Source organism: Lissotriton helveticus, chromosome 5_1 (genome assembly GCF_964261635.1).
Source record: "Lissotriton helveticus chromosome 5_1, aLisHel1.1, whole genome shotgun sequence".
Lineage (NCBI taxonomy): Eukaryota > Metazoa > Chordata > Amphibia > Caudata > Salamandridae > Lissotriton > Lissotriton helveticus.
This window is the reverse complement of record NC_136065.1, coordinates 188807652-188879740: the sequence shown is the minus strand read 5'-3', so window position 1 is coordinate 188879740 and position 72089 is coordinate 188807652. Positions and strand designations below refer to the sequence as shown.

Sequence of the window (72089 nt, the reverse complement as noted above, 5' to 3'; positions counted from 1 at the left end):
CTCTCATGACATGCCAACTGTGGTGTCTGATTCACAGGGTGTACCTGTAGTAGTGCCTCATTCTACCTCATGTGGCTCTACCGAACTTGAACCTGTGTGTGTGTGACTGCGCTGGTCTGGTGCAACCTGACTCATTGTGCACTAGACATTGCGCCTCATTTCCAGGGAGGTACTGAACTGCATTTCTTCACTGTTTATGACCGGAATTCCCTTCTGCAACCCATCTCAACGTGCACCGGTCTTTGTGCCTCATTTCCAGGCAGGTGTGGGATTTGCAAATCGTGCTTGAAAACTGAAGTGCTTGATGCGATTCATACCAACGCACATCAGGTGAGACTCTTGTGCCTGGATCGCCTGGGCACAACTTGGATCATTGTGTACTGATCGGGTTACCTCATCCTACCAAGAGGCTCCTCTGTGTTACTCCCCATTCATTGGTTGTTCCCTTGTTGACCCTCAATGCAGTGATTCAAAATCAAATGAGAATGGATCACTTGACCTGAGTAACCAGGGTTTGCAACATTCGCGTAGTGTACCCATAATAAAACCCTCATTCACGTACACAAGTCGGAAAGGCGGTATATCTTGGTTCCCCGCCCTGCTTTAAAAACGTGATAGTAGGGCGTGAATGAGGGTTACTCAGATCAAGTGATCCATTCTCATTTGATTTTGAATACTTATGTAAGGAAGCTGAGTGGATCGCAATCCCTTCTTTCTCCCTCCTTCTAATTTAATATAACCTCAATGCAGTGAACAAACTGCTTTCTCCACACCTGGCACCAGGTAGTAGAGAGAGAGATTGACTGGCGTGAAGGAACGTTTACCAGGCAGTTTGAAAGGGGGTCAAGAGACTGCATGACTCCTTTGCACTTTGAGACTATGGGTGAACTTCCCGAGTGGCTCCTAAATCCAGCTTGTTGACATCTACCTCCATATTAAAACTGCTACATATTCCCACCTGCTTCCCGAGGACCCCGACCAAGAAGGTCATTAGGATCGCGGATTTCCCGCATCCTCCGGGCCGGCGGAAGCCACCGCCGGCCCGGAGGATGCGGGAAAACCGCCGCGGATGCTTGAAAGACCCACCGCCAAATTAGGATGGCTGGTGGGTCTTTGAATCTGTCCGCCGCTTTTCCACCGCGGTCGCCTTCCGACCGCGGCGGAAAAGCATTAACATGGCTGGCGGTGTCTATCAGACACCGCCTGCCATATTATGATGGAGTAGAAAGTATGCTTTTCCACGGCGGCTTTTCCGCCGTGGAAAAGCATACGGACCTTCACTGAGGGGCCCGTTGCGGGCCCCCTGGGTGAAGGGGGGTGGAGGGGTGCACATGAGGGGTACCTATGATACCCCCCTGCATTTGCGTGAACAAACACCGCGCGCTGCCTGCCTCTTTGAGCACGCAAATGCCGTGCATGCATTTTTAACATTGCGGCGGATGCAGCTTGAAGCTGCACCCGCGCAATGTTGAAAATGGAGGATGTGACCGCCACCCTGGCGGTCACATCCTAATCTGCATGGAGGGACCGCCGCTGCCCCTGCGGACGGTCCCTCCTACTCTATGATGGCGGACGGACTCAGGTACGTCCGCCATCATAATCGGCCCCAAAGTGTGACTTTGGCCGCATGCGGCCCAGTCTCTGAGTTGGTTATCTTCCAGCCGGGGTATGGGACAATCAGGGTGAACTTGTCAGGCCTTTCGTCGTGGCTCCTCAGGATTGGTTTGATGCTGTAAAGGGGCCCACCTCTAGATCATCCCAAGTCTGGCTCTTTGTGACGCAGACTATTAAGGAGATCAAGCGGGGGAAAAAATGAAGATAGTCCGGAGGGGAACAGCTGGGCAACTGGAACTGGAAACCTGTAACATACAAAGCAGGGAATCAATGGGCGAGTCACTCTAGGTCTAACTGCTCTCTACCCACTGCTTTATGTCTGACACCCACCTGAATAAAACTACAGGCGAGGTGGAACCAAGAGCGACAGATCAGGCGTCTTCTCAATTCCCAGGCTTTCCTGCTTAAAGATATAAAGAAGACCATAAATATGCCCCCTCTTTCCCACCACTTGGTATAGGGTTTCACAAGCACTGAAGGTAAGGAAGATCATTCACCACCTACCCCCTGAGAACTGGAAGGGAACCGGAATGCCAACGAGGATACCATTCACCTGTCACTGTGTATAGAAAAGAAACATTCCCCTCCGAGAGGATGGATAATGATTGTACCGGCAGGTACACAAATACCCTAAAAGTTTCTCAACCACAATAAACGGGAGTCAATTAGGGTATTTCAACCAGGAATAATGACAGGAACATAAACGTTGCCCAGTAAAACAAAAGGTTGCTGAGAAAGAATGCACTCCCCTGCAGATACGTCTCTGCAGGAAATAACTGGAAATAACAGGACCACTTTTCCTTTTCCAGTACACAAATACTTGATGTCAGTATTTTAACCAGACCTCCGAACTCAGCCGAGTTGGAAGCGCCTGGAAAACAGTAGCAAAGATTACAGTACAGAATAACGCCACCCCCTTTAGCTCAGGGATAACCTGTAGCGAGACCTCGCAAGACGCGAAGCGGGCGCTTCCTAAGCCCCTCCAGTTAATCCACAAGGCGGTGCTTAGCCGGGTTCCAACACCGAAAGATCAGCAACCGGGACGGGCGCTTCCTAAGCCCCACCTGGTAATCCAGCGGTTCACGAACACCATTCAGCGTGAGCTTAATATCAGCCCACCTGAACTAGGACAAAACAAAGAGCCGGTCACACGAGCCTCAAGTCCGCTCGTCCGGAAGGAATAATCGGCAAAGTGTCTTCCGCAAACGCCAGGATATCCCGTTTCCTGGTCGCGCAGCATCATTCTGACGCGCCGCTTTAGGAAACATGGGAGATGTAGTTTTTCCATGTTCAAGACGGGTTCACAATGCAGGCAGTGATTTACCAGCGGCCGGGGCTTCCTGACAGAACACCCCCCCTTCACAAGATTCACTGACTGCCTCCAGGTTTACCAGGATGAGACAGATGGAACTTCTTAACCAGCCTAGGGGCATGAACTGCACCAGCAGGTTCCCAAGAGTCCTCCTCAGGTCCATAGCCTTTCCATGCCACCAGATACTGGAGCCGACCCCTCACCTTACGGGCGTCCAGGATACCCTTCACCTCATACTCAACATCCGGTTGCACCCGCACAGGCTCAGGGGTCTTGGTTCTAGGCCCCTTTGCGGGTTTGAGCAGGGACACATGAAAAACAGGATGAATCCTGAAATGACCTGGAAGGCACAGTTTCACTGCCACTGGATTGATGTGACGAAGCACCTGGTAAGGGCCAATAAACCTAGGGTTGAAGACACTATATTTGCGGAAGCGAATATTTCTGGTGGACAACCATACCCAATCGCCCTTGTTGTAAAGAGGACAAGACCTACGGTGCTTATCAGCCTGTGCTTTGTACGTCAGTTTAGCCTTTTCAAGATTCTTCCTTGCCTGTAGTACAGTTTTTCGTAACTGAACTAACCTTGCCTGTAACTGTGGGATTGGAACTTCGGAAGATGGGACACTCAAAGGGGCAAACCTAGGGTGAAACCCATATGTACAGAAAAACGGGGTGTAGGACGTAGAGGAATGTGCAGCATCATTATAGGAAACCTCAGCAGTCCATAACCAGTCAACCCATGCCTCAGTAGTAGTATCAACAAAACATCTCAAGTATTGCTTGAGTGTTTGATTTAACCTTTCGGTTTGCCCGTCTGTCTGGGGATGAAAGCTTGTGGACAAGGAAGATGCTATGCCTAACCTGTTACACCATACTTTCCAAAACTTAGCGGTGAACTGGGCTCCCCTGTCTGAAACAATTACTTTTGGTAATCCATGTAACCGGACTACATGAAGAAGCAATAGATGAGCAAGTTGGCTGGCAGTGGGGATCCCTTTGCACGCGATGAAATGACCCAGTTTTGTTAAGTAGTCCACGACTACCAATATGGCCGTCATCCCTCGATCTTTAGGGAGACCTACCACAAAGTCCACAGAAAAGCTCTCCCAAGGACTCACAGGAGTAGGCATGCTCTGCAGAAGTCCTTGTGTTGGACGATGGTCGCTCTTAGCCTGGAAGCAAGTGTCACATCGCTGCACCCATAAGAAGACATCAGGACGGATGGTAGGCCACCAATACGTGCGTAGCATTTTCTCCAAGGTCTTCTTTCCACCCGTGTGTCCGGCACATGGCAACTCGTGACACCATCGAAAAGCCTGTTGTCTTAATGCTAGCGTAGGCAGGAGCAGCTGCGAGCCCTTTCTTGGCAAACCGTGACGGATTTTCCACTCCGGATGTAGGCGGATCCAGGTCTTCCAGATAAAGGTTTGCATGCCTTTTTTGACTTTGTGAAGAAACTCATTAGTGTGTATCACTCCTACCACCTTCTTGGGGTCAATGATGCTTTTCTCTTGTAAAACCTCCTTGGCTGGGCTGTCTTCTTGACGCGAGAGTGCATCAGCCTTCCGGTTATCACAACCCGGATGAAACGTAACCACGAAGTGGAATTCGGCAAAAAACAGCATCCAGCGTAGCTGTCTGGGAGTAAGGTGACGAGCAGCTCGCATAAACTGTAAGTTACGGTGGTCGGTGTACACCGTAATTTGCTGAGAGGCTCCCATTAACCAATGTCTCCATTCCGCGAATGCTTCTTTGATAGCAAGCAGTTCTTTTTCTGCTATGGTGTAATTACGCTCCGCGTTGTTCAATTTTCGGGACATGAAGGCAATGGGATGGAGATGACCAGTACACTCATTCCTTTGGGAGAGCACTGCACCGACAGCTAATTCGGAAGCATCTGCTTCCACCACAAACGGGAGTTTTGGATCGGCATGAGTTAGCACAGGAGCAGTTGTGAAAGCAGTTTTCAATTGTTCAAAAGCTGTCTGTTCTGCCAAACCCCACACAAAAGGAGTGTTCTTTCTGGTGAGTTTAGTAAGCGGAGTCACCATGTCCGAGAAGTGTGCAATGAATCTCCTATAAAAGTTTGCGAAACCAAGGAGTTTCTGAATGTCTTTAACGTTGTGAGGTTTCGGCCACTCCATGATTGCCCTCACTTTTCGTTCAGCCATGATTTGCCCTGAAGGAGTGAGCATAACACCTAGGAATTCTACAGTGGTGACATGGAATTCACACTTTGTCAATTTACAAAACAGATGGTTCCGGTGTAAGGCGTGAAGGACTTGACATACATGTTCTTGGTGTTCCTTCTCCCCATTGGAGTAAATCAGGATGTCGTCAATATAGACAACTGCGAAGATGTCTAAAAAGTCTCTCAACACCTCATTCAAAAAAAACTGAAAAGAGGCTGGGGCATTACAAAGCCCAAAGGGCATCACCATGTACTCAAAAAGCCCGTACCGAGTTTTAAACGCGGTCTTCCACTCGTCGCCGCTTCTTACTCTCACTAAATGATAGGCTCCCCGTAGGTCCAACTTAGTGTAGATATTGGCAGATCTGACTTGCTCTAACAACACCGGTATCAAGGGGAGCGGGTACTGATTTTTTATTGTGATGGCATTTAAAGCCCTGTAATCGATGCAGCAACGAAGCTCCCCGTTTGCTTTCGGAATAAAAAAAAAGCGGGGAAGCTGCTGGTGATCTAGAGGGTCGAATGAAACCCAACTTAAGAAGGTCATCCAAATATTCTCGGAGGTGTGTGGTTTCGGGTTGTGATAACGCGTAGATTCTACCACAGGGAACCACAGATCCAGGCGCCAAATCAATCCGGCAATCGTATTCGCGATGTGGAGGGAGGATCTCCGCCTTTGCCTTACTGAATACTTCTTCATACTTCTGATAACAACTTGGTAGTGTTACTTCTTTCTCAGCGGCCGTGGAAATGATCTGAGTAGCGGCTAAGGACATGGAAGGCCGCGAAATCTCTCTGAGGCAATGGTCTCGACAATAAGCAGATTGAAATTGCAATGACTGATCCGTCCAACAGATGGTGGGCTCATGTTTTTTCAGCCAAGGAAGTCCCAAAATAACCCCATATGTAGGTGCATGAATGAGATTGAACGATATGTTTTCAGTATGACAGTTCTTATACCACATCTCATATTCTGGCGTATGTTGATTGATTGGGCCAGATTCCAGTTCATGTCCGTCTACCGCAAAAACTGCCTCAGGAACAGTTTTGGTGATAGGTACTACCCCCAACCGCCGGGCTTCTGCTAGATCCATAAAACAGCCAGTGGCTCCGGAGTCTATCATAGCGTTGATGTTCTTGGGGTTGTTGTCTATCCACAACTCCAGGGACAGAAAAAACAGGCGGTTTCCTAAATAGTCTTCTTCGGTTACTGAAGGGATGAAGTGAGTGCTCGAGTTTCTCCCTTCTGATAAACTCAAGCATTGGAGTTTTCCGACCCCTTTTCCACTGTGGACACTGTAGCCTGTCCTGAACGATAACGACCGCCTTTCGGTTTCACAGGGCACTCCCTTAAGAAGTGACCTTTCTTTCCACAATATAGGCAGAGCCCAAACTTACGGCGATGTTCTCTTTCACTCGGGGTTAAAGACGCCCGTACCACTCCAATCTCCATTGGTTCTGTTTTTCCTTCAGATCTTTCCCCAGTAACTGTCTTTTCCCCCAAGAATACTGGGCGGTCTTTTCTGCATTGTTCTCCTTTACGTTCCCGTAGTCGGTGGTCTAAGCGTAGAGCTAAATCAATAAAGGCAGCACATGTCGTAGGTTGGGGGTCAACTTGAGCGATGACATCTTTAAGGTTTTCTGTGAGTCCTTGGTAGAACAGAACCATTTGCTTTGCTTCAGGCCAGTCGGTTTCCGCTATTAACCTTCTAAAGTGGTTCAGGTAGGTGACTAAATCTGAAGAGCCCTGTTTAAGAACGAGTAATTCTTTGTCTGCTGAAAAGGTTTCAGCTCTTCTGTCAAAGGTTTTTTCAAACTCAGTTTTAAATAGCTCCCAATCATAAAGAATAGCGTCATTATTCTTCACTATGGGCACCGCCCACTGAGCCGCCTCTCCACCCAGGTAAGAAATCAGAAAAGAAACCCTGGCTTGGTTAGTTAGGAAACACTTAGGTTTACAAGTGAAGTGTAACATTACCTGGGTCATGAATACTTGTACCTTTTTTCTATCACCCATAAACCACTCAGGGGGGGCTAAGGGAACAGGGGAAGGCATTTCCACTACTACTGAGGCAGGTTGAGGAGCAGGAGCCCCTGCATCAAAAGGGTTACGCTGTGAGGCGTCAAACCGGGCCTGCAGCGCGGCTATCTCTTGGTGAGAGGAGGCTAGTTCTGTTTGCACTACGGCTAGTGCTGCCAGGACATCATCTAAGGTGGCCATCCCTTGATTCAACCCAACCAGGAGGAGAAGAACACGTGGGCCGATTATTCTGTCAGGCCTTTCGTCGTGGCTCCTCAGGATTGGTTTGATGCTGTAAAGGGGCCCACCTCTAGATCATCCCAAGTCTGGCTCTTTGTGACGCAGACTATTAAGGAGATCAAGCGGGGGAAAAAATGAAGATAGTCCGGAGGGGAACAGCTGGGCAACTGGAACTGGAAACCTGTAACATACAAAGCAGGGAATCAATGGGCGAGTCACTCTAGGTCTAACTGCTCTCTACCCACTGCTTTATGTCTGACACCCACCTGAATAAAACTACAGGCGAGGTGGAACCAAGAGCGACAGATCAGGCGTCTTCTCAATTCCCAGGCTTTCCTGCTTAAAGATATAAAGAAGACCATAAATATGCCCCCTCTTTCCCACCACTTGGTATAGGGTTTCACAAGCACTGAAGGTAAGGAAGATCATTCACCACCTACCCCCTGAGAACTGGAAGGGAACCGGAATGCCAACGAGGATACCATTCACCTGTCACTGTGTATAGAAAAGAAACATTCCCCTCCGAGAGGATGGATAATGATTGTACCGGCAGGTACACAAATACCCTAAAAGTTTCTCAACCACAATAAACGGGAGTCAATTAGGGTATTTCAACCAGGAATAATGACAGGAACATAAACGTTGCCCAGTAAAACAAAAGGTTGCTGAGAAAGAATGCACTCCCCTGCAGATACGTCTCTGCAGGAAATAACAGGAAATAACAGGACCACTTTTCCTTTTCCAGTACACAAATACTTGATGTCAGTATTTTAACCAGACCTCCGAACTCAGCCGAGTTGGAAGCGCCTGGAAAACAGTAGCAAAGAGTACAGTACAGAATAACGCCACCCCCTTTAGCTCAGGGATAACCTGTAGCGAGACCTCGCAAGACGCGAAGCGGGCGCTTCCTAAGCCCCTCCAGTTAATCCACAAGGCGGTGCTTAGCCGGGTTCCAACACCGAAAGATCAGCAACCGGGACGGGCGCTTCCTAAGCCCCACCTGGTAATCCAGCGGTTCACGAACACCATTCAGCGTGAGCTTAATATCAGCCCACCTGAACTAGGACAAAACAAAGAGCCGGTCACACGAGCCTCAAGTCCGCTCGTCCGGAAGGAATAATCGGCAAAGTGTCTTCCGCAAACGCCAGGATATCCCGTTTCCTGGTCGCGCAGCATCATTCTGACGCGCCGCTTTAGGAAACATGGGAGATGTAGTTTTTCCATGTTCAAGACGGGTTCACAATGCAGGCAGTGATTTACCAGCGGCCGGGGCTTCCTGACAGAACTAGAGGGTGGAGGGAGACTTGAGCCATGTAGTCTGCAGGGTGTGAGCCATTCACCTGCTGAGCACCACTGGCACGTCATTAGGGTGCTGAGTGCATATGTGTGTAATAACGTTTCATACAGACTGGCTGATACCTGTTGCACTGCATAGCTGTGCGGAGTGAGTGTGTGTGAATGGGGGTGATCATGTGCGGACCGCCTGTGATTCACAACACTGCCCGTGGTGCCGCTTCATGCATTGATGTTGTGCCAAAAGCACAATACATTGGAGACTGGGTTATACTGCGTGACTCCAGACCACAGTGCTACTAAAAAGTGTTCTATTTCACACATGTACATAATTTTGATATTGTGCACAGCATAAGGATGCTCTCTCTCAGTTGGGTGGGGGTTAGATTAGGAATTGTCCACTGTGTGCATACTATTGATATCATAACAATATGTGTGGGCCTAGAACTGCTAGTAGTATTTCTGAATGTGTTTTATTGTCCAAAAGTATATGATGTTAATGTTATAACGATTGAATGTATGTGTTGAATATAAACTTTTTTTACATACATCCTGTGTGAAAGGCTCTTTGTGACGCTCAGTGTATTTATGGCATGTGGCTGCTGTGCCTTTGCTTTACATATTACCTCTGATATAAGCCTGACTGCTCAATACTAAGTTACCCAAGGGTGAGCAAGGGTTGTACAGTGAGTGTAATCACCTGCCCTTGACGGGAGCGGTAGGTTTTGCCTGGCTGGGTGCATCCCTTCAGCCAACCAGACACTGCTGGTTCCAACAGCCGGACTCCTGTGAGACTCTTGTGAACCCAATCATCCAGATTTACATACATTTTGAACCTCTATTTCTTAGAAATTACTGAGCAGATGTATACAAAAAACATACTTTTTGGGTAAAGACCTAGATTTCTGCTCATTGTGTTTCATTCGGTAAACTGTTTTGGCTGTAGTGCGTTCAATAATCCCTATGGAAATTGCTTAGGGTAACTGCTTGACAGATAACCCGAAAACTTTCAAGGAAGGCAGTGAGGTGGATGAATTTTTCTTTTTGTAAATTTTCATGAAGATTTTTCAAACAGCACCAAAGTTATCAACAAACCAAAAATACTCTTTCTAGGGGTACTGGATCCTAACTATAACTACACAGTGGGAACTGTTAGGTCAGACTTGCTTTGGCAAGAGCGTACAGAGTTTTTTGTTTTGCTAATAACATTGGCACCACTATACGAATCTCCACAAAGCTTCATAATACAAAGTTCTCCCACCTCAGCTCCTTACTGAAAAGTTTTGGGGTGATCCATCAAGCGCCGGGGAGAAAATGGAGGGTCTCATAGCGCTTTTTCCCCCATAGAGAATTATAGACAATGATACAAAAATGGTTGAACAGAATTATACCAAATTTGGCAGAAAGCTAGATCTTTATTCAGAACATGTGCATTTTGTGATTTGGTTTGAATCTATTTGGCCATTTCTGAGAAATTAAAGTTACAAAATACAGATATCTGAATGGTTGGTGACATAGTACACAAAAGTGCTATTTTCAAATCAGGTTGAAAGGGTGGGACATTCCTATAAATGGAGCAGGTTATTGATTTCAACCAATCAGACTTTCATGTGTGTTTCATAGGTCCCATGGTACTCCCTTGATACTCCCACAGTATTCCTGCAGGATCAGGAAACTTAAAAAAGAGGTTTTTTATTTAACAAAAACTGACTAAAGAGATATTAATTATTTGCCCCATTTATAAAATGTCTAGGCTCAAACGTAATTATAAAGCACTCTTTCATTCTAAACACAACATTTTTTGTACTTTCTGGGGTTCTATGGTACTGAGCAGGACCCGAAACAGGAAGTAAAAACCACATAACTCTTGTGGTCCCATTGTATCCTGTGGGAGTACCAACAGACCTCAGGAAAGTACAAACAATTAACACCAGGCATTAAGTTGAAAAATAAAAGCACCCTACTGAAAATTAAAAACAATTAAAATACTGAAGACAACAGTGATGTTACACCTAACTATCCTAATAGCATCTTACTTTACGTTAAAAAAACAGATGTTCACTGAAAAAACAAAAGGTTAAAGTAACATTTTAATAAGCCACAGTTGTACCATCAGACTTATAATGTCATCCACGGTTAAAGGGGCGTTGTAATTATGGAAAAATTTCAGTCACAATGTGTTTGTTTTTTTCACCCAAGCACACACTGAAATAAAAATGTTATCGCTCAGCTATAACTTGTGCCGCCGCCAAGTCCTGCTAAATACCTCACATATTACATCACACATGGCATGTTCAATTAAATCATTGACGCCATCTCAAATGATTTAATTGATGACATCATAGGGGTACATGCCAGTGTTGCAACATAACAATCAGGTTATGTAATTCAATGAAGTTTAACTAAATAACATATTTAATGAGAAAATATTAATCTTAAAAGTAAGTTCTGTGCTTGTTGACATGGCTCAGACCGTAAAAAATGTGGACGTGGATTAGCTACCATTGCAAAGTAGAAACTGTGGGGCATATTTACAAGGTGCTTACACTGCTGGTGCGGCACTTTTTTCGACGCACCGAGGGGGCTTTCTTTGCTCCATAGTAACAAGTTGACTCATCTAGGCAAATACGCCCCTTTTTGTCGGAACGCGTTGTGTTTTTTCCTTCAACGGAATCAGCTGTGTCGCGTTAGAATGAATATAGGCAAGGTAGGTGTTGGAACTGGCCCTTCTTGCAGGGTCATCCTCAAGCTTTTTGCTTCCTCCTCCCTTATTTTTCCTTTCCACAATGCTGGCTCCACCTCCTGCTGGGCGGCTGAAGACCCTGCCCCTCACTCTGAAAGGAAAGGAGAAACCAGGTAAAAGTGCTCAAGAAACACCAAGAACTGGTTCAGACTGGGCTCAGGGCCCACTTGCACCAAGAGAACATAGACTTTTAGGGGTATAAGTACAGGACCCCTGACAAAAGAAAATTAGATCATCCTGGAATCAAGAAGGAACCTCTGCCAAGGAGAAAGCTGGAACTGAACAAGGAAGATTGTCCAGCTGTTGCTCTGCTGGATTGTCCTGCTGTTGCTTTGCTGCCAAGGAGAGGGGAAGGACTTTGCGTTGTGCTGTGTCCCCTTGCTTGAAGGAATCTCCAAGGGCCTGAGAATAGCTGGCTCCCTATTCTGAAGTCCCAGGAACAAAAGGACTTCACCCCAGTGTGGTAAATAAATAATTAATTACCGGTACTATTTTTCAGGATACTCATACAAATAGATAGCTCAATAAATAAGAGTCAAGATACGAGGTAACTAGAGTTGACAGGCTTTAATTAAGCATAAAGGACTGGAACAGGACAGCCTGTACGGGGATGGGATGGCAGCTGCCTGGGGCAGGGACAAAGGAATGGTAACTTTTAATAACAGTGCACAAGTATATATAGTTAAAACATTTACATTACAGTCAATACAGTAGGCGTAGCAGTAGGCGGAGTTTGTAGCAGTCGCGAAAGATAAGAGCAGAAATGATGTAACAAGAAGGCGTGTACAGGGCGTATACATAGACATGTGATGTAAACGTAACAGAATATGTCATAAAAGGGGCGGAAACATGGAGGGGGCTACCTGAGCAGCTGGGACCTCTAACCTAGTGGTGCGCGCAAACTGGCAATGACGTGTTACCAGGAGGACTGGGGCTATGACTTCTGCGCTAGAAGAGGAGACGAAAAGTCTGGAGTGTCAGGGCGACATGTACCTAAAGCCTATCTAGTATCTAGTGTTTAGAGAACATGTTGATAGAATCCAAAAGTTATCAGGGCAAAGGCTAACAGACATTAAGACTGGTGCATACATAATCCTACATGTAGTGTGTGTGCGGGGAATATTCTATGAATATTAATACAGTATTTCTCTTACATGGAGACATAAAGGCTAGACCATGACGGAAACTGTTGATGCGATGCAGTAGCTTAGGAATGCAGAGAAGGAGGGCTGGACTGATAACTAGAATCATAACATACTCTTGGCAGACTGAGAGGCAGAGCCAGGCCGAGCCGGGCACTGCGAGGCATGAAGTAAGTGAAGGGTCAGGGATACAGGTGGGGGCTGTATCGCTCCTCGGAGAGGGTTCAGGAAACAGGAGCTGAATCTGAGTCCGGGCCCTTTTGAGGCCTAGAACCGGGGATGATTCAATGAATTAACGTGCACACTGTAAAACGTGGCAACGTAGCTTTACATAGGCCTGATATTCGTTGTATTCACGAAGACTGGAAACTGGCATACTAGAGATGGACACAACTATAATTGCGTCTTTAATCGATCAGAAAGGGAATACATGTATATCAATCATGCACATATGGCATAACATGGGGAACACGTAGGCACATATAACATGGCAAAATTTACTTTTCCACATTCCCTCCTTGTGCACTACGTTTCCATCAGGAAACATCAATATTCATGATACCATCTATCATTTCATATAGCATCATTTGCTCGTCTCGAATTGTCTTGGAACGGGACTTAGGACTAGGAATACAAGAGGTAGCACAAATGCCGCAAATCGCAGGGCCACATTGTATACAGAGGCAGCAACTGAATATGATCGCTACTGCAATACCTAGAAATGACAATACTTTCCATCCCCAGGCAGATATGATACTCCATAGCCAACCGGACCATGTCCAGGTGCCTGGATTCTGGTGTAACTGATGGGCAATTTTATGAAGTCTGGTTATAGCTGAATAAACAGACGGCGCGTTATTAGGAATGAAAATGCAGCAACTAGATCCGATGACTCTACATGCTCCTCCTCTATCGGCCAGTATGACGTCAAGAACGAGACGATTTTGGAGCACGACAAATCTCATAGCAGTTTGCTCTTCGGTTAAGTTACCTAGAGCAGAAGTAGTCTCATTCACTACTGCTTCAAGGGTTCTGGTTAATCTACGTATTAGCTTACTATTCTGGACAGGTCCTATAAAGAAGAAGAAACCTTTATTAAAATCTTGATATTGTTCTAGAGTAGTTTCAGTTTGATCGACAATTGGGGACTCAATCTCCCTTCTATGTCTGACGTGTACTAGATGTGTGTTTCTGTGATAATCAGATGGGGCTAGGAAAACTGGTGGCAGTAGGAAGGCAATGTAACATGTTCCATCCCAATCGAGGGGCAGACGAACATATGCGGTCTGACCACAAACAAAATAAGAATGACGTGAAGCTTTGAAAATAGATTTCCCACTGTCACTATACTCGACAGTAGTAGTACAATCACTATGTCCTACATGTGCGGAACCATTATTTCTGACACATAATTCGCCTTTGACTGGTAGTACTGAAATAGCAGGTAAGTCTGGAGTAGTATCAGACTGAACATTCAGGACCATAAAATTCGAAGAATAATTACCTAAATTATAAACTTCATTTTCTAGATCTAACCCTGTTCTATGGGGGAGACCTTGCTTGTCTGGAAAACATGTTCTATTCAGAAGGGACATATCATTTGAGGATGACGTTAACATGGACCATGCTCCACACGAACCATTATGTGAAAACGGATAAGGAAAAAGTGGCAGAACTCCCTTCGGTGTCTGGAAAGGGGGAAGTCGACCACACACCCAACAATTAGTGGCATTGCTGGTCTGGTGTGAATAGTGTAACATTCTGATGAATGTGTTATTACGCATAGCAAGACGATAGGATAACTCGTGAGGAGGCAGATCACTAAATGTGTGCTCTACTGTAGTATTAGAAAACTTATTTACATGCGGAATTGGAAAACATAAATGAAATGCATAACTTGTGCAGGTAACCATCAAACTTAGAAACAATAGAAAACTTAGAAAAACGATACATCGGATAGAGTTTTGACTAACTCTCTCACTATGGGGGTCTATCTCATACATGTCAGATACCTGTCTAACCGTTTCACCCGAGGGGGACTTAGACAATTAAACTGGCTGACTTATTTTACTAGACCGTAGTTTGGATTTATACTCCTGTTGCGAAGTTTTCTCTAACAGGGAGGGCTTGATTTCAAAGTCAGTAGCGGGACAGTCCTTGAGAATAGGGCAGTCTTTCGAAATGGAACAATCCTTTGAAAAAGTTTTAGTTCGTAGTCCATGGAACTTCTTGATGTGGGACAGGTGGACCCACCCCTTACGGCCTTCCAACTTCACGGCCGTACGGGTGGTCAAGAGGACTAGTTGAGGTTGCTTCCAGCGGGGCTCCAGCGGACTTGAACGATCAAAGTTCCGTATTAAAACCAAATCCCCAGGAAGGACCTCATGCGGTTTTACTTCAGTATTGTCTGGAAATGCAGCGGCAACCTGTGAACGACAAGAGTGTAGGGCAGACATCAAGGAAGCTAGGTAATCTGTCAACATATTACTGGAAACATCTGTAATACTGCGGGGTCTAGGTGTACCCCACATAATTGGGGGGGCGGCCGAATACGACCTCATAAGGGGACAGACCTGATCTGGAATGTGCGACCATGCGCATGAAGAATAAAGCAACTGGCAGGGCTACTAGCCAGTCTACACCTTTCTCTTTACATGTCTTAGCAATACGGATTTTCAGGGTCTGATTATGTCTCTCTACGAGACCGGCTGCTTCAGGATGGCGCACACAATGGAACTTCCACTGGTACCCTAACAAAAGGGAAACATGCTTCATTAGCTCAGATGAGAATGGCTGGCCGTTATCAGAATACACGACCCTAGGGAGTCCATAACGGGGGAAGAATTCGCGAACCAACTGCTTGGCAGTGGTCGCTGCCGTGTAATCTGGAACTGGATATGCTTCTGTCCACCTGGACAAAGCGCATACAACTACGAGGACATACTTGAAACCTCGACATCGCTCCATCTGAATATAATCCATCTGGAGGACTTCAAAAGGGTGGTCAGGGGGCTGGAATCCACATTGTTCCACCGGGACACTTTTACCTGGATTGAATTGACAACATATCATACAAGTACGGACTTTCTGCTTGGCTGCAGCTCGTAAGTGCTTGTTAAACCAAAGGTTCTGGATACTGTCTAACATAGCTTTTTCTCCTAGATGTGCTGGACTATGTGCGGTATTGATAATGACTTGAACCATAGAGTCGGGGAGAAACCATGTGGCTTTTCCCTTCGTCACCCATCCCTGATCTGTCTGGACCCCTCCTTGTTCGGACCATTTCTTAATTTCTTCAGGAGTAGCATGTAACTGTATGTCTATGACATCTTGTGTAGGGTCCTTAACTGTCATACAAGTAGTCTGTTCTGGAGTGGATGTCTGTGTCTTGTTAACTGGAATGTCTGGTGTCTGAGCTGTAAGCTTGGCTGTTCGATCTGCTAGATCGTTACCTTGAGAAATAATGTCTGTAACTTTCGTATGTGCCTTGCACTTCATGATAGCGATAGCTGTCGGTAAATGTATTGCATCTAACAGAGCTTGAATGAGGAGACCATGCTGAATCTTGGTTCCATGAGAAGTCATGAAACCTCTCTCCTGCCAGAGCACTCCGAAGTCGTGTACAACTCCGAATGCGTAACGTGAGTCTGTATATATGTTTACTTTCAGGTTCTTGGCACGTATGCAGGCTTGGGTCAGAGCAACTAGCTCTGCTGCTTGAGCAGACAGGGTGTCAATACGGTGTGTTTCAATAACTTCAGTGTCAGTAGTCACTGCATACGCGGCTACTAGTTCTCCTGTACTAGTTCTCATACATGAACCATCCACATAAAGTGTCAGGTCGGGATTAGGTAAAGCAATGTCTGTCAGGTCTTGTCTTGGCTTAGTCATGGTGTTAACAACTTCCACACAGTCATGTGTGGCGGGATTTGAAGTAACTGACGGTAACAGAGTAGCAGGATTTAAAACGTTGCAGCGTCTGATTTCTATGTGTGGCTGGAACAGTGTCAGTTCATAACCTGTTAAACGTGCAATGGTCAAGTGTTGAGTCTGTGTTCGGTTTAAAAGAACTTCCACGGAGTGTGGAACTTGTACTGTCAGGGAATGTCCTAATACTATGGAATCACTTTGTCTGATAGCTAGTGCTGTGGCTGCAACTGACTTGAGGCACGCAGGCAGAGCCTGGGCTACTGGATCTAACGTGCTTGAAAAATAAGCACAGGGCTTGTACTGTCCTGCTTGATCTTGTGTGAGAACAGATAATGCAGTACCATCACGTTCTGTGACAAAAAGTGTAAAAGGCTTACTGTAGTTCGGTGTAGCTAGAACAGGTGCTTGGCATAAGGCTTTCTTTAACGCATTAAAACTAAGTGTATGTTCAGATGTCCAAGGGAGAACAGTCGATACGGCTGCCTCCTGTGTCGTTAACTGTATCAGTGGCTTAGCTAGAAATGCATACTGAGGAATCCATTGTCTGCAATAGGAAGTGAGGCCGATAAAAGCACGTACCTCCTTCTGTGTCTTGGGCTGTGGAAGACTCGCTATTAACTGGATACGGTCTGGTGTCAACTGCCTACCCCACTTGGACAGTAAGTGGCCTAAGTAGATCACTTGCTGGACACAGAACTGGAGCTTCGAAGGGGACACCTTGTGCCCCATCTCGGCTAGGAAATACAGAACTGTAAGTGACGCTCGCTCGCAAGCTCGCTCAGAACGGGCTGTGATCAGTAGATCATCTACATACTGGAGCAGGGCAGTGTCAGTTGGCATGTGAATATTGTCAAGTTGTCGTTTAAGTGCTTGACTGTAAATACTAGGACTCTCTGTGAAACCTTGAGGAGCTCGTGTGAATTTATAGCTCCTTCCATTTAAACAAAAACCGAAAAGGTACTGGCTGTCTGGATGAATTGGAACACTGAAAAATGCATTCTTGAGGTCTATTACTGTAAAAAATATAGCTTCAGAATCAATAGCTGTCAATAGAGATGAAATATCTGGGACTACTGGATACTGGGGTATGATACATTTATTGAGTTCTCGAAGGTCAATCACTAATCGATATACTGGAGGTGCATTTGGATCAGTGCGTTTCATGACTGGAATGATAGGAGAATTACATACATTGGAGTCAGTTTCTACAACCACTCCTTGAGCAATAAGCTCATCAATAATTTTGGATAAGGCTGCTACAGCCTCAGGTGGCAATCTGTACTGTCTGATTCGTGGCAAGACTATACCTTGCTTGAGAGTCACACGATGGGGTGTGATTCGCATAAAACCTACATCAGTTGGACCTTGCGCCCATAAATGCTGCGGTACATTGGACAATCTTGGATCAAAATCTCGTAATACATAGTGACCTTTATAATCCCTTAAAAACATGCGTATTCCCTCTGGGGAACAGCAAATAACTGCACCTAATTCTTTCAATGTTTTAATGCCTAACAAATTTTCTGGACATGATTTCGTAAGTAATAAATCAGTAGTTCGGGACAATGGACCAACTTCTAGAGTAACTGGCTTTGAAATCTCGTTAACTATAGGCTTTCCTGAAAATCCAAGGGAAACATTTCTAGAGCCTGAGAGCGGAGCCCCTGGAACCTCGTCATGACTGATAGTAGTCCTACTTGCCCCTGTATCAATCAAAAACTTTCTGTCTTTCCCTAATACTTGACTGTGTACATAGGGACCCTCTTGATCTACAGGTATCTCGATGAGAGGCAAGCCTACCTCCCTCTCTAGGCTGTTTCATGAATACTGTTGATACTCTGGATACTCTGTCTGGGCATACTGGTACATCTGCTGTGTAACATGCTGTGTTGCAGCGATAGGCTGCGGTGCTGGAACTGTCTGTTGTGCATTCTGTGGTGACTGAGAAGTCTGTGAAACTTGTTCTTGTCTAGGCGGACGTGGTCTTTCTTTAGTTTTACCAGTGGCTATGTTGTGTTTCAGAACTGCACACTCGTTTATAAAATGACCTGGCTGTTTACAATAATTGCAAGTCCCTTTAACGGGAGCTGCAGGATGACTGGCTTGATTCGGACCCCTCTTCTGACTGTCTTGTGGAACAGATTGTGCAACTAGTACTTTCCTTTTCGTGTCTTTCATACGTCTCCTTTCGTGTTCTTGCTCTTCCCTGATTCTGTTCTGGTGATACTGGAGCATCTGTAACATCTGGGACGGGGTACTAGCTTGCCAAGTACTTTCGACTTTCAAAACTCGATTTTTAACTTGTGGACTTGAATTCTCGACTAGTTTAGTAACAAAAAGATGAGGGTATGACTCGCTACTCGTCCTGAGACCACTGTTGATACTAAAACATTTCTCGAATCTAGAATAAAAATCACTAGTATCTTCATCCTGTTTCTGTTTGCATGCTGAGATTGCATCCCAATCTTCCTTTTTCGTGGCTAATAATCTTGGCAAAACCTGAATCAATAACTCTGGCAATTCTTTACATTTCTCCCCAAGACCGGTACCTGGTACTCGTATTTTATCTTCAGCTTCTAGAGCTGTCCAATCTATCTTTTTCTCTCCCACCTCCCATTCTTTTTCCTTGAGTTTCTCGTATACCCCTGCGGGCAACAGGACCTTTAGCATTTTAATAATATCTGGATAAGTGTATTCTCCCATTCGGAGCATGTCTTTTAATTCTCGATGGAACCCTGCTGGATCTTTGTCGTGACAGGGAATTAATTTCTTCATCTCTAAGAGTTCCATCTTTGTGATAGGGGTGTAAACAAATACTCGTTGCATTTCACCATCCGGTGTCCTAACTGGGTGTACTTCTCGTAACGGATGCTGTCTATCTATGTAAAATGGTTTACTTTCTGGGGGTGAGACGTGAACAAAATGCGGGTTCAGAAACGTTCTATATTTGTGGCGCTGTTCTAAAATGACACTAATTAACTCGGTACCTAAACCTTTCCATCTATACTGGAGTAACTCGTTCAGGACATCATGTAACGGACCTGGATCAGAATGTTGTCCCTCATACAGTGTAATGAGGTGCTGGATCATATACATACCCACCAGTCGCTGCTCGGCTGGGGGCAGTTTCAGAAACATTTGTGCCACTATTTCGTCTGGAAAAGTGGTAGAATCAGTAATCCATCGGACTGCTGATCGGGCTAGTTCTTGTTCATGCATGGTACTAAGTTCACTATAACCGATTCGTGATTTCAAAATGTGATCGGTAGCTTGAAATACTTGTTCTAGAGAACCTTGTTCTGGTGCTGGAAGATGAAAAACTTTCTTGTGTTCTAGGCGTAAATGTCGGTCTGGAAACCTAGATTTACCTACATACGCTATTCTAGCGGTATTCTCGTCTTCTGCTTCTTCAGTAGAAGAGTCGTTTTCTTTCTCGCTTACTTGTGCTGTTTTACGTTGCATGTGTAACCTTATTATTTCCTTGCGAATTTTCTTGTACATACTCTCTATACTACTGAGGGTCTTGTGTCTACCCTCGGCTATATTATCACTCCACCTTGTCAGAACTTTCATTTCGGTCGGATCTTTAGTCGGACAATCTTGTTCCCTTATTAAACAATTAATTAGAAACTTTAATAGCATGAGCTGGGTCTCAGCTTTCCTTAGAGACATGATTTCGCCAATACTTTCTGGATCATCCCCTGTACGGATGAAACGATACATTCTGTCTAGATCTTCTTTCATATTCGGTAGGGTGTCCAAATACTCGGTCACCCGTCTTACACGCAATGAATATATAACCATATTATCATCGCCTGGGACTGGATCATAACGGCATTCGGTAAGAGCTCGTCTGATATCTGCAACGGACTGATATTTGGGCGTACGCTGTAACGCACGTTCATGTAACTCGACTAACGTTACACGTTTGTGTGGCGGCGGGGTACCCGGAGGACCTCCCCCCGCGGCCCCTAAACTGGAATCGTCGACTGATACTCTTCGTGCTGGCAAAGTGACCGATGTAGCGGGAACTTGTACTATGGGCTGGACCGGGGGTACCGTAACAGGTGCTGTAACAGGTGCCCCGGTGGCTGGAAGGACAGGAATTACATTATTTACTGGAGCTGGCGGAGCAGGATTCGCATATTCTGGGACTGTGTCGTCCAAATAGGACGAGAGAAAAATATCAGCTGCGGTCGGTTTGTGACGTAGCTTAAGCGGAACTAATGGCGGCGGAAAATTACATGGTGCTTCCGGGGTTGCTTTTGGCAAGCCCTCGGCAAGAAGAGGATACATACCCTTAATGAGGGCATTTCTCTGTCTGTCTGACTGTTCGGCTTTAACTCGTTCACCTACTTCGATCAATTCCCTTTCTTGGGTTCTTTCAGAGGATTCTCTACTTAATTCTGACTTTCTGATTTCTTTCTCTGTTCTTCTATGAGATTCTTTGCGCCATAACTCGATGGCATCTTTCTGGGACTGTCTGGCTTTCTTTTTCCATAATGCTTCTTCTACTCGCATGATGCACTCGGCATCCCACGTACCTGATACGGGCCATCTATACTTTTCCTCTAATTCCTTGGTGTACTCCACCCATAAGTCTAGATATAATATGGCACTTATGCCATGCTTATGATACATAAAATGACCTGGACTGTCCCTAGGCGGGACAGGAACTGCTTCTTCGAGCACACCTTTTCTAGTTCTTAGCTGACGTAATTTTGAGAACAGAGGCATGACTAGACTGGAGTCTGGACACAATACAATACACAATGAACACAATAATAACTGCAATACGAATCATTCATACCACGACGTTGAAAACACACGAAATAACATTTAGAATAACAGTTCGGACAAGATACCACCTGAAATACTGAGAACAGAACACATGAATTTCTCGAGAACAGAACTTACTAGAACAGACTAGATGCACTGCTGAAACAGTACGAAACTTACCGGTCCCATAAAGAGACACGTCAGGACCCGCATCCACCTACGTGGACACTTCGTGTTGGATCTGTGTACCCAAACCCACGGACCAGAGACAAATTAATTGACCCTGTCTAGATACTACCCCAGCAACGGTACTCACCGGGCAGCAAGAACGGAAGGCCTCGGACTGGACTGGACTGCTACGACGACGGACGGACGAACTTCGGACTTCAGTTACAGGTGGGCCTCCGGATACCTCGGACCTTGGACTCTCGGCTTGGGCTCTGGTCGGGACTCGCCGCGTTCCTCCACCGCCTCGTCTGGATGCTGGACCGCAACCTCCGTCTCCTCCGTGGACCTGAGGGATACTTAAAGCAGAAATATCTGCCGGTGCGCAGGATGGTTCCGTCACGGCTGCAGAGGGTCAGGGGGCTTGCGTGGCTTCTCCGGCGCGTGGGGAAAGGGCAAGTCCCTATTCGGGCGCCATTATGTGGTAAATAAATAATTAATTACCGGTACTATTTTTCAGGATACTCATACAAATAGATAGCTCAATAAATAAGAGTCAAGATACGAGGTAGCTAGAGTTCACAGGCTTTAATTAAGCATAAAGGACTGGAACAGGACAGCCTGTACGGGGATGGGATGGCAGCTACCTGGGGCAGGGACAAAGGAATGGTAACTTTTAATAACAGTGCACAAGTATATATAGTTAAAACATTTACATTACAGTCAATACAGTAGGCGTAGCAGTAGGCGGAGTTTGTAGCAGTCGCGAAAGATAAGAGCAGAAATGATGTAACAAGAAGGCGTGTACAGGGCGTATACATAGACATGTGATGTAAACGTAACAGAATATGTCATAAAAGGGGCGGAAACATGGAGGGGGCTACCTGAGCAGCTGGGACCTCTAACCTAGTGGTGCGCGCAAACTGGCAATGACGTGTTACCAGGAGGACTGGGGCTATGACTTCTGCGCTAGAAGAGGAGACGAAAAGTCTGGAGTGTCAGGGCGACATGTACCTAAAGCCTATCTAGTATCTAGTGTTTAGAGAACATGTTGATAGAATCCAAAAGTTATCAGGGCAAAGGCTAACAGACATTAAGACTGGTGCATACATAATCCTACATGTAGTGTGTGTGCGGGGAATATTCTATGAATATTAATACAGTATTTCTCTTACATGGAGACATAAAGGCTAGACCATGACGGAAACTGTTGATGCGATGCAGTAGCTTAGGAATGCAGAGAAGGAGGGCTGGACTGATAACTAGAATCATAACATACTCTTGGCAGACTGAGAGGCAGAGCCAGGCCGAGCCGGGCACTGCGAGGCATGAAGTAAGTGAAGGGTCAGGGATACAGGTGGGGGCTGTATCGCTCCTCGGAGAGGGTTCAGGAAACAGGAGCTGAATCTGAGTCCGGGCCCTTTTGAGGCCTAGAACCGGGGATGATTCAATGAATTAACGTGCACACTGTAAAACGTGGCAACGTAGCTTTACATAGGCCTGATATTCGTTGTATTCACGAAGACTGGAAACTGGCATACTAGAGATGGACACAACTATAATTGCGTCTTTAATCGATCAGAAAGGGAATACATGTATATAAATCATGCACATATGGCATAACATGGGGAACACGTAGGCACATATAACATGGCAAAATTTACTTTTCCACACCAGCTTCCACTGAGCTCTACTGAGAGAGTTCTGCCCTTCCTGGAGTGCTTGGCCCATATGTGGTGCCTCTGGAAGTTGTACCTGTGTCGGGAAGCTGGAAACTAAGCTTGGGAGACTTTGCTAAAGAAATGTTATCGCATCGCTGGCTGCGGAGCGCATCCCCGACAGTGCGAGAAGATTCCCGCTGCTACGAAGGTCGAGATTGTCGCAGCGCCTGTTGCCGCTGTCAGAGCCGTCGCATCCTTTGTTTGCGGGACGCACCCGATCGGTGCGGGAAGTCCAACATCGCTGCGAGTGTCGTCGCAGAGCCTGTCGTCGCTGGGGGAGATCGCCGCACCGCCTGCTTGCGGACCGCCTCACGTCGCTGCGAGAGTCATCGCCGAAGCCAGCGCTTCGAGGAGCTGCAAGAGAGAAGATCACCGCTGGTCCGCGCATCGTCGCCCCGGAGATCGTCGCACCTCCAAAGATCGTCGCATCGTGCCTTTGCGAGAACAAACTTCCTATGGAACCTACGCACCGGAATCCATACAAGTGGCCTTCCTCCCCATACAGACCGGATTCGTCGCAACACGTCCGCTGCTACAGCAGGGCTGTCGCAAACGCCTCCCCAGGGTCTCAGGAGCAACGCATCGCTTGTTTTCCACCGCACCAGCTTCTGCTTTTGGAACTTTATCACAACTAAAGGTACTGTGAGATAAACGTGACGCAACTGTGAACTTTTCACGTAACTGTGGATTATTTTATCGCAACCTGAAGAATTTTTATCACAACCTTAAGAACTCTTTTGAAACCATATTCTTGAACTGTGTATGTTGGATTTTTGTCGTTTTGGTCTTGTGTAGTTTAGATTAAATACCTTTTCTAAACTGATGTGGGGTCAGTTTGTGGTGTTTTCACTGTGTTACTGTGAGTGTTGGTACAAATACTTTACACATTGCCTCTGGTTAGCCTAGACTGCTCGTGCCAAGCTACCTAGAGGGTGAGCAGGGGTTATCTCAGAGGGTTTCCTCCTTACCCTGACTAGAAGCAAGGGTCCCTATTTGGACAGTGGTACCTACCCCTGCCAACTAGAGACTCTATGTCCACTTGTATGCGTGACAACCCGGACCAATGTAATAGAGTACAAGGTGAGCTTTTCACCTTTTGACACTCTATTACATTGGCCCCCATACAGTAGGGCACTTGCGTCAGGCAAAACTGACTCGTTGCCTTTTTGTTTTGACGCATTAACTACAGCAATGCGCCGCTTTTGGGCAGGATGCAACTTCTTGCGGCATCCTTCTCACGGATACATCAGAATTTCTGATGCATCATTGGGACATTGCACCATGAAGCTCCGTATTGTAAATATGGCGCATTCATGGCGTTGGAAGGATTTTTCAAGCAGGCGCACGACATTTTGATGAATTGCTGCCCTGGTGCAGCGATGCGTTATTTTAAAAGATTAATCTTCTTAAAGAAAAAACTGGTGATTTAACATGTGCTGCACTAGTCAATCTGGGACAATACAGCAAGAATGTATAAAGATATGCTTTTGTAATTTCACAACAAAGCTTTACCCAATGCTCATACCCAACTATAATTAAAAATGACTTTTTGGTCCTCTGGTTAAGTCTAATTGTATCCTTATTCATAATCTGTTTCAGCCCGTCGGACATAAAAAATATTAATCTGCAGGCATAAGACAATTGATATTTTTAGACTTCATTTTATGGCGGCTTTAACACTGTTAATAATGTACGGCCTTCATAACATCTGGCATTAAATATTTTTTTACCTCTGCTACAACTTTTAGAACAATTTCACCCTCCTATTGTGTCAGATAACTTGTATTTCTTCAAAAAATGAATGTATACATGTTTAATTGTCAGCCCCAGCCCAGTTTGTCAAGTCGCATTCTGCCTCACCTGGGTAGGTTAACAGTCTGCTTTTTTCACAGTGACGGTGTTATAATAAATATGTAATGAGGGCATGCACTTAAATACAAAAGTGTGTTTTAACGTGTGATATTACGCTGTACTTCATGTCATCAAGGACTGGTTAGACGGGAAGTGACTGCGTGTGGAAATGCCGGCTGACCCAAATCGGTGATTTTAATGGCTTTTCGTCATTGGTTACCTAAAGAAGTTTGAACTAGCAACATACCTCTTTGATGTTCATAAATGGGCATCATAAAGGTTTTTTTTTTTATGTCCCAGGGACATACATTGACCAGATAAAATGCAAAACATTTTTAAAGGAATATTTAGAGGGTTGAAGGAGTTGTAGGTTAAACATATATATCTGGAGATATACGCCAGACTAAACAGGTTAGAGTTATGTTTCCATCTGTTTTTTGACTGTCCAACGGAGAAAGAAATATAAATGTGTTATGGGGACGAGACATACATATTCCACTGAATATTAATTGGGAAATGGCGTGAGGTAAACGTAGCAGGATGAATGCTCACACGTTTCAGAGGCTCTTAAGTTGCTTAAGCCAAAAACATAAATCTACTGCAAAGAAATCAATCTATTAAATATGGTGGATGTGAGACACTGTAAACAAGAAATCATGAAATATCTGAGCCATAATGATATCCTAAGTGACACCGAAAATACACATTCTCGAAGAGGCATGGGGTCACAATTACTATGCTCTATGAAACAAATTTGTATGTAAAACTAATATGTAGGGTTAAGAAAAATGGGAGGGGCAGGTTTTTGTAGTGTGCTACTCCAGTCTTGCAAGCATGGTGCTGACATTGGGAGATTTAGGGATTCCATTATAGATGACACATATCAGGACCGATTCAGTAACCCTGGGCGTAGTTCGCGTAGCCGCACTCCGCGAAGCTACGCGAAGACGCACTTGCACTCCGCGAGCTACGTGTAGCTCCGCGGACATGCGTAGTAGCTTGCTAGACCCGTTCGCGCGCCGTTTTTCGTCTTCGGGAGCGCGGTGCGCGTGTTCGGGGCGCTGCCTGCATGCTCGCAATAGCTAGCGCGCTAAGTTACTCAATGAGGTTTGTCCCGCCCGCTTGCGTTCCCTTATTTCCGGTTCCGGGTCACAAGTAACGTGTTCGCGTTGTGTTAGACATGTTCGGGAACTCATCTTCTCGTTCGCACTGCCAAAGTGCGTGATCGCGTCAAATATCGCGCGAACTTACCGCGGCGGTCGCGACGGGCAGAGCCATCTTCGATTTCACACTCTGGCTATGGTTTTGGGCCTACTTCAGCATCTCACTCCTATCTCTTCCATCCTGGTCTTTTCCCTCAGTTTTTCTAACTTTCTTTACTTCTTACCTATTTCTGTCTGTGCCTAGGTTTATATTTCTCATTTTATTTTTACTTTTACCACTTTTTTTGCAACTTTTCTCTTGTTTTATATTACTTCCTTCTTTTATCTTTCTTCTTTCTTCCCCTAACCTTTTTGTCTTCAACTTTCCTTCTCCCCTCCACCCAGAACCATGGTGAAGGGTGCCAGCAGAATCGGCGGCTCAAAGGGCAAGGCGGCTGTGCCTAAAAAAACCAGGCTGCCTTGCGGCAGAATGCGCCCGGCAGGAGTGACGCCCCGCCAACTTTTTGGGGAGGAGGAGGTGGCCGCCCTGGTCTTTTTTATCCAACGTCACCTCCCCTTGACTTTGGCAGCAGGCGGCAGGCCCGGCTCCGGATACCAGCGCATTGAAGAGCGTCTCCGGCGGTGGGCGAAGGTGCGCCGTGCAGTCTTCCGCTGCTCCGGTATCCGGCGTACCCACCATCAGCTGTCCCACCGCTGGGCCGACATTTTGGACCGGGAGCAGGACCTGTTGGACCTGCTTGGTGTGGAGGTTGTGGGTCTTGGTGAGTGGCTACCCCAAAAATAAAGTGTGTATATATATATATATATATATATATATATATATATATATATATATATATATATATATATATATATATATATATATATATATATATATTTATATACATATAGATATATAGATATATATATATATATACATATATATATATATAGTTGTATAAATATTGTTATTGTATCTTTGTAAATATTGGCTGAATAAGTAACGCGATGACTGTTGCCCCTAGTTACATTTGCGATGTATTCCGGTATATCTACTGTCATTGTATGACAGTGTTCTTCTTCTTCACTGGCTCTTGCGTGTTGTTTCAACTTGGCGCTAGCTGTTGCTGTTTATTGATGTGAGATTTTCTTTATTGCTGAGAACTGAAGTTAGTTAATGCTATTAATAGAGTCTTGTCCTTCCTTTGTCCGTCAGTGAAATAGCGGTGGATGGATAATTGTACGTTGTTTGCATATTGTAGCATTTTTTTCACGGCCTTCTCTTCTGCATGAATGGAATCCTTTTCTTGCAAAGAATGCTAACGTTACTTTGTTCTTCTTACCTCAGCCAGGGCCGGCTCTAGGGGGCATGTGCAAGCTGTGCAACTGCACAGGGGCACCAAACTTCAGGGGCCACCGCACCAATAGATATCCTTAATTTAATAATACTCTAAGGATGGATACATATTTGCGTTGCGGCCCCTGGCATGGATTTGTTGCCTCCGGCTCTGTTCCACTGTAGCAGTGTGATTTGCAATGATGTCTATGTTTCACATCACTCAATGTTTTTATCTTTGTTTATTATTTTAATTTTTACATGAACCACAGAACCCAGGGGCAAGCAGAATACAGGGACCGAGTCGGCGGGTGAACCACCAGTTACACAGAGCTCCTCTACTGAGGATCCTGCTGCTGTCCCCAGTAAGTCCAACAGTGCTTGTTTTTTCCTCTGTAATGTGTCTGCAGTGCTTTGTCAATTGACAGCAACCAAGTAGGCATCCAGAATGATGTTTGTCTAGTATTTTTGTAAACGTTAGTATACCACTACTAGTCTTGTGGGTATTCTTCTATCTCCTATGGAGTTATATACATATTACACAACTATGTAACTATGCACACGAAAATTGGATGTTGTTGGTACTGATAGGCAGGTTGGACCTTACTTACACCTCAGTCACAGAACTCTGAGGAACGCACAATTCACTGAACGTCAGCCTATATGGCCTGAGTCATTGGTCTATTGTTCAAATCACACTCCTGAACCCCAATACCAAGATGCCGAATGCTTTTAGGACACAAACCGTTACCTAAGAAACCCCCTTTTGCTCACTCACTCGTGTGAGTCTCTAAGACAACAGACACTGAAAATAAACTTCAGAGTCAAAGTGGTCATTCAAAAGCTTTATTTTGTTAGAAGTAAGTAAGTAACATCAATGTTTTTAAGTTGTTCCGTCCAATACGTTGAAGGGCCCACCAGAAAAAATCCAGAGTTAAAACAGGCATAATAAAGTAATGAACATTTGTACAGCTACTAGTGCACAATAGGGAAATGTGGCAACTATCGGAGACCTCTCACCAACGTATACTGGTCAGATATTCCTCTTTTTTTGTAAGCTATGGAAATGTCCGCTTCGTAGAAGGCAATCTTCTCACCTGCCGAAAAATAATGACAAAAGTGGTGCACGTTAGACAGTATTAAATACATTTATGCCAGTTTTATGCAGCCATGCTAAAAAGAAGTTGTAACCTGTAAGCAAACTCTATCCCACAATCCACATAGAAAACTTAAATACGGGCCCTTTTACTTTCCCACCTCTTCAGGTGTATGCATTGAACAATGATGTGTTGCCCCAGAGCGTCTTCTCGTACTGCGCAACAAGCTGCGAGTTAACACATGCGCAAAACTGGATACATTGATGTACAAAGGTTACATAGTTCACTTCCAATTTCCAAGGACTAGAGTAGCAGGACAGATGAGATGAGCTTGGGTACCATACCATAACAATGAATGCTAATAATATGTGTAGTGACTCTGCTGTACTATGCAATGTGGACTCATACTGATTACGTACGTTGGACTTAACTGTTTTGAAGAACTCCATTCTTGGTGAACAAGTACAAAGGGGGCTGTGCATCCATCTAAAAAGGTGTACTTATTTTTATAGGTGCAGAACCCTTACCATCGACCAGTGCCGACGGGGACAGCGGCGCAGCTTCAGCGCTCCCGGCGGGGACAGGAGGAACTGAGGCACCTACACCAGCAGCAGTGGGGGGGGAGCCAACAGCGGCGGGCGATGGTAAGTTACATTCAATAGTGATCTGCATTACTTGGTGGGAGGGGAAAACTTTCTCACTGTACTCTACTGGAAAATATATGATGTTACCTTTACTTGTCATTAGCATGCTAAGCATTACCACTACAGTAATGCAAGTGCCTGATAGCAGTCGGATGCATGGGTTGTTGTTAAAGCATGTAAAGGGGAAAACACAGCTGCCAGCGTGGTTGGGAGACACACCCAATACCGGTGGTTAGTGGATAGTCTCAGCAGCAGCGGTGTTTTGGGCAAACCCAAAGGCAAGGGAAGGAGGGGACGACTGGGTGCATGGGTCGTTGCTGGTGAAACACAAACCAAATAAGGTTTGTTGCGCGGTATAAAGTATTATAGTCTTTACTAGACATGTGCTACTAGCTGCCCCCTGTTAATTAATGTTACTTTGAGAGTGTTCCCGCCTTCCCGGAACAAAAGGAGATATGTAAAAGACAGGTGTTCGTTCTAATGTGTGTGACCGTTGAAGTACACCCATGCTAATAGGGCAGGCATAATGCCGTGACAAAAAGTCCGAAAAATTAATAGAGGCTGTAGAATGTTCAAGATAGACGCAACACAATTTCTGGTACTCAGCTTGCTTGCTAGTGCTACTGTGCCGCCCACTATGTGTTGAATCAATGTTGTGTTCTTGATTTGCGGGGAGTTTGGATTAACAATTCTGTTTCTTTCTTTATAGTTACTCCTTCCCAAAAACCAACCAGGAAGGAGTTGGCAGTCCGGGCCCGGCAGCGGAAACTGCAGGCAATTGTAGAGGCCTACCGCCGGCTGGTGGATCAGGCCGAGGAGGAGGAGGAGGAGGCGGCGGCAGCAGCTGCTGCCTCTTCCAATGCCCCGGGCCCCAAGCCTGCAGGACTACGTCGCCGTGGTCAGGCAGCCGCCCGCCGCCGCATTGTTACATCTTCGGCGGCCCCCCCACAACAACAACAACAACAACATGCATGCAAGTGTAGGTGCCGTGATTTCAAAGCAAAGATTCTCCGCCGGGTAGCGAAGTTGGAGGAGGAGCGGAAGAAGCAGGAGGACGGTCTAGAGGAGCGTGTGAAGATACTGGTGGACAAACACCTGAAAGCCCGCCGGCTTTGAAATGGACCCTGTTTTTTGCCCCTTTTTTAATCCTTTTGTTGGTGGGTGGGATGTGGGAGTTGGGGTGTACATTTGGGTTGAAATTTGGTTGGGGTTAGGGGAGGGTAGGGACAGCTCTGGGTCAGGGGGTTACATTTGTTATATATTTTATTTTTCTATTATCATTATGAAAATATAAAAATAAAACAAAGATATTTTCACAAGAAAACATTTGAAGTTCATTTGTGTTTGTTGGGGGGGTGGAGGGGGGACTGTTTCACCAAATAATGTACGTTGTGCAACATGAACATGAACTACGAACGATAAATTAAGTACTGACTGCACCTGTAGTAGTAGGGTCACAAGTGCATAAATAATTTATATTATTAAATAACATGGGAAAATTGCCCATCACGTGAGTCTGAAGTTACTACTAGTATACTTTAATTCCATGCACATTTGCTCAGAGTCGGCTAAACAATCCTATGCAATGCATTGCATCATTCCTTTAATATACCTGTCCTAGTTGTCAGGGAAGAGGAGCTCGTCCTCAAACTCTGTGCGTTCAGACAGAAGTAGGTCATGTAACCCAGTAGTGAGGACGTCTTCTTCACACTCGCTTTCTTCATCCGGCGGTGATTCACGTACTTGATAGTCTGGTGGTATGAAGCGTTGATTCATTTTTATCATTGTCAGCCGCTCCACGCTTTTGGGGGAGAGACTAGTCCTTTTCGATGTGACAATGGCACCAGCAGCACTGAAAACCCGCTCAGAGGAGACACTGGCTACAGGACAAGCCAGATACTTTATCGCCAGCCTGCTCAGCACTGGCCACTGTCTCCTTCTTTCATACCAATAGACCAATGGGCTTTGCTCCATGAACACCTCTGTTGTGTCATCCAGATAGGCCTGAACCATCCGCTCAATGTTCATTGGTGCTCGGCTTTGCTGGTCCTCTTTTCCCTTTGCAACAGCAACGGACTTACCCATCCCTTTCTGTAGAAAAAAAGCAGTTATGCTTTTGGTTGGGTCTGCTGAATCAGATCGTGTAGGTGCTGCTTTTGGTACTGTTGGTGCCTGCTGGAAAGCAGACGCACTGCTCTCACGCTGTGAAGAACTTGCGTCAGGAGTACTTGGACTGGCCTGGGCTGGCAGTGGCAGGCCTTTAAGTAACAGCCGTTCAGTTTCTAACTCATTAGCTTCCGCAGCTATGGAAGTTTTGTACTTGTCAACATCCTCATCTGAAAATGGAATTACTTCGTTACTGCTGACAAATAATTTGTACCGTGGATCCAAGATTGTTGCAGTTATGTAATGTTCACCTGACACAATATTGTTGAGCCTTACATTTTCACACAAGCGGTTGACTAAGCCCTTGGCTAAGGTATATGCATCAACTTTTTGTTCGTCACCTTCGTATGTTTCACAGACCTCCTTCACCTGTTGCTCAAGCATGTACAACAATGGGATGGCTTGGCCCATAGTACAGTCCTCCCTGCTAACTGCACGTGTGAAGACCTCAAAGGGTTGTAGCATCTCTGTGATGCATTTAATGAGGTCCCACTGCCACATCTCAATGGTCAGGGCTTTAAGATTAACAGTAGGATCCCCTAATCTTCTTGACATGACATAAGCATTCAGTGGGATGTACTGCTCAAAGAGACGCTCAAGCATGAAATAAGTTGAGTTCCAACGTGTTGGGACCTCCTGTATCAGTGCTTTGACTGGCAACCTATGCTCTTGCTGAATGACCCGAAGCAGCTTCCGTCCTTTGAAAGAATGGTTAAAGTGCGTGCATATTCTTCTGCAGATGGCCATTATGTTGCTGACTTTGGCTTCATTTTTCAGAAAGTCTTGCACGACTAAGTTTATGCAGTGTGCCAAACAGGGTACCCTGAAATAATGTCCTTCTCTCATTGCCTTCACTACATTACTGCCATTGTCGGTGGAAACAAAACCAATCTTAAGGCCTCTTGGTTTCAGCCATTCAAAGACCTTGTCATTAAAGTCAGACAAAATGTTTTCAGCAGTATGACTTTTGTCCATACCAAACATGGCTATAGTTGCATGTCTGCGCGTATCATTAAAAATTCCAGCAACGTCACGGAGGCCTGAAGTTAACTTGTCTTTAACACCTGCAAAAGAGATCCAGTGTGCGGTGATGCACATGAAATCTGTAGCATCGCAACTGCTCCACATGTCTGTTGTCAGGTGGATACAATGGACAACACTCTGTTGTAAGGCTTTCCCAATCAATTCCAGCACATCGTGGTGTAGTGCTGGAACAGCCACTCGGGCAAAATAGTAGCGACTGGGAACGTTCCATTTTGGGCAGAGGGTTGCCACTAATTCCAGAAATCCAACAGCCTCAACAAATGAAAATGGGAGAAGGTCCAGTGCTAACATTTTCGCAAGTTTGGCATTGTATAAACGTGCTACTGGGTGGTTCCGCTCGTACTTTCCCTCCTGCCTTAACATGCTAGGAATGGTAAGCTGCTTTGCATGTCTTTGAGTTGTGCTAGACGGACCACCTTGCATCGCAGACTTTGCACTCCTTGGTGTTTCCAGCTGACTCTGGTGCCACTGAGAAGTTGCAGATGCGGAGGATGTGGTCTTTACCACTCCAGTGCTGGCGACAGGGGTCGATTGTGTACCACTCCTAGATAGAAGGTCATCGTCTCCCTCTTCTTCTACCTCCTGATCAACCATGAGTGGACCTTGTACCACTGTATCCCCACCAACACGAGTGCTAACATTTTTTAAGCTTGCAAGGTGGTTCTCCCACCTGATCACGTGTGTTTTTTTCAAATGGGTCGTTTGGCCTCCAGTCCCATAGTTTGTACCAAGCTTACCACGACTAACATTGGCATGACAAATGGTGCATACAGCAATGTTCTCCTGAACTGGGTGAACCGTAAAGAAGTCCCACACTGGGGAGGTAAACTTTTGTCTCCTGCCATAGGAAGAGGAGGACCCACTGCCAATGCCGGATGGACTGGAGGATTGTGGAATTTCACTATGGGACAGCTCAGTCCTAGTACTGCCACTACCTCCTTCTGTTGAAGTGGCGCTTCTGCTGTATGTCGGATGCTGCCGGGCCTTCGCTGTTGAAAAAATTGGAGCTGGTGTTACTGTGGGTGTTGAGTGTGTAGGAGTTATGCGTGGTACCTGCTCATCAGTCATTGCAGCATTTCTGGATAGGGTGAAAATGTTTGTCTCTACATCCTCTGCACCAGGAATAACGCTTGTGATGATGACAGTGTCAGACCCGTCTTTATCACCAGCAGTATCCTGCTCACCTACATCGACCTCCATAAGTTCAAGCCTGCCTGGAAACTTCCTTTTTCCTAGCATGGTCTTCTTGGGATGTCTCTCCTTTGAATGCGCAGATAGTTGTGGCTGCCAATCCATATCAAGGTCATCGGAAGGGATGCTTTGCGAAGAACTCGATGCACTAACCCTCCTTTCCCTTGGTGAATTCAAAGGAAATAGATCACCTACAGAAGTGGCTTCCTCTTCTTCTTGCTCGGAAGGAGGCTCTACTTCCTGAACTGCCCCGACTTCGGGAGGAACAACTACTACTATTTGGTGCGGAGATGGTGGTTGTTGTTCTTGAGGAAGTACTATTGCGGGCTGGGGTTTTTCAACAACAACTGTTGCGGGCGGTGGTTGTGGTTGTTCAACAACTGTTGCGGGAAGTGGTTGTGGTTGTGGGTGAACAACTCCTATTGCGGGCGGTGGTTGTGGTTGTTGAACATCTACTGCTGGCGGTGGTTGTTGAGCACTTCCATCTTGCGTGGATTGTGTACTACTTTGAGACAGCGATAAGTTTAGTTCTGGCTCAGTATCACTGCTCGCAAGCAGAAGGCTGGCTACCTCTTCGACCCTCATCATGTGCTTGGCCCTGGGATGCTGGCTTGCCCCCACTAATGCAGATGTGCTGGTCCCAGCTTGCACCCCAGACCCCGCTGCTGCAGGCGTACCTTTTGGGGTGCCAAAAAAGGTTTTGGGGTCCATACCAGACTTAAGTGACACTTCCTTCTGCTGTTCCTTCTTCGCAGCAACTTTCTTTGTGGTGGAGGACCTGGTAGCTTTCTTAGGGCCCATCTTCTTCTGATGTCAGTCAGCTCACAGCAGCACAAATTGCAGAGATGTCTGGTCAGATGAGTCACACACCACACGTGGCGTACAACTGAAGGACGTCCGTCTGGCGGTAGAACGAGCGATGGATGAAAAAACAACCAGCACCTCCTCAGTCTTTTTTGTGCACCTACAAGTAAAGAAGGCAGAACAACATCAGTCAAACAAGCAGTAAGGCAACATGAACAATTGAAAGACACACAGGTCAATGTATAAAAGACAAAACAGAAGACTAATAATACCAGTCCAGCAGCACCACAGCTCAAAGGCCACATGAAGTCCAGAAAGAACCAATAAAGTCAAGCAGGCCTATAGATACCAATATGGACAGAAAAACGAGGATGCCTGCTGCACATGACAGGTTAATGTGCAAGGAATAAATAGCCCATGGCTAAGACAGAGGTTGTAAACATAACACCGCAAAAACACATACAAAGAAACCCCTGCCCAGGCTCCCAAAACAACAACCAAATGACAAATTCTGTTTTTTTGGGTGCACAAGAAAGACCTGCAACATTTTTGAGAAACTTTTATGCAACTCGGGACATATTGTCCGCGAGAATGCTAAATCGGCATGTTCGGCAGCGCGAACGGAATAAAAAGTCGTGTTCGCGTTCCCGAGCAAGTACATTGAGTGCGCGAACACGACAAAAAATGTAAGTTCACGTGCTCACATGGTGCGAAGTTACCAAAACTACCCAAGCTGTATTCCTAGGGTTACCTAATGGCAGAAATTGACAGAGTATTTAAAGTTTAAACACACCCAAAACCAGAAATACCCCACACATAAAAATAAGATTTTCTATATCAATCCAAGACATCCATGATTTTCACATTAAGGGTACACCACAAAAACAGTTGATTAACTTTCATGACCCTACTATGAGTAGTACCTATGGCCTACTGCCAGAGTAGGCCACAAGGTTGGAGGCCTATGCCTATGGCAAAAGCACAAAGGAAGGACACACAAAATGGCCGCCGACATAGGGCCTGGCCACCAACAACAACATGGCAAAATCACAAAGGATGTATACACAAAATGGCCTCCACCACATGGCCTGGCCACCAACAACAACATGGCAAAATAAATCACAAAGGAAGCATACACAAAAAGATCACCACCATAGGGCCTGGCCACCAACAACAACATGGACAACTTTACAAAATGGCCTCCACCACATGGCCTGGCCACCAACAACAACATGGCAAAATATATCACAAAGGAAGCATACACAAAATGGCCGCCACCACATGGCCTGGCCACCAACAACAACATGGCAAAAGCACAAAGGAAGGACACACAAAATGGCCTCCACCACATGGCCTGGCCACCAACAACAACATGGCAAAATAAATCACAAAGGAAGCATACACAAAAAGATCACCACCATAGGGCCTGGCCACCAACAACAACATGGACAACTTTACAAAATGGCCTCCACCACATGGCCTGGCCACCAACAACAACATGGCAAAATAAATCACAAAGGAAGCATACACAAAATGGCCGCCACCACATGGCCTGGCCACCAACAACAACATGACAAGAAAGAGAAGACAGACAATAATGCCTATGGCAAAGGGACAATGCTTTGCTTCAGAAAATGGACACACCACACCACCGCCCAAATTGGTCACCCCACCCCAAAAAAAAAAAAAAAATAACAGAGGAGAGAAAATGGAAGTGGTCCATGCTCCAAAAAGAGAAAACTACTACCAAAATGAGAACATAACATAAATGAGGAATTTTTAGGTGCACAAGAAAGACCTCCAACATTTTTGAGAAACTTTTATGCAACTCGGGACATATTGTCCGCGAGAATGCTAAATCGGCATGTTCGGCAGCGCGAACGGAATAAAAAGTCGTGTTCGCGTTCCCGAGCAAGTACATTGAGTGCGCGAACAAGACAAAAAATGTAAGTTCACGTGCTCACATGGTGCGAAGTTACCAAAACTACCCAAGCTGTATTCCTAGGGTTACCTAATGGCAGAAATTGACAGAGTATTTAAAGTTTAAACACACCCAAAACCAGAAATACCCCACACATAAAAATAAGATTTTCTATATCAATCCAAGACATCCATGATTTTCACATTAAGGGTACACCACAAAAACAGTTGATTAACTTTCATGACCCTACTATGAGTAGTACCTATGGCCTACTGCCAGAGTAGGCCACAAGGTTGGAGGCCTATGGCAAGAGCAAAGTGGCTGGAAACATTAAATGGCCGCCAACACATGGCCAGGCCAACCACAGAAAGTTAATACAATGAACTCATGCATGCCTACACACTAACTACATGGGGTACTAGGGTCAGATATTGGCTTAAAAATTAGAAACATTTTAAATTCCACAAAATGCAATGTTAGAAAAAAATTACAATTTGGGACCTCATGAAAGTACAGGCCTCCATCAATAATTTCATTCCAGGATTGAATACTGTTGTTAAAAAAAAAATCAAATCAAACAAGCACAAGTCTACATCACTCATACATTACACAAACTTACTTGAAAAAGAGAATTCCAATTCAAAAAGTCCTCATTAAATCCAAGGTAAATCAGTAATGCAGCCAACACAGACAGAAAGTGATCCTTCCAGCTCAAAATCCAAAGGAAAGTGAGCACCACATGGACAAAGCACTGGGAGGAGCCTGGTGGACAGGAACAGGAAGTTGTAAACTCAAAAGCCCTTCCTCCTTACTCTGCAAAACAAGAGTAGAAACAAAAAGAGGGGTCCTTCCCCCTAAAAATAAAGCCAAAGGTACAACTTTAAGGTTTTTTGCTTTTTTTTCCTAACCAAAATGGTAATTTATTATGGTTTTAACATGCTCGCGAGTTATTCTGTGCAAGAATGCAGTTTCTGCGTGTTCGGCAACTCGATCTTACCAAAAAGCATCCTCGCGCATCCTTATGACGCTATCTCGCATCAAAATGACGTTATCGCGTTCGCACAGTCGCACGGGACTGTGCGAGAGTGTTTCCAAACATGGTGGCACAAGCGACCAGGAAAAAACGAACGCAGAACGAAGGTAAGCCATTGCCGCGCACGCGATAATGTTATTCAGCGCGCGAGAACTACGCTACGCACCGGATCGCGGAGTTATCGACAGCTACGCGTTCTCCGCGGAACGCGGAGCTGCCGAAACTCCGCAAGCTCCGCGAACGGAGAGTAGTTCTTCGCCCAGGGTTAGAAATTATGTAAAATTGGCTGCTTGGGCAGTATGCCAAAATATAACGAACACTTCATTACTTAATGAAATGTTCCATTTAAGTAAATCGTATATTACTTACAACTGCACAGATATGGGCGAGAGACTTCAATTGCCTCATGGACAGTCAGGTGGTTACAATACTCATGAAAACCCCCAGAAATTATCGATATGCTTGGAACAGTACCATGACTATAAGACATGTTAGAGATCTAAAAACATAAGCATCGCACTTTTAAAATATATTCCAATCAGTCTGTGAAACACGTTATGTTATGCCCTGCCCCTAAAAAAGAGCATCACTCACTGTTTGAACAACATTTTCTTCGAGTTAATTGCTACCATGCCATTCACACTCCATATTACATACATATAGGCACTGAAACATGGGCCAAGATTCCTATGCGGATCTATATTAACTGCTATATCGCATTGACAGCGTTTGCGAGTGACAGTGGTAATGCCCTCGGGCGTTGCTTTACACATAACTGGGGCAGGACCATAAGTAAAGTCAATGCATGAGGGCAATTCAGAGGGCCTCTGGCACTTTTACACCACCGGAACGTCTCTTTTTTTACATTCAGGTGGCGCAATGTGCCACGACATATTAACAAGGCCACCTAAAGCCACTTTACGTGGTTTTTCATGGCCTTATAAATATGTGCCCGTTTCACACAGAAAACTGTGTGAAAAGGACCTTCCACGAGTGTTGCTGTGGGCGTTCCCATGCAACACCCAAGGAACCTGAAGCATTCTCAGATTTACGAGGCATCGGAAACCTGGGAATGCTTCAGAACCTAACGCCACCCGAGAGGTGGCGTTAGGGGTGCACAACGAAGAGAAATGTTTTTATTTCACCTCGTGCTTTCCTTTTTTGAGGAAATCGCCTCTTGTGATTGATTTTGTGCAGGAAGGTGTCCCTTATATCGCACAGCAGCAGTGCTGAGCAGCTGCAAAGTGCGGTGTCCTTTGGAGATGCGTCATGCAACCACAGTTTCAATGGGCTGCATTTAGCGGGGAGATGTCCATGAGTGGAGCTGCGTCATCTCCAATGATGCTAAGTCCTTGAGTCCTGGCAGTCCATGCAGCCGAAGCAATGTCTCGGTTCTGAGGGCAATGCACCAGTTCTGCAGGAGATATATCATGCCGCAGAGGAAAGGTGCCGGTTCTGCTGAATCCACAGATGGACTGGAAGAGCCCAATTTTAAAGCCCATTTCCAAGGGTCCAGAACTGTGATGGCACCACTTGGAAGGGTAGTACTCACAGATTACAAAGTCCAGGTGCTGGGTTCATGGTTGTTGGAAGCCTTTTATGTCCCTGAGACTTTAAATCACGAGACCAGCCAACTAGCCCTTGGAGTCACTCAGGGGTCCTGGGTTTAGAGATGCAGGTCTAGTCTTTTTCACTGAGGCAAGAAGGCAGCAGTGCAGAAGGGCAACAGGTCAGCACAGCAGGTCAGCAGTCCTTCAGAGCAGCAGTCCAGCAGTGTAGCAATACTTTCAGCAGCACTGCAGTCCTTTCTGGCAGAGTCCACAGTCCCAGAAGTGTACTGAAGAGTTTGGGTCTGAGGTCCAACATTTTATATCTGAAGCCAACTTTGAAGTGGAGGAAGGTTCTAGAGGTTTCCAACACCTGAGATGTCAGACTTCTCCTTTCTTTCTGTCATGGTCATAGCTTGTTTGGGGTACACAAAACCAGTGACATACCCTTTGTGAGAGTGCTCAGGCAGAGTCTTTGTGATTGGCAGGTTTGGTAAGTGATAGCTCCTCACCATCATTAATTCAGAGAGGCTTATCCTGCCAACACCTATCTCCCCTTTGTCCAACTGTTTGCAGCACACACAAAGACCATTTGCCAGCCACACCAAGCCATGTAACCCAGGAACAGGCTGCAGGCACAAAATGGTTAAGACAAGAAAATGTCAGCTTTCCAAAAGTACCATTTTCAGAATTGTGACTACAAATCTAACTTTACCATTAAAGAGGGTTTTTAATTACAATACTTTAGACCCCAACCTCATCCTGTCTAACCGCTGCCAATTTGAAGTTATAGATTATTAAATGTAATAAGGTAACTCCATTGTTATCCTATGAGGGGTAGGCCTAGAAGTAATAAAAACAAATTTAGAAGATTTTCACTACCAATATATGTAAAACTGCTGTCATGAGCTCCAATGTACCCCAATAAAGGCCTATCAGCTACATGACCTTTTACCTACATTTGTTCTACCTTGCTCTACATAACGGTTCAGACGCTGACCTTTTGCCTATTTATGGGCCGAATAAATGTCGTGTGGCTTTCTTAAAAAACTATCCTCATTTATTATGCATGAGGATTCCTAGTATCACACAGCAGGATTACCATCTTCTGTATAGTAACTCTGTACAAAAGTCACAGCTATCGTCATCCTTGAATGATAGGCCCACAGTATCATTACACATCTAGGTAGAACCCCTGAGGGTACTTTTTGGGAATATAAGCACCACATTTCACTGGGCAACCCAGAGGAGACTCTTCCATGCTGATGTGAGACACTGAAGTCCTTACATGCAGAAACTCCAATGTGCAGTGGTCTGACATGCCTTGCGTGGTGTCCAACTCGAGACCAAGACGGGGCCCTTCGTTCTTTCCCATTAGGTAATGGGGTGTGCTCCTTCCTAGGGAAATTTGACGGTTTGTTTCCAATTTAACCCTCGCATTCGCCGAAATCAACAACGGACTACACAAGTGATGGAACACTCTAGGATATTCTTGAGTGTTCTATCACTTGTGTAGTCCGTTGTTGGTTTTGGCGTACGCGAAGGTTAAATTGGAAACAAACCGTCGGGAGATCAAACATCTTTGCGTTCGAGAGTGAGAGTACTTTACACGTTTTTTGCAGTAGTGGAGAAGGTGAGTGAGCACATTTTCCGGAGGTTTACGCTGTGAAGCTTTACATGAGTAGAGAGAGAGTGACAGGGTAAACATTGTATTGTTTGTTGCTTATTGCAGATTCAACGCTCGTGACCGGATTGTTTTAACATAGGCAGTCCACTTCCTGTATGAAGCAGGTTAGTGAATTAATGTGGAAGTGATATGTCCTTCAACAATTGGTGGTTGATACAAGAGCTGGTCCTGATTAATTTCTGATTATTATTTACAGCACGACGTGGGAGTGTTCTGTCAGTAAGTTTATAGGGCTTGGTTTTTTGGAGCGGCATGATTCCATTTACTCTAAATATTGGGGCACGGAGTTACTTGTAATCAACTGCGTAGAAACGAGCATGACTGAGAGGGATGATTTGGGACCTCACTTTTAGTATCATCCCACAATTCCTTACTTATATTCTGCACTTTCCTTTTTTCTATTTCTTCACGTATTTTATTCATTTTTTGACTATTTCAACAGGTACCTCAAATCGAATTTTTTACACACATGGGTGTGATTTAAATTACTAGTTTCTTTTCCCTGCGCATTGTATACACCTGACTAGAAATTGTGCTTTTGTTGATCATTTTTAGATTGAAGCCCCTGAAGAAGAGCCGTACGTCCCGAAATGCATTGGGCAGGAATGGTGAATTAGAGCACCTTTGCATTATCTGGAGTTAACAAAGTCTTCAGTGTCTTCAACAGATTAAAATGTTATCATTGTAACACATCTAATTGTTTTTTATGAATGGTATTAATGTCTTTGTTTAGGTTATTTTCTAATGAAGACGTTTGTATAACTTTGTCAAGATAATAAGTAAAGGTAGTAATGATTTAAAAAACTTTTTTGTCACAACCATGACAAGCAGCAGCACATTGCTACAGTGGACAGTGGTCAGGTTTACTTATTTGAAATAAGTTGGTACTTATGGTGACAAGCCAAGACAGCACTGTGTTGTATTCTACTATGGTGCTCTGCTGGTGCTGTGATGTCACAGTGTCAGGTGCATGTTAAGAATGTTATGGTTTGAAGAAGGAACTCTGTAATTGCACTGGCTACTTCTTGTCTATAATGGCAGGTATCAATTGCTGTTTAGTCCTCTCTTCAATAAACTCACTCTTCAACCATATTGCCTTGGAGTGAATTACTACAGATTTTCTGGCGATGTTCTGGACTACACAGCGGAACCCACAGCGTGAGTTTGTCAACTTTTTTGGCCATCCTCAACTTTGCCTCCACTCACAAAACACCGTGCCTGCCTATGGACATAAGGTTGTACACCATGCTCAAACTTACCTGTTGTTCTCTGCAAGAGTGAAAGGCAGCAATCCTCTACTGCACCGATATCAAGAGCGAAAGGCTACGTCCTTCACTGCCTTGTCAACGATAGTGAGGAGCAAAGGTCTTTGACTTTTCTGATGGCATGAACGGAAACCTATGGTTCCCGACTTCCTCGACATCTTGAGCGAGGAGCACCCAGACGTGAAAAGTGATCCCTGGAGATATGCTTCATCGGTGAGCCTTTTTTTCATGTTATTCGACCGCCGTCTTTATTGAAGTCCCGCCGTGTTCTGCTCCTTCCTACTGTGGACGTCTCTTTCCATCTCCCACCTACACTGATTGCTGGTGAGTCAGTTTTGGTTATTTTGCCCCTTTTCCAGATTTTTACAGTTGCGAGGTGCGAGCGCTCGGCACGAGCATACTCACGCACTAGTGCATGTGCAGTAGAACTCAGACACATGCACGAGACAATGCTCGCACATGTGTCTATTGATGTCACATGCCTCAATCTCTTGTGTGTTGCCTAGACAACCATTCTTTATTCAGATGCTTCCTGCCCCACACAGTCCATTTGACAACATGCTGTTTTCTTCTATAGGATTCTGTTAATTACAGCATTTTAACAATATTGACTTTCGTTTATGCTTTCGTCTGAATACCTGCTGCGAGGAATTTTATGAACAGTTGGCAAATCCAAAGTCTTCCTCTATGCTAACTCTCAAGTATCATTTAACATGCGGAGTATGTCAAGCCTCAGTACCATAAACTTTTCTGTGTAGTTTTTCTCTCTTTGCACTTTAACGTTGCGAATTGTGGTGATTCTCACACCATATCCAGTTTATTGTTCTACCTTCTCCCTTCTACTTGCAGTTGTGGATTTCAGTGATTCACACACTTCTCAGAGAACTTCAATGTTTGTTTTTTCAATTAATTTGATTAAGTGTGGACACATTTTTTTAAAACATGACTTCAATTACTCTTGTTTGAACTTGTTTTCTGTCATGTGTACCATGCAAGCTGTTTCACCAACTCCAGCTTTCCTAGACACCCCAGGAGAACATCATGTAAAATGGGATGTCTGTTTCGATGCATTCAAAACATACTTTGGTGCAATTGGAGCTTTAAGGATTGATGCTGAAAGGAAGAAACGTCTACTTCTTCACTCTCTAGGTTTTGAAGGCAGGTCCATTTTCAAATATTTACCAGAACTCATTTTAGATGACAATGTAGTCATTGATGAATATCAAGAAGCTGTGCGCAAACTCAGTTACGTTTTGATAAACAACCAAGTTTAATGGTTCTCAGGCACGAGTTCTTTAAGAGGAAACAAACCGATGGTGAAGATGTTGATGTCTATATTTCTGTTCCTAGGAGATTAGCCTCTGTTTGCATTTTCAAAAACTTTACTGATCAACTTATTCGAGATCAGTTTGTTTGCCAATGCAAAGATTAGCATATTAGGCAGAAACTGGTAGCTATGGGGAACCCGTCACTCGATTACACAATTAAGGTTGCAAAAAGCATTGAAATTTCACAAGTTTCACTGAAAGAGAATGAAGAAAAACCTCTTGAAAGTGTTAATGCTGTAGGAGTAGCCAATAATGTCAAACTTAAACCTGTCAAGAGCAGTAGCACCAATGCCACCAAACCTAAATCTGATTTTACCATGCCTAACAATGTGTAGTCCTCTCTTCAATAAACTCACTCTTCAACCAGATTGCCTTTGAGTGAATTACTACACATTGTAGCAAGCTAGATTAGTGAGATTAGCTGTATTTCACCAAAAAGAAAATAATGGGGACTGCTCCACTTTCCCAATTACAGTTCACAACTTCACACACAGACTGAGGCTACTTAAGTGGGTGGTATAATCAGTGCTACATGCACAGTAGTAGCATTTAATTTACGGGCCCTGGGCACAGTTAGTACCACTTTACTAGGGACTTACAAGTACATTAAAATGGCCAATTGGGTATAAGCTAATTCTACAATGTTTTAAGGAGAAACCATTAGCACTTTAGAAGTGATGAAGAATGCAGAGTTCTAAACCCAGCAAAACAACAAAAGGTCTGCGAAACAGGAGAGCTGTAGGAAAAAAACTTAGGGAAGAACCATGTCAAGGATGTCAAGTTTAACAGCTTTAAAGTGGGGTTTTGTACAACAGAGCAATTATCATACCTCTCTAAGTCTGTAAAGTATGTTATGTTCACCTTTTTGTAAAAGGAGCATGTCTCTCTGCCTAAATCTCTTCTTCTTTCTCTTGTTCTTCTGGAACGTTGATGTAGTTACAGACTGAGTCAAAGGATAATAGCCTCTATTGTTGATGGCCAATGTGTGAAGTGCTAGCTTATGCTCCATGGTGATGTTAGCTCTGATTTTGGCACGTGCTTTGAGCTTCTGTTCATTATTTCGTACATCAATTGCATTCATTTATGCATAGGTTTTGTGATGGTTCCACTCAGAAATAGCCACCTTCCAAACATTAGAAAATGTTGATGCATCACAGCACAAGGCAATCTTTGTGACACACATAGGGAACAAAACAATGCAAAAGCGCACTACCCCACATAGTAAATTGAAATATGATCACTCCACACATTTTATCAATTAATGCAAGCACGTTGAAGCCAGCTTATAAAGCTGACCCTGTGTCTAAACCCAGGCAGATAACTAACATGTGTTCCCTCTACAGTATTGAGGATATCAAAATGGCTACTTGCAGTGAGCGGTAGGTCCCAAATTGAATCATGGCAAGGAAAACTTCGCCTTCTGTCCCACTGAAATCAGTAAATTAAATACAATACATTCTTACACAGTATTTACAATGCTTAGAAATTAGGGAACAGGTTATGAAGTACTGGATAAAACACGTTATGAATACTACCACAGTGCCCACTAGCCCAATGCAGTGACATATAATTGTATCACTCTGGAGTAATGTAAAAAATAACTTACGTCAGACAGTCTTTATTCCATGTCTTACACATTTTAGTGGGTACCTAGCAGTATTAAAGTTGTGACTGTAATCACCTGGATGCTGGTGAGAGAGAAAGTATTGCTTTCAATTTGCCACTGACTCCGATATGATTGATTGATTGATGAAGAAGCAAGCGATTGTGTCCCCAGCTAACGCCTCAAGGCAAGAAATCCTAGCATCACGCAGAAATTTAAGTAATACGGGAGGAGGTCTGTGCTTGATTTACTGTTAAAAAAAACACCGATTCAAACTAGCTCACAGACTGAGGTTGAGCTTGTGTCTACCCCACCAATGAATGACGAGCAGAATAACTTAACCACTTTACAACCAAATAACACACAAGATTTAGATGAAGGATTATCTGACCCCTCAAACGCTCCTGCCACCTCTTTGTCTGTAGCCAGTACGGAAGACCTAAGCGCTATTGATATTAATGTTAATAATTCTGCGGCTACCGAGATTCTTAATTTCGGACAAACTGATGCATCAATAGTGGGAGCAGGAAATGGCGAGAAGCAAATTGGAGAGGGCCGCGCAATGTCATTCTCGGGCCCCGGTGGCAATATTCTAGGTGTACAAAATGATCAGGCTAATCTGACTGCAGAAGCAACACTAATCACTAATCAGAATGTGTCTATAACACCAGCACTAACTCCACGCTTAATAGCCCCGGAAGAGATATCATGTGCATCCCCACAACCAACCTCTGAGCAGATTATAACAAGTGAAGGTATTAATGGTTTATCACCGAGTACAGTTCTGCTACAAACTGGGCAAACAGGACAACAAACGGAGGGGGAAAAAGACCTCAGTGAGTTCTACTCCTTTTCCGACGAAACCGTGGAGGCTGAAGTAGATGCACTAGGGGAGTGGTCAGAGAGCTTTGAATCTACGGAGGGCAAGGATGATGATGAGGAATCAGAACCGCATCTATATTCCTCAGAAGACAGCTACGGAGAGGGAAGACAGAATCTCAATACTGTAAAGACTAAGCCTAAAACTAATGCTAGAACCACACAGAATAAATCAGTTAAAGGTCATCTTGAGTCTAATCAAGACGCCAGCTTAGACACTCCAGAGATAACTCCCACGGCAGTGGAGACCATTCTACAAGCAATAGCAGCACATAGGGAAGAGACTGCTCTAGATAGTAGAAGATCTCGCGCAGCATTGCGTAAAATGCAGGGGGTTGTCAAGAAACTCTCCAAAACATGTAATCATATTGGCGAAAGAGTAACAGAAATGGAATTAAGGGTAATGTCAGCGGAGAAAGATTCTTCAGAAAATCATGAGAAAATCAAGCTTCAGGAGGCAGAGTTGATGGATATTAAATGGAAGCTTGAAGATTTCGAAAATAGACAACGTCGCAATAATCTCCGCATTCTGGGGGTACCTGAGAAAATAGAAGGGGAGAATGTGCGAGCTTTCATTATCAAACTTTTTAGCGAGTCTATGCCTGAAATACAGAACTGGAACTGAGAACTGGAGATCCAACGGGCTCATCGAGTCCCGTTTAATCCACCACCGAAGCCAGGGATATACCCACGTACTATTTTAGTATATTTTGGCAATTTTCTACTTCGGCAGGCAGTGGCGGAGAAAGCAAGACCGGATCACAAACTAACTTTTAGTGATTTTTCCTTTTTTTCAAGACCTGATTTTTGTCACGCAACCGTCGAAAGACGTTGGCGGTTGCAACTGCTGATTAAACCATTTCAGGAAAAGGGTGCTCTGGCTTTCTTGAACAACCCTGCTAGACTTAAGATTATTTATGGTGGCCAGACAAGGTTTTTTCAGTCTGAGATAAAAGCAAAAGCCTATCTAGACGAAATATCTTAGACAGTCTTGGTTATAATTCACCGATAACTGCAGCAATAATCTACATCTACATATTATATAAATCTACATATGCGTAGGGAGGGAAAGAATGAGATTTCAGTATTTCTCTGTGCTTCTTTTTGATAGCTCTTTTGATACTTAAAAAAAAAAATTGTTTGGTTTAAATTAGGTAGAAGCCTGATTAGGTGTAGATTAGATGTGGATGACAGGATGGTCACAGTAATGATATATGATATATGATATATGATATATATGACATATAATGCCATTTTTTTCTTGTTTATGCTAAGCTTTAATCTTATTCACTTAAAAAGTTTTCTTTGTTATTGATGGCAAGGAGCGGTAGCGCAGTAGAAGTGCAGCAACTTCATCACACAGACTCTGGTAGAGTCTGAATGCCTGTGTAAGGGGGGGACAAGGGAAAAGGTGAGGGGTTGTGGGTGGGTTTGGGGGAGGGACAGTGGGAAAGGAGGGGGGGTGGAGAAAGGGGGGGAGGCGAAAAATTAGAAAAACAAACCAGGTTTAATAGCAGGAATAAAATTAACTTTTGAGAAGATACAGCAGGACACGGATATGGAGTATTATTTGAGCAATGTTATTAGTCAACTTTACCACATCAATAATGGGTAAGCTTAGTGTACAATCCTGGAATGTAGGAGGGTTACTGTCTAGAGATAAACGCCTTAGGTTAGAGGAATTAGTAAAATTACATCCTGTAGACATTTTGTGTATACAGGAGACGCATATTCCTTGGAGTAAAAGAGCGTTATTAAGACTTAAGGGATATAATCTAGTGGTAGCTTCATCTCAATCGACCAATATTAGGGGTGCGGCAATTTTTGTTAAAAACTGTTATGGACAAGGAACACGCTTTTTATCTGATGCACATGGAAGGTGGGCGATCGCTAAATTAGCAAATGGAATCATTATATGCACAGTTTATGGATCAAACCAGGACGATCCTACAATTTTTGAAACTTTGGAGACAGAACTAGCTATGTGGCAAGGTCCGCTAATTCTTTGTGGTGATTTTAACATCTCCCTGATACCACCCTTATCGGCGTATTTATCTAAACCGAAATATACGGGCCGGAAACCGAAGGTTTATCGCGCTGTTAGTAGTTTAATATACAGCCTTGGACTAACTGACATATGGCTGCAAAATAATCCAATTGACCCTGGCTATACTTACTACTCTCATCCTCACCAAAAACATGTACGAATAGATTATATTTTCACTTCCAGAGACTTAGCAACTTCTTCACATATAAATAAACTCCCAAAAATAATTTCGGATCATAATCCCTTAATATTACTAATTGTTTATGATACTAATCTTACTCAAAAAACATCATGGTCTTTTGATAGGAAACTGTTATCTAATAAAGAATATATTGATCATATCAAAATCTGGACTGAGGAATTCTTTAATATGAATCGCTTTAGTGCATCAAGAAACACTGTATGGGATACTTATAAAGCTGCATTGAGGGGGGAGACTATCAGTTACCAAAACAAAATCAGAAAAAAGGAAAAAAAGGAATATGAAATAAGAATAGCAGCTCGAGCTAAAGCTGAGGAAGAACATACTGTCAAAATTATACAAAAACAAGATATTAGTCACGTGATGATGGAGGTAGCAGTACTGAAATCAGAATTACATTTTAAACTTAGCCAGAAAGCTGCCCAAACATACCAATCACACAGGAAACAAGTATACGAAAGTGGAGAGAAAGTGGGCAGACAACTGGCACTTAGTACACGACAAAAAACCACAAGAAAAGATATTATTGCTATAATAGAAAATGGACAGACCTTTACTCATGCAGCTGAAATAAACTCTCAGTTTCAGAGGTACTATCAGAAATTGTATACAGAGGAAGCTTTAATCTCCGAGGAGGATATAAAAGATTATTTAGATAATTTTCTTGTTAATCTTGAGGCCACGAAACTACTAGATGATGCTACAAAGGATGATCTTGAAAGAGAAATTACACTCACAGAGGTGGGTGCCACATTATCACTATTGGCATCCGGCAAAGCAGCAGGCCCCGATAAAATACCGATTGAGCTATTTAAGCTTCTCAGTCATCAATTAGTTCCTATTTTGCATGATCTATTTCTTGGGATACAGTGTAATGGTGTACCTCCAATCTCCTGGGAGGAGGCTAATATAATCGTTTTTCCAAAAAAGGGAAAATCCCCTGAACAGCTCACCTCATATCGCCCCATATCTCTAATCAATTCGGACTCTAAATTATATGCAAAGGTACTAGCGCTCAGACTCAGCAGGGTAGTTGAACATCTCGTGTCCCCTTGGCAACATGGCTTTATTCCTGGGAAAGGAATCACAGAACATATCCGCAGGGCAATTGCCTTATTCGATGCAATGGCTGCCAAGGGGGGACGAATGTCGATGATCCTGCTTGATGCTGAGAAAGCTTTTGATCATGTCACTTGGCACTTTCTCTGGGAAGTTATGATACGTAATAATTTTGGCCCTAAATTTATTAACTCTATTAAATCAATGTATCATCGCCCTAAAGCAAAAGTTTTGGCAGCAGGGTTATTTTCTGGATATATTAACATAACTAGAGGCGCTAGACAAGGGTGCCCATGCTCACCCCTGTTATTTGCATTATATATTAATCCTCTTATTTTGAAATTGTTAGAAAGTACTAATATTAAACCTGTTATTAGTCATCATTTTGAAACAAAAGCACTGGCCTATGTCGATGACATCGCGATTATTACATCTGAACCGATAGAGGCTATTCGTGAAATAGAGGAAGTCACTTCTGAATTTGGGCGCTGTTCAGGATACTCTCTTAATAAAGGAAAAACGATTATTATGAGTACAGATAATACAACTTGTATGGACCAACGGAGACCTGAAAAAGTTACATATCTGGGAATTGAACTTTGCGCAAACACTAAGTTAATCACAAAAATCAATTTTGATCCATTACTGATTAAGATTAAGAACGACTTTGAAAGGGTTAACAGTCTTCATCTTTCCATTATAGGAAGAGCTAACTATGTCAAAATGAATACGCTACCTAGATGCCTCTATTTGTTTCGGGCAATTCCATTAGCCATTAAACATGAAACATTAATACTGATTAACTCACTTATATCTAAGTTTGTGTGGCAAAATGGGAAGATTAGGAGATCTCTTGTATCATTATCACTTCCTCTTGATAAAGGTGGCCTTACTATACCCAATATGATACTATATTACTGGGCAGCACAGATAAAACAACTTACACCTATGATTAGAGGCTATAATTTAGAGAACTCAGAAGGCTCTGAAGAAATACCTTCAATATATGAACTTCTTGTCGGTCAGGAGGCTAAGGGCTTACTATTACGAAAGACCGGGGCAAGAAATTATAAAGATTTTAAAGGAGAAATTATGGTTAATGCATGGAAAACTTGGAATAAAATTGCTAAATATATGCAAATTGAGAAAATTAATCGATATACACCGCTTTGGCACTCTAATGTCATTCAAGGACAGGACCTCACTGGCGTCTTAAAGCAATGGGATAAGCGGGGAATTAGAACAATTGGTGAGTTTTTAATAAATGATTTTGACACCACCTTTCCTGATCTAAAAGTTAAATATAATTTACCAATGGAGATTTTTTTTTAATTTGCACATATATTTGCTAAATTAAAAGCCAAAGAGTCCCTAATTTGTCTATCCAAAATTGAAATCATGGATGTAATACCTAGATCAAATACTAGAATTGGAACCTTATATAACATTCTTTTAAGTATGTAGAATGATGATCTTGATAAAACGGAAAGAAAGTGGGCCTTAAAATTAAATAATCCTAATGTAGACATCAATAAAGTATTAAATATGAGTCAAAAATGACTGATGGCGAGTAATCTTAAAGCACAACTCTATAAAACTGTTTTTGACCTCTACTTCACCCCCGCTAAACTGTTTAGGTGGGGTAAACGTGAGAATGATCTATGTCCTAGATGTACTCAAGGGCTGGCGACTCTCACTCACATGTTCTATACTTGTCCCGATTTGATCCTAATTAAAAATATGATAATTTTCATTTGGGAAGAAATATTTAAGCACAAAATACCAGAATCAGAAACTTTATTTTTACTCGGCCATGACCATTCTTTAAATCTAACGAAATCTGAAGAAAGACTAATTTTTATTGGTATGGCAGTATTTAGGATAATTTTATCTGCAAGATGGAAAGAGGTAGATCCTCCAAGCTTCCAGATGTGGCTAGCGCGCTTTTTGGCAGTTTATAGATATGAAATTGCTATATTCGAAACAAGAGGAATACACTCTAAGCTACGCGGGGAAACACTTTGGCGTCCAATAACTGAATGGAAAAATTGTATTATCCCCAGCGGTATTGGCTGACTTTGAAAAATATTTGCAAGTGATCTCAGGTTTTATTTGTCTGGTGTTGTATTTAATTTTGATCTCTTATCCCATCTTCTTTGTTTGTTTCATCATGATTTTTGAATCACTCCTTGAATTTTAATACCTGCTGTTAGTTTGTATTACCTGTCTTATGTATTTGTATTTTATGTTACATTATTGTAAAATGATTCCTGCTTTTTGCCTGGTATAAATAAAAAGAAAAAAAAAAAGAAAAGCCACATCGCTGCCTGAATCCAACCTTGGGGTGATCGGGTCATGTAGAACATGTGAATAATGAGGTACAATCTGTAAGAGGCAATATTTTGTACAAAAGTCAGATGAATTTTCAGCTCTTTATAGAGAGGCCTATCACATTTTTATGTGTTGTTTCATGTTTATATTTAATGCGTTGTTTGAATATTAGTGAAATGCTAGGATTACAATAATGGTTAAAAGTATATATATTTGCTTATCTTTTTAGATGCCCCTGACGAAGGGAATTCATTCACGAAATGCATTGGGTTTGTCAAAACATAATAAATCATGACATGGAACCCACCTAATGCTTCTGAGCCTTCTTGAACATTAACGTTTAACATGGATTGAATAAAATGAATTGAAAGCAAGAAAGAAGGATGAAAATGAATGGTGAAAAAATGGAAAAAGTAGATTTAAACATATGAATTTGAATCATTGGATTCAGGCAGCGATGTGGCTGTGCAGCTTGGTGGAACCTATGATGGTTCCTTCGTTGTTTAGTAATGTTGCAGCGCAATGGGACGAAGCGCGAAGCAAGTTTTGCACGCTGATAATGTTTGAAAGGAGTAATGGTTTACAATTGATTAACTTTTGGATTACTAGGAGTGCATCTCATCCCCACTCAGCAGAGTGAAACTCCACAAGCTCTACCCAGGCTCAGATTTAAGGTGCTCTCGTTCAGCAGGCTTAACTGGGTCCCTGTAGCCGGCCCGTGCACTTTCGCAGCATCACAATATATCCACAATTTGTGCTTTATGCTTCTTGGTGCTATTTTCAATTAAATCCTCCAAATTGCATATCTGCGGTTCTACTGATTGAGTTTTTGTCATTTTGGTCTTCTTGTATTTATTATAAAATACTCCATATGTCTAAATTGATGTGGGGTTTTTCTCTTTTTTTCCACTTTATTACTGTTTGAAGTAGGCATAAATACTTTACACATTGCCACTAGGTTAAGCCTGGCTGATCTGTGCCATACTACCAGAGGGTTGAGCACAGGTTAATTTAGGATTGTTTGTGACTTCACCCTGACAAGGATTGTGGTTGCTGCTGAAGTAGAGTTTCACCCCCTTAACCAGTAACCCAGTTTCTTACATGATCCAAAGATTACACAATCAACTCCTCAGTCTCAAAGAGAAGAAAGGATAATAAAGCTTCTCCTCCTTTAGTTCACGTTGAGGTCCACCCTTCTATCCACCCATGTGAAGGTTCACTGGGGCATATTACGAACCAATAGAGATAATTTTTGTCTCTAACTTGTTTAGAGACAAAAATTATCGCCGCACATCGGCGATTTTTATCGCAGATAAACCTTGCTATTAGCAAGGTTTATCGCAAATGCGATAAAAAACGGCCGCAATGCATGAATATCGCTGAAAAGTCAGCGATATTCATGCATTATCGAGCAAATGCTCTTAGCCATGTTATCCACCTCCTATTGGTTAACATGGCTAAGAACTGCTCAGGGCAGGTGTTAGCTTTTGGAGATATTCGCGCTTAGCGCGAATATCTCCAAAAGTTGGTAATAGGAGATAGCGATGTTAGCGACTGTTTCCAGTCGCTAACATCTTGGCACGCCCACTTTGCATGTCATTAGTGATAAATATCACTGACATGCAAAGCGGGGCCCAAGATGGTCGCTATCTCCTATTAGCTGTCGCTAACTGGTGTTAGCGACAGCTTGGTAATAGGGAGATAATTTTATCTCCGCTTTCTTGGCTTTTAAAGCCAAAAAAGCGGAGATAAACCCCCTTGATAATATGCCCCACTATTCCTTAAAGTGCAACCCATAGCAAAGTTACATAGAGAACTTTTCAAGAGAGAGTGAGTGATCTATCATATGACAAGTTCCTTGTATTTATGGGTGGAAGTCAATTCTTCACAAATATCTCACTTTGGAGCTGAAGCTTTCGCTGCCTGGGGCAAAAAGACTACCATCTTTTGAACTCACTGGGAGAATGAGAGATGCCTGCAGGATCGCGGATACACTGCTATATGAATACCATTACAGAAAAATTGATTTATAGATCTGCCTTGAACCTCTCTTGCCAATTGCTCTGTCCAGTATAACTAATGGTATCATGGTCCACCTGCTGAAGTTGTAGTCTGTGAATGTAATTCTGCTTACTCTGCCGATTGCATAGGAAATAGCAGTGTGAAGGGACACCCCACAAAGGGCTCAGTATTGGAGCAGTGCCATAGGGGTCATGCTTCTGCTTTTGAACTGAGCGAGGATAGTTATCTCCCCTAAAGGTGCTTCCTTTCTTGGCAGCAGGTGAAGAGCTGCTGTCTTGGCTTTTTCTCTGTTCAATAAGTAAACATGCCTATGTTTAATAATCAAAAATGTAATTGAATTAAATAAATTGCAGGGTCTCACCTTTGTTGTAAGACCTATTGTGTACCTGTGTGCTTCCACTGTTCACATTCATGACACTTCTTTTTCGTTTTGCTATCAGCATTCCACGGAAGTGTATGTGTTTCCTTTCTGTCTCTCCCTCTGCTCTGTTTGCTGCTTTCCACCTTCACAATCCAACCCCTGTACTCTTTGTCTTTGCCTACCCACTCCGCCCTCAGCTACTTTTTATGCCCCCAATCCTTTGTGGCAGTCCCCCACTTGTTTTTTTTATTTTTTCTGGAAGCCTCGTAGCTGTAATTTGCAACTTACTCGCTCCTTTTACAAACTGCTCGTTTACACACTTTCTAATAAAAAAAGAAATAACCCTTCAAAGAAAGCACCCGTCAATATTGTTCAGCATCAGCAAAATGCATCGACAAAGCTTAAAGGTCAGCTAGAGCCTTTTAGAGGTGAGAAATATTGGCTCTGCCAGTGCTTGTTCTCCGTTTTTTCGTGATAGATGCAGCCCTGGCTTTCACACTGCCTGAAAAGGCAGAGGAGATCCATGTTAAAACCTGAGTAGCTAACAATGTCAACAATGAAAGCACTTATTTCCAATGCCAATCTTCCATAAACTAAACAAGAGCAATTTGCCTACATCTGCATCTCATGAGGTAAATCACTGGTGTAAAACCTTATTGTATACATTCTAGTGCACAGAGAGAGAAAATTACATTTTCAAATACATTAACTTTGGTATCAAAGCGCCAGCTAAAACAATCAACTATAAATCATTCTTAAAATCAAACACCGCCTAACCTATTGCAGCATTATTATTGTCCAGCAATAAGTAGTTAATTATACATACCATATTTCATTCTACAGTCATTTTATCACAGTGTTAGAGGGGCCTGTGCGGGGTCCACTCCCAAAGGGCTGCATAGCTCATGAGATAGCGCTGATTTATGTATTTTTAAGGCTCATGTCTGTTACACTGGTATTGGCTGTGAGAGTTGAATGTTTTCACTCCCCCCTAAACATGGCAGACATCTTATAACAGGCCTATTTAAACCATGAACGCTAAGGCTGATGGTGGAGAGAAAATGGTCATAGTCACAGAGCTGTCCATGTTTGGGACAAATGTAACACAGCAAGCAGTAGGCCTTTCAAGCACAAAGTATCCTAGATCACTAAATAAAAAATAAAAAAAACAGGGGGATATGTACAATTAAGTGGCGGAGCGTGTCGTTAGCCTCCTTGATTTAACAACACGCTCCGCCACTTCAGAACAGCAAGGCTGCACCATATTTACAAGAATGTGGTGCAGCTTTGCATTTCCCCCTGCGATGGCGTTGAGTTGTTCCCTGCGATGGCGCTAAGTTTAACAACTTAGCGCCAATGCAGACACCCTTCCACTAGAGTGCAAGGGTGTCTGAGTGCAGGGGAGAATTGGTTATGTGTGAGAAGGTGTCCCTTCCTACACGTAAGCAATCTTACAATGCCATTTGGTAACTTTCATGTGTGCTGCTTCATGCAGCACACATGAAAGTGACAAAATGGCATTTTTAAAAGGTTTGTTTATGTACAAGTAAATAAACAAACTATGGCATGTTGCTTTGTCCATGTGTGCTGCACAAGGCAGCACACATGGAAAAATAAAAAACGAGGAAAAATAATGTATTTCTCCTCGTTTTGCCAAGTTAAGACCAGGTTTTTCCTGGTCTTAATTTTGGCGCTGCAACTATGTAAGCCACCCTTGTTTAGTTTTACCTTTCTTTATTAAAAAAATGTTTTCCCCCCATTTTTCTCCCACGACATCAGTACATATTCACTTCAAAATATTAATCGCTTCACCAAAAAATACAACAGAGATGCAAGAATCAGTCAAGGAAAAAACAACAGAGATTCAAGAATAAGTCCAAGAAATCATCGAAACAAAATAGTACATTCAATTTAAATTTAAAGGGTTCATATCTGCATCTGCTAGAATATAGATCAGAGAATAAAGGAAAAAGAAAGCGGAAAAAGAAAAGGAAAAAAGAAAAACAAAATACCATTATAGCATTAGAGAGAAATACAGAAGATTCCTTTAACACACATCTAATTTTCACATCATGTTCGTCAGTTTAAGCCAAGCTAATCCCACTGCTATTAGTTTCCATTAAGCCGCTGCCTTCCATCCTATAAGAGGAGCCCAGATTTGCTGTCCCAGCAATTTTGCTTTCTTTCCCTTCCTTTCATATATAGCTCTCTCCAACATAAATGTAGAGAGCAATCGACCCAACCATTGCTGAAATGTAGGTGGGAGAGGATCTAACCAGGCAGATGCAATGTTAATCCTTAGCACTGCCATAGATACGAAGAGAAAGCGATTAGCAGCACTAGTCTCCCGCGTACTACTTATCCCTAACAAGATTAATTCAGGGGTTAATACAACTTTTTCACCAATTGCGTGGTCTAAGTATTCCGTGATTGATTCCAGGATTCCCTGTAACCGCGGACATGAAGCGAACATATGAACTAGATCTGCCTCAAGCCCACCTCATCTGGGACATGTGATCCCCGACACTCCACCCCATTGTGCAATTCTGGACGGTGTATAATATACGGAGAAAACCGTTTTAAAATGTTGAGCCACAAAGCTGGCCAAGCATAACACCAACTGAGCAAACTCCAAAGATTTCAAAACTGCATTAGAAGCAGCGCCCACCAGCTCTTCCCATTTGACCACATGTTTAGGCAAATCGTCTGGTTTTAAATTTATCAATTCTCCATATATCACCTTAATAACCCCCTTAGTCCGGCCTTTAATGGTGTCATTTATTACACTGCGATCAAAACCACTCGATCCCTTGTTTTTATTGCCAAAAAAGCTACACAGCTGTAGATATTTGAAGGAATTGGCCCTTTGTAGCCCGAACTCCATCTGCTGATCACTAAACTGGCGAAACCCTACTTTATTAATTAGGTCGCCAATCTATCGAATCCCCTTTCTGGTCCACCCTGCCATTATCTCATCTGAAAAGATTCCTGGAAGTGTGGGATTCCTATATAAAACCGTATAGTAGTTGAATCTCCCCAAACCAATCTTCCTTTTTAACCCCCCCCCTCCCCCCCCCCCCCCCCCAGATTTTAAAGACAGCCATCAGGGTCTTGAATCTTGTCCTCTTCTAATAGCTAGGATCTATAAATTTAAAAAAGCAATTCTCTGCGTTATCTCCCAATAACAATTTGTAGACATCTGGAAGATCGATTTGGGCTTCGATATCTATATCTCCTGAGCTTGTTCCAACCAGTATTCCCATGTATTGTAAGGCGGCTGCCCAATAATAGCATTGAAAGTCAGGAACCAAAAATCCCTCTTTTTCCCGTTGTAAAGACATAAATCTAAGTGCCGGCCTAGTTTTCCCCTGTGCCCACATAAATCGATTAACTAAACCCTCCAAAACAACAAAACAAGATCTCTGAAACTCTAATGGTATTGCCCTAAAAAGATACAAAATCCTTGGTAAAAACAACATCTTCATGATGTTACATCTTCTGACGATGGACAGATGGAGATTATTCAATCTATCCAAATCCCCTTGTACATAGAGGGCAGCCCCAAATACAATGGTTGTTGCGGTGGAACGCCCAGGGCAACACCCGTTGCACGCCCCTTTCATGCTAACCACAGTCCACAGCATGAAAGGGTGTCTTATGTACAAGGCAACGTTAAGCCACGTTAAGTGGCTTAACTCTGCCTTGTACATAACGCGCAGCCCCAATTGCACGGGAACGTCACAAAAAGTGACGTTCCGTGGCGATAGGGGCTTGTACATATGCTTCCTAGTCCCTGTAATATACCAAAATAGCTGTGCCCTCATAGACAAATTAGAGTGCCACCAAACACTCTGCCCTCCTCTAATCAGTCAAGACAACTTATAGTCTAATGGATTTGCAGCGAGGCACTTTTAAATTCCCTCTTTCTACCAGTTACAGTCTGGGGTTCTGCTGGGAGGTCAGTGTTGGTGGCTTGATTCACTCAATGAAAAAGTACTGCACGTACTGTTCAAATTGGTACCTTCTCAAGAATTGTTTCTTTACAAAGCAGGGCAAAACAGTCACAGCTAATCACTGCAGACTTTAGTGTCTTCAATGTCCCTATGAGAAGGTGCAAAGAACAAACACAATGTACCTCGAAAACAAAGCCTTTACCTAACAAGGTGTCACTCTTGATACCTGACGACAACACTCATTGTGTTGTTGTTGAACAATGCAGAGAATGAACGCTGTGCCCTCTAAAGCAATTCAGAGATTTAACACAATAGCATGCTGCTGCTATCAACAACAATAACATTACCTGCCATATTCTGTGGGGGCTTTTTAAGCAAAACATTTTGGAACACAAATAAGGTAACAATAACTCATGCATTTGGCATATGAAAGAATGAACACACATATCACTGGATGAAAGAAAACATTGTGCACTTAAATACTGTGAAAACAGGTTCTAATATTGATTGGCTGGCCATGCCGTGCTTGCTTTCACCTGTCCTACAATGAAAGAACCCCACAGTTACATCACAGAAAGCAAGCTATGTTGGGATGGGATTCACTATATGTATGTTGCTCATACCACACAACAAAGACCTAGACTAGAATATACAGCCACAACTATCCATGCCCAGGAAAATGTCCCTTCTCTTCCAAAGAAAAGACCAGGCAGAGCTGACTAGTGACATAGAGGTGGGGCACCTTGATCACTGAATAACATTCTACACCAGCCTTATAAAGAAGGTCACAGATTGCAAACGCTCCAAAATTAGGTGCATAATGTATGCCTAAACCTTTTTGAAACCAGAACACGCAAAAGCTGCTTTGAAAATACTCCATTTGGTTTTACTGGAGACAAGGTTCAAAATCAAAGCACTATGGGGCATATTATCAAGGACCGGTGTTAAAATTATCACTGTTTTATCGGCAGGAAACTGCCGATAAAACGACGATAATGGGCTTGATAATACGCTCTTGTTAATTCCCATAGAAGCCCATGTTCTGATGGGCTTCTATGGGAATGAACAAGTTTGTATTATCTAGCCCATTTCCTGCGATAAAACAGCGATAATTTTAACACCGGTCCTTGATAATATGCCCCCTGGTACCATGTTTAATGTAGCGAAGAACATGGATGCTTCAATCATTTCTAGTACACTACACGGTTGACTACGCCATCTTGGTCAACCGTGTCGAACAAGCGGGTCTCAGGGGCCCCGCATTGAGCTGGATTCGCTCTTTCATTACAGGCCGCACTCAATCTGTCAGATTGGGTTCTTTCACAGCTCCCACTATACCTACCACCTGTGGAGTACCTCAGGGCTCGTCATTATCACCTTTGCTTTTTAATCTATACCTACGCCCTCTTCTGTATTCTCTCAGGGAAGCGAATGTTACCATCTTCAATTACGCAGATGATTTGCAGCTCATCTTTCCTGTAAACACCAAGGACTCAGTGAAAGATTTTCAAAACACCATGTCTCACATCCTGAGTTGGATGAGCTGCAATCATTTGAAACTTAACCCAGGCAAGACTGAATTGGTCTTGCCTGGGAAGAGTGCACTTAGCTGGAACCCTAGCTTCTGGCCATCTAGCATGTGACTTCCTCCGCCCAAGTCATCTTCAGTTAAGAGCTTAGGGATTTTTATCAGCGAGGATCTCTCCCTGAAAAGACAGGTAGGCGCAGTTGTGTCATCCTGCTTTTTTCAACTGAAGAAAATTAAGAAAATTGCCTGTTTTTTCTCCTCGGCTGCCCTTACTCAGATTGTCATTTCTCTGGTCCTGTCCAGACTAGATTTTTCCAATAGCCTCTACCTCGGGCTCCCAGCTGGAGAGCTAAAACGCCTCCAGTTGGTTCAAAACCAAGCAGCTAGACTTATTCTGAACCTATCCAAGAGGCAGTCTGTCAGATTAGGGCTAAAACAGCTACACTGGCTGCCCATTGAGCAACGAGTAGCCTTCAAAACTGGGTGTATTCTTTTTAAATCTTTGCATGACTCTGGTCCTCAGTTTATCAAAGATCTATTCAACAGATATAACCCTTCCCGTAATCCCCGATCTGCTTACAAATTCCTTTTGAGCATTCCCTCTTATAAGAGGAAGCGTCTCGGAGGCTGCTGCTTTGACCTCCTGGCAGCCACCTTTTGGAACTCCCTTCCTCACCAATTAAAACTGAGCGACAACATCTTGAGTTTCAGACGCTCCCTTAAAACCTGGCTTTTTTCCCAGGCTTATTGATGAGCCGCCCTATTTCTGTCTCTAACCGGTGTGCTGTGTTTCTTCTATAGCGCCATGAAGCCCCTGGGCGTGCGAGCGCTTAATAAATCTATATTAACATTAACATTAACATTACATTCAACTTGTATCTGTTCTACAAACAAATGCTCCCAGAGCAGAACATGGAGTGAGACTTCCTGACATTACAAGCAACAGAATCTGAAACCTTTTGAAATGTAGCTTGATTACAAATCCTAACCAAGACACACCTATTCATGCTGAAGTTGTACTGAACATGTACGACCACAGGGGCAGCGACCAGATAACCCTCTAAAGGGGGGCTGCATCTCCCATTTGGATGAGATCCAACTACCTTTGATGTCTTTCATATATTATGTGGCCTACACACCTACTTACTTAGCCTTGAGCGCTATAGCAACCATAAGGTGGCCTGTGGGCAATAGAAACCTTAAGAAATACCCACTTCTCTCCATCATGAAGCTTGATATTTTACAAGTTCCTGAATGCAGATGAAGGAAGATCAGGTTTTCAGTACAATTTTAAATGAACCTAGTTCTGTGCTAACTCTCTCAGACTGACAAATCTCTAGTGGCCCCAAAGGGCTTGCATGACAACAAGCCATATAAGCTGCAAAGGAACCGTTCAGGCCTCAGTGCACCTCAATCCATTGCTTTTGGTTGTGTCGCCCATGACTGTTAAAGGTCACGCACTGCTCTTAAGAAGTGGATTTCTCCCGTGAGCTGGTATGAAGGAGCCAAGTACCACCTAAAATGTTCATATCTTACATCATCCCTTGAAAATGCGTGGAATGCGTGGCTAGCTCTCAGTGGTGCTGCAAAAAAAGTAAAGTACATTATACTGGTCAAAACTTGAAGTACAATATCTTAGTCAAATCCTGTCTTTGTATTTGTGCTGCCACCAGCATGACGGGTGTGATCGCTTCCCCAATCAGCTGCATCAATAGTGCACACTATGCCAACGCAAGTGGCGCAACCTCAGCCCATATATTCAAATGTCCAGGAGTTTAAACTAATCAATAGATTTCCCACTTAATCCACTGAAATGCCTTTAAGCACATTGGAAGAGAAATTGGAAGACTGACGCTGGAAAGAACAGTACTTCATCAAAGGGATGGATGTTTGTTTGCAAGGCTGAAAATACAATACGAGGAGGGGAAACACATTGATCGTCCATTTTTGCATACATTTATGTAATATTTATTACTGCACAGGAACAGTGGCCTAGCAAGGTTGCCACGGGCTTTAATGCAAGCTTGGAAATTGTCTGCTTGTCCCTAGATGAGAGATAAAAGAAATCCAGAATTGGTTTCCACATACACTTGAGCCCCTGCCGCTTCACCTGCTGCACTATTTACACTTGGGCTCCTGAGTTGGGAATAACATGTGGACCTATGTATGTATATATATATATATGGGGCCTTATTTATGAAGGCCTTGCGCCGCCGGTGCGTCACTTTTTCCCATGTTAAAAATGACGCACCGGCGGCGCAAGGGCTTCATAAATCTGCCCCATGGTATTTCTATAGCGCAAACCTATCTAAAAGGCAGCGCAGCGTTGATCTTACCACACCTGGAATTCTGTTTCCCTGCTATCGAAATTGTGGCCCGGTACTCATTTCTAATTCCTGTACTATCTGGAGGAAGTTGAGCAGGGCAAATGTGTGGTCCTACAATAAAATGGCATTACCTAAAGTACCAGAATACGTCTCAGAGTGTGAGCGTCTTATCGCAATAATTCCAACCCACTTGCAATGACGGCTCTGGTCATACTGCAGGGTCCGCCGAAGAGAGAAGGCTTTGGAATTGTGGAATTGCCAAAGAGCATACACAGATACAACTAAACTTCCCGGGTAGCTGGATCACAGGCAGGTTGTCTGCGTCCTAGTTGGTACAGGACTTAATAATAGACGGAGTAGACCTGTGTGGTTGAGTTACAGCACGAAATGCTCCATGGGAGGTACTGGCTGTTTATACACAAAAGACCATTAAGAAGAAATGCAAAGAGTGTGGTATAACGGCTAGAGCGGACGACTTTGAAAAGGGGGAACAGGTTCCAGTCTAGTTGGAGGCTTAAGCATCCTGTGATTCTGGGCAAATCACATAATTTCACCAGCCTTAAAAACTACATTTAAAAAAAGTGTTTGTTTATAATGCAACTGGTACTCATGTAAAGCGCTCTGATACATTCGGGTCGAGTTTAAGCTATGTAAAACTGCAACAACAACAAAAAAAGGTAAGTGATGGAGTTAAGGTAGCCTGGAATGTTTGCTTTGGGGATGCCTGCTGTCTGAGGTGGGAGAGGTGTGGCGCCGCGGCGACTGACGCTGGAATCTGGGGATCAGGGTTCGATCTCCGGCTCCGGCGGCAGGTTAGACTCTGGGCAATAGCTCGCTTAATCTTCCCGACGGCCCCCAGCGCCTAGAGACCCTTACGGGTGATTGAGCGCTTTACAAATGTGGATTATTATTATTAAGTAAGGCTGGGCATGACAGAGCCCAACCAGCCAATCACAGCCATCAAGTAGTCACAAAAGAGTCTTACTTTCCTCTAGGCCAGTCCATATGATTCAAATGTGGCGAGAGCTTGGCTCTTAGTACTAGCTGCTATCCAGACTACTCAGCCACCGTGCAACAAGCATTGCTCGTGCCATACCAAGATGATGGATGGCATTTTGTGGCATTTAATTAGACTGAACATAATTAATTTTTCCGACGGGAACCGTTTGAGCAGATAAAACTCTGGGAAAGTTTCAGTCTCTGTTTCCTCATTTCCTTTTCTTTTGCCGTCTTCTTGTTCCTTCGCAAATGTTGCATTGTTTTACACTGGAAAGTTCTGCGATTTCACGACCTTTAAATGCTGAGCAGCGAACGCCGGGTGAATTTTAATCAATGTGTGCGTCTCCCCTGGAAATGCCAAGCGCCTTCTCGGAATTAGCTGCTTCTACCTCGGTGTCAAGGAAGGGGAAGTTCAGAGCGCGTCTGCGAGACGTTGCAGACCCCTCATTAAGGGTGCTGATTTGCAGGCGGGCCTCAGTCGTGAGGCTTGGCGGGCTGAGGGCTGCTAGGAAAGCGAGGGCGTGGATCTTTCATTAGCTCCCGTTTGTGTGCGATCACGCACCTCATTGCCCATCTCTTCCCTCATCAAGTCTGGTATGAGTCGTAATGAGGGCAGGGCGGCAGAAGCGACTGCTTAGAAACCCCGGAAGGGAAGTATAGGGTTGCAGGTTGTCTGGGGTGGAAGCGGCAGAGAGTAGGACGGAGCAAATAGGGCACGCCACAAAATGATCTATTGCCAATACTTTCCTGCCCCTGCCCCCCCTCCCTTCCCGGCTACAATACCCTATCCAAGGGTGACTTCATAAACACATGGTAGTTTTATGGACTGGGCTGTCAGAGCAGCTCTAGTCAGACAATGATATGGGAATCACTAGGAGAGGTGCGTTGGCTCCCTCCAAATGCTGGGAGAAAGGAGTACATGTTTTGATTGGGCAAAGGTTGTGTGCTTCCACAAAAAAGTGTTTGCTATCCACACAGCTGTGATCATTTTGTTCATTCGATCAGCTGCCTGATCTTAAACTTTCAGGGGCACACATGTGACATTGCAATGATTACAGTGTCTTAGATAACTTCATGATATTTTTCCCTTGCAGCATCACAGATTGGAGGAATGCAGTCATTATCCTACGTGGGATTTGTTTTGTCTGGCTTGATAGTGCAACTGTCACCTCACATTTTAAGCGACATCAATATTATTCCGCAGTACTTTGCTTCCCCACAAATACATATCCATTTCCCATTCTATCTACTTGTAATGCTTCACATTACCATACAGTGCACCACATTACCATTAAGTCCGGGCGGAATTATAATTCCACTTGCATAATTGGCGGAATTTGGGGGACTCTGCGTTACGCTTGTAACGCGGCGTTCCTGCCAAAATCCGTCAATCTGTGCATGGCAGAATTAATCTGTTGTTTGTGCCTTGCAGGATCAATGTGATGCTCCACAACGCGTGCTTGCGAGCCTGACCGAGATTTGCCGCGCTTGGCACGATTTCCAGTTGCCACAGAGCCATCTGGCGTCATTTTATAACGCCGGGGAACGGGAGTGGCCAGGGTCAAAGAGGGCTGCCGCTTGAGTAGATTTGCTACTCAAGCGGCAGTGAACTCAACTCAAATACGCTCTTCCGCAATACATGGTGCAGTTCGCACTGATTTTCAGCGCTGCTTGCGCTAATAGTGCTAAACTGTAGCGTGAACAGCTTAAGTATTTCTGCCCGTTGGCAGAATTCCGTGGTATCTCGCAGAGCTTTTCTGTAACTCGACGGAATTTCACGGAGTGAAACTCCGTGAGTTCTGCCCACCCTTATACAACATACCATTAAAGCAAGACCTATATTGACATAGCCAATGCTTGTCTAGCATGTGGCAGCACAGTCGTAGCATGCATAATACATCTCTTTTTCCTCTATGACAATGTTCAGTTCTGAACACTAATATGACAAACCTTGGAATTTAGGGGACAAATGTTGCAAAGATCGAGCACAATAATGCAGTATAAAAAATCTGCAGTGTTGCCTTGCACGAACAGCAAGCACATGTGCAGTGTTGTATTATGTCACAAGCCACACAAAGAGAAATTAGCAGTGCACCTTGTTGCAAAGGCAAGAACGTGTTAGTTTGTGAGCATGGGGCAATTGCATCAGAGATGTACATTTTGCTAAAATGACACTTATTACAAGTGGAAATATCATGTGATTTCATTTTGCCCATTGTACCTGTTTTCATTTGGGCCTAGTTTTCTAGGCAAAGCTAGGATGTGCTACTTTGCATGTTTTTAGTTGATCAGGGTTTGCATGGAAAACTAAGGCTCTTTGCAGTGCTGTGCAGCACTTATTGCATGTATTATTAGGATTTTGCATTATATGAGGTTGTGCTGTATAGCAGTACATAAATGTTAACTATCAGTGCCAAAGGTAACTAGTCATAATATCGACTCCAAAATATCGAAAGGACAAAATATCGAGTCAAAAATATCGAGTATAGGAAAATATCGAAAAAAAGAATATCGAAGTAGAAAATATCGTATTATTTAATGTGAAAAAAATATCGAGTACAAAAATATCGAGTCAAAAATATCGAGTAGTATTAATATCGATATGTAGTAATAGTAAAAAATATCGAAAAAGTATAGATAAAATGTTAATAAAATATTATTAATAAATATAAAAAATAATATATATATGTATATAAATATAGAAATGTATGTTAATGTTTAGGAGCGGGATGTTGGGTTAATAGGGGATAAGGGTGGGGAGTAATTTAAAAATATGTAATAAAAAGTGTAAAAATCTGTAAAATATTTGTATATTAAAAAAAAAAAAAAAACATTTACAGAAAAAATGTTTTTTTATTTTAAAATATAAAAATCTACTCAAAAATTGAAAAAAAAAAAATATATATATATATGTTAGAAAATTAGATATATATTTATATAAATATAGAAATTAATGTTAATGTTTAGGAGCGGGATGTTGGGTTAATAGGGGATAAGGGTGGGGAGTCATTTAAAAATATGTAATAAAAAGTGTAAAAATCTATAAATGTAGTATAAAATTAAAAAAATACAAATGTTTATAAATATAATTATTTTATATAAAATATTTATTAAAAATTAAACATTTTATATAAAAATCTTCACAAAAATAGCAAAAAAATAGATAAATATGGGATAATATATGTAAAATACCTAATTAAAAAAAAATATTTATTAAAAATATATATATATATATATTGTTTAATATTTATAAATAAATATTAATAATTTAATCAAATACTTTAAAAAAAATTATAATTATAAATAATTATTATTAATGTAATAAAATATTTATAAAATAAAATAATATTTTAAAAAAATTATTAATACTTTTATCAAATATTAATAAAAATAATTTTTTGCTAATAAAAGAAGATGAAAAATGATATAAGAATTACAATCATAAAATATGTAAGAAATAGTTAAATCTATTTAATTTTGGAACAATATACAGATACATTAAAAAACAGATTATAAAAAAATAAAAAGGATAAAAATACAAATAAAAATTATCAGAAAATAACATAAATATTATTTTATAACACAAATAAAATAATTAAATATGTGAAAAATAATTACTAAAATAGGTCATACAAGATACAAATTTGCACATAAATTTAAAACATTTAGAATAAAAATATTATTTAAAAGTAATATATTTCAAATAAATTATTACCAAAAATAAACGTTTTTATAAAAAAAATACTAAATGATCAAATATATTATATATAGTGTAAATCACAAATAATATGTGGGAACATTTATTTAGAATCAGTGTCCAACACCTACCCTGATATATGCCTGACTGGAGTTGGAATAGTAAATTATAATGGGAAACAACCTTTACAACGCAACTTTTACAACGCACTACCATTACAACAAAACTTTTATAACGCAAAAACCATTACAACGCATGTATTTACAACGCATGTTTTTACAACGTAGGTACCTTTACAACGCATACCATTACAACCATGGAACATAGGCTAGTGCTATTAATTTTTTAACTTGATATGCAAAGTTGCTATCAGTTGAGTATTGAATGCTTAAAGTTGATTTTTGGAGATGTCTCCATATACTTTGGTTGAAGTGATAGTAGCAACCTTGGATAGCTGTGTGGGGAAATGTTTTCAAAATGCTATTGATCATAGCAATTTCGAAATCAATAATTATTTTTGGGGGAAAATAATTATTGATTTCATTTTTGATACCATTTAATATTTCTATATATGTATTTTGTTGTTTGTTAGGTAACAAACAGTAAATAAAAGGGATATTGTAGTGATGATATAATCCATGAATGGTATATAGTTGATAAAATGTTTGGGACATGGTTTAAAAGTCCCATCCATCATCCATTGGTCGCATTGTTGTATTTTTCTTAAATTTGTTGCAGTTGCAAACATGATAATTCTGTTGGTGGGGCTTTCATTGTCAAAAAGTAAAAATTTCTCATTACTGTGTGTTACGCTCATTTCTGGGGAAATTATTATTTCTTCAAAGTTGTAGGGTTAGGTTGAGTAGTGGTAGTTAATCTTTTAGTGCGTGCTATTGTGCGTTTAAGGGAGTCTATTGAGGGTAGCTGCCCTGAAGCATGGGCAGGAATTTTTAACAGTTCTTCTTTTAGGATTTGTGTGGTAGGTTTGTCACTCCCTGTGCTAGCTGTTTTTATAGTTTCTAAAGCATCCCTTATCTCTATCTCTGTGACATTGGGGGGGGGTGATTATGTTCTCTGGTAGATAATACATTTGTGTCTTCAGTAGTAGCCCTACCATAGCATTTGTTTGAATAGTATTTGGTACATTTCCAGAATACTTTTCTTCCTGTTTGTCTTTCTTGATTATAAACATACCCCATATTACATAACAACAAATTATTTTTCTGTGACATAATAAATTCTGCACCTTCAGTCATTTTGTATTACTTGTTCTAGGAAAGATTAGAAAGAAACATGTTTAAATGTAAAATATTATTGGTAGTGTTTTACACATTTATATTTCACTGTTTATACTTACAGTTAGTAAATCTGGGGGTCGATTCCGATCCGGTAAAATCCCCGTCCGTACGATTCGTATCCGGAGCCGTTTCCGTACGACTTGTACGGACCCCGTACGACCGGACGATTCCGATCCCGATCGTCCGACCTGGTCGCGATTCGTACGGTACACGTCGATTCGTATGGAAAAGCGCATGATCACCTACACACCGTACGGCGCATAACCCCCATGATCGCAGGGGTACGCGCCGTACCCCTGTGATCATGCGGGGTACGTGCCGTACACCCAGCGTACATGGGGTACGTGCCGTACACCCACCGTACATGGGGTACGGTGCGTACCCCATGTACGCTGGGTGTACGGCACGTACCCCGCATGATCACAGGGGTACGGCGCGTACCCCTGCGATCATGCGGGGTACGTGCCGTACCCGGGGGGGGCGTTCCGTACCTGTTTCGGCGCGAACTCTGCGTTTACGACTGTTTTCGGCTCCCGTAGGAAAAGGGTCATACGGTGTGTACCCGACACGAATCGTACTTGCTGGGTCGTAAAAACCAGCCGCGAACAGTAGTGATGTCGTGTACAGCGGGTTCCGAGTGAGACTCGTACGGAGATTTGAGTCGTACGGAGTCCTGTACGACTCGTATGGAGTTCGGCTCCTGGTACGGATCGTACTTCGTCGTACGTACGGGACGTTTACGGGTACGATTCGTACGGGGAAAAGACGCTCCGTACGACGATTGGGAGTGCATTTTACCGGATCGGAATCGACCCCCTGGTGTTGAGAAATGCAGAAACTGTTATTTTCAATTTATTTCTAGTATGTTCTTCTTGTTTTCCTGTTGGTAGGCAAAGTAAAAAATTATAAGCCATTTTTAAAAAATGTTTAGCATTTTTTTTGGAGAAAGCAGTATTAAATTTAGCATTTTAGGCAATTTTAGGACATTATTAGATATACTTTTAAATTGTTCAGTGTTTGTCTTTGGTGGAGTAGATGAAGGATGTAATGTGATTATCTGTAGAGAAGATATAATACACAAGAAATGATTATTAGTACATAGATTTATAACTTTAGGGACTTTGAGGAAGTTAATAAATATACTTACTTGTTTTAATTCTGTAGTGTTAGCTTTAGGTAGAGGAGATGTAGGATGTTTTCTGAATATCTGTAGAGAAGATAGAAGAAATAAAAAATGGTGTTTAGAAGTTAGCTTTAGCATTTTAGGGCCTTTCAGGAATTTTACAAATATACTTACTTTTTTAAATTGTGTAGTCTTTGCCTTTAGTCTAGTAGATGTAGGATGTGTTTAGAATATCTGTAAGGAAGATAGAATAAACAAGAAATGGTGTTTAGAAAATAGTTTTAGTATTTTTGGGCCTTTTAGAACTGTACACATATACTTACTTGTTTAAATTGTGTAGTCTTTACATTTCGTTGAGTAGAATGCGGATGTTATCAGAAATTCTGTTAAGAAGATAGAGTAAATAGAGAAAGGATATTAGAAAATAGTTAATAAGAACAGCAGTTGGTGTATTAGAGAACATTTACATATACTTACAAATAGTATTTAGTGGTAAATAACTAGGAGCACGTATTTTGATGTGTTTAGGAGATGTCTATAAACCAAATGTTAAAAGAGAAAAATAAATGTAATTTAAACAGTTAGGAGAAATATATACAATTTTAGCCTAGTACTTGTGTATTATAATAATACATTTTCACTTACTTAATTAATTTTGTAGCAATCTTGAATAGTAATCTCGATTTATCAGGAACTACTTGATCAAAGAGTTGCCTTCTGTTTTCTATAGCTTGTGCAGCAACAAATTGTAGTAGGCATGTACTCCTTTTATAGTGTGTATTTTTTGTGTTCTCTAATGTCATTGGATGTTTTAAGAAAGAGAGCATTTTATTGGCTACTTTGAATTTTTTCACAATTAATTGGTTTGTTTGATGAAGTGGAAATGGTCATTTGTGAAGAGTTTTGCATTAAAGCAGGTTAGTTCATTAAATCTTTTTAAATATATGTACTAATAATGTGATAATATATGTAGAAAAATTTCGACAAATGTATATATTATTTTCAAAGTATTCATGATATGTAGGAAAAATGTTTACACATTTAAATGTGTTTAAAAAATTTATTTTAATATATAATATATAATTAGGATTGTGTAATGCATTTTACAAGACTATTTATGTATCATTTTACATATATAATGTGTATAATCCGAAGTCGATAAATCACAAAAACGATATTTTAGTAGTCTATATATTGGTAGTCGATATTTTTGTAGTGTTAGGGTTATTTAGCTTACAAACGATATATTTGTAGTCGATATATAGTTTGTCTATATTATTGAAGTCTATATTTTATAGACTCGATAATATTTACTCGATATTTTTGTAGTTAGTTAAATAAGTATATAAACTCGATATTTTTGTAGTCGATAATTAGTCAACGATATTTTGGCAACTCGATATTTTGGCCGTCGATAATATTTCAGTGATCCAGTGCCAAAATGTGTTTTTATCAGAAGGTTTGTATAACACTATCATTTGCGTCATCTACTGTCACATAGAGTTACTTTGCTTTAGGCCAGCACCCGCGCAACACTTTAGAAAAAGTGACCAAGTAAGGATTCAACAGTCAGACTGCCAAGGAAGAATTTTGTCCCCTAAAGTTCTGAAAAACTGTTTTCTTACTATTTATGTCAACCCTAACTCTTACAACCCATCTAATTTTGCATTGTATCTAAAGTGAATCATGCTAACCTCAATACTCTATCCACATCTCTTGAAGAAACTGGCACATCCATCTTCTGAATGCAGCTGTCCCCCTTCAACCCTAAATCTTCCCAGGCCTATTGGATTTGTACTAAAATACTGGCAAATACGTGTGTGGAGTTTGAAGCAATTTGAAGCATTGTGCATTGTACACTCAGCCATCTTTGGTGCCAGCCCACATTTCTCTAAAATCAAATCTCCATATATAATCTGTCCACTCCTTAAAATCCTTCAATGAAAAGTTGTTACAACTTTCCCTTGGTATGGAAAGAGGTCTCATTTTTTTCCAAGCTTTAAAAAGCTAACCTCAGTCCTGGTAATCCAAATAATTATAGGCCTATATTAAACACAGTAGCAGCCACTAGCTCGGGAAATCAGTGGGGCGGGGAGGTGGGATGAAAATGAAAAACGCAATCTCCCGTAGTGCCCTGCACCAAACCAGACACTACTGTCATGCTGGTATTACCCAGCATGACAGGAGTGTGGGAATTGGGTGGAGCGGGCTTGTTCCACGCTCCAGCAGGGACTGGGAGCCTGTGCTCCTGAGTCCTGTGGTTATCTCCAAGCAACAGCTTAGAGAGATCTAAGTGCACATGTTGGTTTGGCCGACCGTGGATGGCCAGCCAAACTGGCATGGTCTATGGAGAGAAGGAAAAGAGTCTGGGCTTGTTTGAGGTATGCAGAGATTGATGAATCTGAGCTGGTGCTGTTTCATGGTTTGTTCTTAAGAAAGTTCAATGTATGTATTCATCTGCATACCTCTTTATTCACTGAGTGGGTTGTTCATGGTATCTATATATTTCACTTCACCTGCACTTTCAATTGCTCTGACGGTTGTGCGATTGGCCATGATCATGCTAAGAGGTATGTGGGCAGGCTTGAAGTTGTACCTCTCTTAGCTCATTTCTGAGTGATTTTTGCTGCTTTGTAGCATAGTTCTACCCAAATATGTGAGAGGCAGAATTTAGTTTGGGACATGAGCCTAATCCGGTAACAAAAACTGCACACTGAAAGGCTAATGTTCTTCCAATTTCTCTTAAATATACCTTTTTTCTCTTTTTCTTCACATATCTATCAAGGTATCCCGGGTTTCTTCACTGTCACCCTTCTTACATTCATTCCAGTTATATAAAGCTTGTCCTCTTCCAGTGGTGTCCGTCATGGATCTGGTGTGGTGGGAGGTGAGGGGGTAAGGGAGTGTACAAAAGAAAAATACACTTACATCCTCATCGCTCTGTCCCACCTTGTCTCTCCTCTGTGGGCCGAACAGGAAGCAGCCAGGCTCCGCTGAGCAAATCACTGAGCCAATAACAACGCTGCAATGGCTCCCCTAAGCCAATCACAATGCAGCATTGTGATTGGTCTGAGTGCCATAATTCAGTGCTCAGATGGGGGCTGGGGGCATGGGCATGTCCTCCAATGAGGCTGTAATGCAGCCTCGGTGGAGAACATGCTAAGTGTGCATGACTGTTTGGCCGGCCCGAGACGGCGGCCAACGCATCAGGCACACTTTAGTGTGCCCATCACTACTCCCCTGCCCTGCTGTGTGAGCATAGCAGCCCTGCCCCGCCCCCATGCTGCCGTAGCAGGAACAAATGAAATTATAATAATACCACATTATTATCATTTTATTTTTCCTTTCCTTCACTGCTGCAACACAGTGGAACAACGCTCCTCTGTCTTAGTGGAGGAGCTGCCACTGTCCTCTTTTCTTATGTGTTCTTTCTCTTTTGCCAATGATTATT

At 42.9% G+C, this 72089-nt stretch overlaps 1 protein-coding gene across 1 annotated transcript; it reads right to left on the bottom strand.

The window, feature by feature from the left end:
* Window positions 1-28485: 28485 nt before the first annotated feature.
* On the bottom strand, window positions 28486-33329 carry LOC144753045 (zinc finger BED domain-containing protein 4-like). The gene is made up of 2 exons (XM_078640845.1): window positions 30836-33329; window positions 28486-28579 (listed from the first exon to the last, which is right to left on the bottom strand). The coding sequence occupies exon 1, from the start codon at window positions 33025-33027 to the stop codon at window positions 30841-30843; it is 2187 nt and encodes a 728-aa protein (XP_078496971.1). The 5' UTR covers window positions 33028-33329; the 3' UTR covers window positions 28486-28579; window positions 30836-30840.
* Window positions 33330-72089: the final 38760 nt, after the last annotated feature.

What these genes read in the sequence shown, in the direction of transcription:
- LOC144753045 (XM_078640845.1), bottom strand. Translation starts at nt 33,027, where the DNA reads ATGGTTGATCAGGAGGTAGAAGAAGAGGGAGACGATGACCTTCTATCT.